Source organism: Sparus aurata, chromosome 10, assembly GCF_900880675.1.
Source record: "Sparus aurata chromosome 10, fSpaAur1.1, whole genome shotgun sequence".
Lineage (NCBI taxonomy): Eukaryota > Metazoa > Chordata > Actinopteri > Spariformes > Sparidae > Sparus > Sparus aurata.
In genome coordinates, this window is record NC_044196.1 from 4273932 (window position 1) to 4344416 (window position 70485).

The window sequence follows — 70485 nt, forward strand, 5'->3', positions numbered from 1 at the left end:
AATAATATATCATCAATATTACTGAACATTTAAATATTAGTAACGTTTACTTTTGATTCTTTAAGTAGAAGAAAACTAAAGTTAATAAAAGTATTTAACCGTATGAGAAAATATTTTTCTGGCTACACAAATTAATGATACTTCTATATAAGAGCTGTTTAATCATTAATGTAACAATAATGAAAATAAACAGGAAGAGAAAGTCAATTTAACTTTATTTGTAAAATCGTGATGACATATTAAATTACTGTTTCTTTTTAAACGTTTGTTATCATGAAACTGTGACGTTTTGTATTCTGGTGCATCACAGGTTCAAACAGTCAGACTGCAGAAGTTTGTAAAACAGTTTATTTAAAAGATTTCTGCAAATATAAGTTACATATTTACACAACAGAGTAACAACAACAGAACAGGAACACAGGAACATAAAATGTTCCTGAACGTTTTATAAAAAAAAAAAACTGGTTCACGTTGACGTTGCAGCGAAACATTTCCCATCATCCCCGTCACCTCGATGATTCTTCTTCTACTGTCACGTGTGTCAAACTGAGACGCAGCTGAAGAAGATGCGCGTCCTCCGCAGCAGGTGAACATCTCACCTGCTTCACACCTAACGAGGTGTGAAGCAGGTGAGATGTTCACCTGGTGTGAAGGACGCATGATGATGAGAGAGAAGCTTGTTTTCTCCGTCCGAGATTTGAACGACAACTACTCGTTTTAAAAACCTTAAAAAACAACAATTAACAAAGAAATAAAACACAAACAGGAGGAGGAGTTTGATCCGGTCTGTTCCCGTGTGAGGCGGTTCTGGACCGGGGCTCGGTTCAGATTCTCATCAGCGGGTCACGGATCATTAAGATGAAGCTTTAAAGTGTTGAGGTCAAACAGGTGAGGTTGGTGTTAATGCTCAGGTGAAGTAATAAGTTAAGATCAGATAAATACTGTTCTGGTAGAGACAGAATCAACACGGTCACAGTGTGACATCACTAATAAATACTGAGAACTGTACAGGTAACACACAGGTGTGTGTGTGTGAGGTAAATACTGTGAGGAGGGTTGTTTCAGGTCCCCCCCCCTCAGGTTAGAGTTGGTTCAGTCCGGGTCAGTCCACTGGAAACAACACAAACACGAGCGTCACTTTTCAGACTCTTCTTCACGTGAATCTCTTGAACTCTGTTGTTTACCTTCTGTTTTCTCCTCCTCTTCTCCTCCGTCAGTCCTCCTCCTCTCCCTCACCTGGCCCATGCGCCTCTTCACCTCCTGCAGCAGCTCCTCCCTCGTCAGCCGCTCCCTGCAGCGCTCTGCACGCTGCGCCTCCTCCCTCTCCTTCTCCTCCAGCAGCGAGCGCAGGAAGGCGGCGCTCACCACCTCCTCGCCCTCGCCCACCAGGAAGGCGTTCTTGAAGCGGTTGTACAACATGGAGGCTTTGTCCCGGACCGCCTGGTTCGGCCTGTAGAACCGCAGCTGACAACACAAAGACAAACGGTCTGAATCATCACTTCCTGTTCTTTGAATCATCACTTCCTGTTTGATCTCTCCTCTCGTACCTTTCTGAGCGTGGCGATGAGCTCGCTGTGTCTCTGGACGTGTTTGGACGTCACGTAAACCATCCCGAGCTGGTCCAGCGCCGTCAGACACTTCCCCACGTCCTGCAACACAAACGGATTCAGATCAGCTCATCTCGTCACGGCCGCTGCGGAACAACAAACCCCGCGTGGCGCCGACCCGTCTTACCGGGTTGTCGACCTTCAGAGAGATCCTGATGTCTCCGTGGATTCTGTGCAGCGTCGAGTCCGTCAGCGTCACCGCGGAACTCTTCTTCTGCTGCTTCGCTGCCGGCTGCTCCACCATCCCTCCGTCTGAGGAACCACACTTTGTTTCACTTTCTTCTTCTTCTGGGCTCTTTTTCCTCACGTCTTCTTCTTCTTCTTCTTCTTCAGTTTTCGGCTCTGCTTGCGTCGCCTCTGCCGACTTCTCTTCTTCTTCGACACTCTTCGGTGGTTTCGTCTCTCTGGTGCGTCTTCTCTCTCCCGTCTCCTTCGTTGGTTCTGCAGCAGCGTTGTCGTCCTTCTCTTGTGATTCTCTCTCGGGATTTTTACTCTTTCGTCCTCTCTTCTTCTGCTCCCTGGTCACAGTTTCTTCGGCGCTCTTCTTCTGTGGTTTTTCCTCTTCGGTGAGCTTTTCCTCCGACTCTACAGCTGTTTTCTTCGTTGGTTCTGCAGCAGCGTTGTCGTCCTTCTCTTGTGATTCTCTCTCGGGATTTTTACTCTTTCGTCCTCTCTTCTTCTGCTCCCTGGTCACAGTTTCTTCTGCACTCTTCTTCTGTGGTTTTTCCTCTTCGGTGAGCTTTTCCTCCGACTCTACAGCTGTTTTCTTCGTTGGTTCTGCAGCAGCGTTGTCGTCCTTCTCTTGTGATTCTCTCTCGGGATTTTTACTCTTTCGTCCTCTCTTCTTCTGCTCCCTGGTTACAGTTTCTTCTGCACTCTTCTTCTGTGGTTTTTCCTCTTCGGTGAGCTTTTCCTCCAACTCTACAGCTGTTTTCTTCGTTGGTTCTGCAGCAGCGTTGTCGTCCTTCTCTTGTGATTCTCTCTCAGGGTTTTCACTCCCTCCGTCTTTCTTCTTCTGCTCTCGAGTCGTCTTCTTCTTCTCCGTCTCTGTGGTCGTTTCCTTCGTTGGTTCTGCAGTAGCTTGTTTGTCTTCTTCTTGTGTTTCTCTGTTGGTGGTTTCACTCTGGTCCCCTCTCTTCTTCTTCTGCTCTCTAGTCAGGATTTCTTCGATGTTCTTCTTCTGTGTTTTTGTCTCTTCTGTGAGCTTCTTCTCAGACTCTGCGCTCGTCTTCTTCGTTGGTTCTCCAGCAGCTTTGTCGTCCTTCTCTTCTGAGTTTCCGTCTCTCTTCCTCCGCTCTCTTGTGGTCGTTTCCTCTGCGCCCTTCTTCTGTGTTTTCGACTCTTCGGCGCACTTTTTCTCTGAATCAGCACTCGTCTTCTTCGTTGGTTCTCCAGCAGCTTTATCATCCTTCTCTGGTGAGTTTTCACTCTTCTCCTCTCTCTTCCTTTGTTCTCTTGTCGTCATTCCTTCTGCACTCTTCTTCTGTGGATTTTTCTCTTCAGGGCTCTTCTTCGGTGGTTTTGTCTCCTCTGCGCTCTTCTTCTGTGTTTTTGTCTCTTCGGCGCTGTTCTTCGGTGGATTTGTCTCTTCGGCGCTCTTCTTCGGTGGATTTGTCTCTTCGGCGCTCTTCTTCTGTGTTTTTGTCTCTTCGGGGCTCTTCTTCGGTGGATTTGTCTCTTCGGCGCTCTTCTTCGGTGTTTTTGTCTCTTCGGCGCTCTTCTTCAGTGTTTTTGTCTCTTCGGCACTCTTCTTCGGTGGATTTGTCTCTTCGGCGCTCTTCTTCGGTGGATTTGTCTCTTCGGCGCTCTTCTTCTGTGTTTTTGTCTCTTCGGGGCTCTTCTTCGGTGTTTTTGTCTCTTCGGCGCTCTTCTTCGGTGGATTTGTCTCTTCGGCGCTCTTCTTCGGTGGATTTGTCTCTTCGGCGCTCTTCTTCGGTGGATTTGTCTCTTCGGCGCTCTTCTTCTGTGTTTTGTCTCTTCGGGGCTCTTCTTCGGTGTTTTTGTCTCTTCGGGGCTCTTCTTCGGTGGATTTGTCTCTTCGGCGCTCTTCTTCGGTGGATTTGTCTCTTCGGCGCTCTTCTTCGGTGGATTTGTCTCTTCGGCGCTCTTCTTCGGTGTTTTTGTCTCGTCGGCGCTCTTCTTCTGTGTTTTTGTCTCTTCGGCGCTCTTCTTCGGTGGTTTTGTCTCTTCGGCGCCCTTCTTCGGTGGTTTTATCTCTTCGGCGCTCTTCTTCAGTGGTTTTGTCTCTTCTGTGCTCTTCTTCGGTGGTTTTGTCTCTTCGGCGCTCTTCTTGGGTGGTTTTATCTCTTCGGCGCTCTTCTTCGGTGGTTTTGTCTCTTCTGTGCTCTTCTTCGATGGTTTTGTCTCTTCTGTGCTCTTCTTCTGTGGTTTTGTCTCTTCTGCGCTCTTCTTCGGTGGTTTTGTCTCTTCAGCGCTCTGTTTCTCTGACTCCTCGGCTGTTTTCTTCGTTGGTTCAGCAGCAGCAGGTTTGTCATCCTTCTCCTCTCTCTTCCTCTGTTCTCTTGTCTTCATTTTCTCGCCCTCACCTTCGTTCTTCTTCTCTTGTGATTTCTCAGTTGCCTTCAGTGTTTTCTGCTCCTCTTCGGTCTTTTTCACCTCCGTCTCATCTTTGCTGTTCTTCTTTCGTTTCTCCTCTTCCTCCCTGACCTTTTTGTCTTTCTCTGCCTCTGTTTTGTTCTTGTCTTTGACCTCCGTCGCTGCTTTCGTTCCCTCAGACTTCTTCTCCACTTCTGAGCGCTGTTCCACCTTTTTACTGTCAGATTTCTTCTCTTTCTCTTCCTCCTTCGTCTTGTCTGAGATCTGGTTCTTGTCATCTACCTTCTCTTCATCTTTCTTCTTCTCCTCCACTGCTGCGGCAGTCGTTCCTCCCATCATCGTCTTCATCTGGACCTTCGTTCTCTGTCCAGTCGTTGCTTTTACAATCTTTCCGATGATTTTCCTCTCGTTCTTCTTCTCTTCATCTTTCTGCTGCTTTGTTTCGTCGGTCCTCGCGTCGTTCCCTGACTCGTCTTTCTTTCCCTCGGCCTTCATCTTGTCGTCCTTCTTCTGCTCGCTCTCCTTGTCGTCTGTCTTCTGTTCATCCTTCTTGTCCTCCCCTTTCTTCTCTGCTGTCGTCTTCATCTCACCCTTTTCGTCTGGTGTTTTGTCGACCTTCTTCTCCGTTGCTCTCCTGCCGACTGTCTTCTTACTGATGACAGATTCTTTGACGCTCTTCTTGTCCATCATCTTCTGAATTCCCGTCCTTTTAATCTCGACCCTCCAGGCTCCCTCTCCGGTTCTCCTGGAGATTTAAACACATTTAACATTTGCCTTCACACTTTAATAACAGACGTAAAGATGTGGTAGCGTGTGTTTCGTACCTCATGGCCTCCCTCCTCGTCGCTCCTCTCCCCGACCTCAGCAGACCTCTCAGAGACTTCAGCAGACTTTCCCTCTTGGCTGCCAGACAACGCTGTCGCTGCACATGAAGAGATTCATTACAATATTAAGTTTTATCTCATTAATTATTGGAGCTTCTTACAGAGAAGTGACAGTTTTACCTCATCGTCCACAGAACTGCCCTCTGTCTCCCTCGCTTCCTCCGTCATCTTCTCGTTTATTCCCTCTTCTTCTTCTTCCTTTCCTTCCTCAGCAGCCTCCTTGGTTTTCTTCTTCTGGTCCTCCTTCTCTGCTCTTCTCGTCTTCGTGCCTTCACTCTCCGTCTTCTCCTCCTCCTCCTCCTCCTCCTCCTCCGTCTTCTTCTTCACCTCCGTCTCAGCCCTCTTCCTCTTTCTTCCTCGGCCCACCTTCGGTTTCAGCTGCGCCTCCTTCCCTCTCGTTTGTCTTCCTTCGCTCTCGGACCTCGTTCCTCTTCTCGTCCTCTCCTCTTCCCTTCCATCTTTCTTCTCCTCCTCCTCTTTCTCTGCTCTCCTCGTCTTCATCGCTCTGGTCTCTGATGATTTTGTTTCTTCTGTTTTCTCCTTCGTCATCACTTCTTTCCCACCTTCATCCTGCTTCGTTGTCATCTCTTTCTCTTCTTCCTCTTTCTTTTGTTTGGTTCCTTGACTCTCTGATGTCTTCGTCACTTCTTTCTTTCCTTCACTGCCGTCCTGATTTGTCTTCTTCTGCGTCACCTTCTCTTCATCCTCCTCTTCCCTCTTCCTCTTCCTCCCTGGACTCCCTGATGGCTTCTTTTTCTCCTCCTGGTCTTTCTTTCCTCTGTCAGTCTCGGGCGTTTGTGTCGGGTCAGACTTTGGCTCTGATGTCTTCAGTTTCTTGCTGACTGTTGGTGAAAACAAGCAGTTTGAACACTTTCATAGATCGTAAAGATAAAAACATGTTTGTGTGTTTGAGTTACCTGAAGAGTCGACAGCAGGACGAGCGCTCGTCCTCTTCGGTCGTTGCTCGGCATCGACCTGACAAACAGAACACAGGAAAAAGTCGTAGTGTCAGTGACGGTCTCCTGGACTAAGAGAGGACTTGTTTTGCAGTAAATCCACTTTGCTGTTCACCGACGGGAGGAGAGCTCAGAGATTACACTTTAACTTCTGGGATTAACAAGTGGATTTATCTTCACTCCTGTTTATCAACCTGACTGCAAAACTCACAACGTTGGCACATAAGATATCATTTTGATTCTTTTAAACCAGAGTGAACGTCTGCTGTATACCTCAGGTGTTTCCTGGTTTTTCTCCGGCGGTGTCGTCGTCACTTTGGACTCTGCCACTCTGCTCCTGGTGCTGACGGGCCTCGCAGCCTCGTCAGTATCTGCAGACGTGGAAGCTGAAGACGTTTCAGCCTTCTCAGGAGCTGTTTTGGAGGTTGTTGCCTTCGTCTTGACTTCTGTCAGAGTTTTCTTCTCAGATGTATCTTTAGTTGTAGTTTGAGCTGCAGGTTTGCTCTCTGTAGTGTCGGCAGGCGTCGGTTCCTCAGCAGGTTTGTTAGCAGCAGTTTCAGAGGCTTTGGAAGGAGTTTTTGGTTTCACCATCTTTGCTGATGTCTGAGAGAAAAGAACAAAGTTACTGTGTTGTATTAATGTATTCACCTTCCGCAGGATGATTTGAGGACTTCACCACCCGACCTCTCGTACCTCCTTCTTATCCTCTACAGAGGCGATACTTTCACTCCTTCCTCCTGCAGCCGACCGTCTGCTTCTCGTGCTGGCAGCCGTCTCCAGAACATCTGTCGAGGTGACGTCTTTTGAGGCCCGTTTAGGCGTCTGTGCGGAGTCGGCTGGTTTCTCTGGAGCCGATCTTAAAGAGGCTCTCGTGGGAGTTTGAGCCACAGCAGCTGTTTTACTGTCAGGCTTCGTGGAGGCAGATTTACTGGGAGTTGATTTAGTGTGCGCAGCTTTCAGTTTGTCATTTGTCGCCTGATTAGCAGGTGAAGTTTTGGTAGAAGAAGTCGGTTTAGCGGGTGGTGTTTTGGGCGTGTTTGCCTGAGGACACAGAACCGAGAACCAGAAATCAGCTGATTAATTAAACACAGAACTACAGAAATCCACTGTACGATAAACATCAGAGGGTCGTTGTGTTTCTGTAGACACTGACTCTGAGTTTGCTCCCGACCCCCGGCGTGTTCTGGATCTCCCACATGCCCTCAGCGAAGCCTTTGATGCGGACGCCGCTGCCGTACTTCATCTTGTTCCCGAAGTAAGGAACGATGTTCTCTGGAGGGAGGTGACCTCTGAGGAAGACGGAGAAATCAATCACAGTTTAATCAGTGCTGCCGATCGCGTGTCAGGGGAGTGACGTCATTGATCTGTGAGTAACGTACATCTGATGGGTCCCGAAGAAGTAGACGGGGACTCGCTTCTTGTATCCGTCGTCCGATTTACAGACCTGAGAACACACACAGTCTTAACACGATGCAGTTATATGCGATTGTGTGTGTGTGATTGTGTGTGTGTGTGTGCGCACCCTGGCAGGCCAGTGAGGGAAGCCCTTCATCTTGGCGAACACCAGGTCTCCTGGTTTGAAGCGGTCACCAGGTTTCCCGGGCATCCTGCTGCCTCAGAGGTCGACCACTGAGAGGGAATCGATCACAGCTGATGGAGAACAGAGACATCAACAGAAGATCAATGTCCACCTCAAGCAGAGGGGGCTCAGTATTGATTACAAGTCGATAGGTATCATGATCTGGACGCTGTTGAAAGAACAGCTGACTGTACGTGAAACCTAATGACAAAAATGAAGATTTTTAATTTAAAACATTCATATAACACATGATGAGCACAAAGCTCCAATAAAAGGAGGCGTGTCCATTCAACCAGTACAGGAAGACGATTCGGCATTGATTTTGAATCGATAGGTCACATGACCTGCAAACTATTGATTAAAGTTCTGCTTAGTTTCAGTCCAACAGTAAAAACGTGTGTCTCGTCCTCTCACTGCTGACAGCGGGTCAAACTGACTCTGGATCAGAAGCTACTAACACTGTGTTGAACACACTAACAGACTCCGGAGGCTTCACTGGTTGCAGATCAGTTCATTCGATCCGTTGATGTCACCACACTTTAACTTGCATCATCTCAACTACAGACGTCAGAAGTGAAACCAGATGTTCGACTGACGCCTGTGAACATTAAACCCTCTCAGCTGTGAGTCACGAGTGTAAACTGTCTCAGCAGCTCGGTAGTTTCGGTATGAGCCGCACGTTCATTCATTGTTTACAAATACAGGCATGCTAGCCCCGAAGCTAACAGCTAGCTGCCCGTCAGCTCCGACAGGAGCACTAACGTCTCAGCGCGGCGGCCATTTTATAACACGGGCAGTTAACCGGTCGGTGGCACGAGTACTTACAGAAAACCGACCAACGAGCTGCTGTCAGCGCAGAGAAACGGCTCGGTTCTGCCCTCGGTCCAACAGGAGGCTTCTCGTTCCTAAGCTACGAGTCCACGCACGGCGCCATGTTGGCAGATGAGCTACTGTCACGTGACCCCCTGCGCTTTCCCGCCGGCTGTTGGACTGGACCACTGAGCCGACCGTACCACCTCAGGGGGGGAGCCACGATATGGTATGGTGGTCAGAACTGATAAAATACAGCTATTAAATTATTTTATGAAGTGATAAACATTAAATTAAATGTGTGAATGATTATTACTGTGGTTATTGTTATAATAATCAGATAATAACAATAACAACAACCACAACAATACTACTGCCAGCGGCTACTGACATTTAAAGGGGCACTATGAAGTTTATATTTACAATATTAATGAGGTAATAATAAAGACTATTGTGTGTAAGTGAATAAACCAGATGTTCAGAGGAGAATAAGTTCCCAGAACACTGTTTGAATACTTTAAACACCCGTAAACAAAGTAAAACTGTATAAATTGTGTTGTTCTTTAATGTCAGCTTGTCAGTTTATTCAGTCATGAAGACAAAGGGAGTTTGATTATTTTGTTTGTTTGCTCCTTTAACTATTAAGTTTTTTAATCAACATAGTCAATAATAAGAACACAATGAAATAGCTGACATCTCTTGTATAAAACCAGCATAACATAACATCTCAAGACCAAAACATAAAACATCTTAACCTTTGTGAAACGTAAATTGTAGTAAAAACTGGCATGGTACTTTTTAAACTCAATAAATGAAAGTTTGCATGTATCGAAAGCAACTTTAATGTCTTTTATTAATTAAATACAAATGTATTGTCAAACACAGTCCAACTGTACTTTTGGTACAAATACCAAACAGTACATTTTTCCCAAATAAACAAGTTTATTTTCATTTGACAAAAAACTTCTTGGATGTTTAACGAAAGACAAGCATCTGAGTTATATCTTGTCTGAAACACTTTTTTGAAAAATTGCTTAATTGTGTTTAAACCAGGAATGATCTGATCAATATAAGATCACACAGACACATTTGGTTTGTCCCAAAAAAGTTCGTAGGTTTGTTACCCAGTCATTCAGTGTCTTTATTTGTAATAACTTTAGTGTGATCGTTTTGACGAAAGACATATTTGTCCCATCCTCACACTCACATTTATAAACACAGATTCTTCAGTGGTGGATTTGTTTTCTCGTAAAGTCGTATCTAGAATGAGGTTCTAACACTGCAGGGATCAGAACCAGGACCTGCCACAGTGCCGTCCAACAGCACTAACTTCCATTCTCTTATTCAGCACTAAAATGTCTGAAGGCACAGTTGCGACACGTTTCAGAACATGAAACCAACTGCTTTTTAATCGCTGCCACTGTCGCTGTCATCCTCTTCCTCATCCTCTTCCTCCCCTTCACCTTCTTCCTCCTGCTTTGTTTCTGTTTCCTCTACAAGTCCTGAGAAGAAGTCGTTCTCTCCATGGGCTTTCTTAGTGAGAGACTTCATTCGGCCATGTTTCTTCTTCCTCTTGCGGTATTCATTGACAGTCATGTTGGGTAAAGTGGAAATGTCCCAGAACTTGATGAGCTGGTCGTGGGCACTGCTGACCAGGAAGCGCGAGTCCCAGGACTTGGCGAGCTCTTCAATGGGTTCGCCGACGTGCTGTCCGATGCAGCCGAGGACCCGGTTGGGAAGAAGGTTCACGGCTCTGATGGAGGACAGACAGAACTTTATTGACAAATTCTAACATGTTAGTAAAGTTGTCATGTAGTGACAGTGGCGCCTCCAGAACATTTTCATAGGGGGGGCCGGATGGGGCCAGTGAAAATCTTAGGGTGGCACACCAAAATGGTGCTTTTTGCGGCAACTCAGGTTTAGCTCCAGTCTGTGGCTGTGTATTGCATTCCCCTTGACTCTTTTTCATTAAAAAGGCAATATGCATCCAACACATTTACCTCAAGTTTGAGAAACACAAACATTTCAGAAAAACACAAAAATGTTGTTGTTTCTACTTCTGCTTCTTGCGCTGACTTCCCATGACTGCACGCCTTTCAGCAAATTAGCACCCCCAGAGGTGGAGATTTAAATTACAGTTCCCTATTAGAGGGTGCCACGGGAGAGGATTTTCACTCCTGTCCTGTCCCAATCCTGGTAAAAATGACTCCCGCTCCCATTTTTTTTTCTTCTTCTATTAGGATCTATTTAAATTCCGGCTAATGTATTCATTTAAATACAGGCTTCAATAGGAATGTATCAAGGTTATTAACCATGTTATTATTATCATGGTCTAAGTCTAGTTTATACTTTTTGAGTTGGCTAACAAATGATAAATGACCAGTTGCACTTTGAAAATTAATATTAACTAATGCTGAAGATGACTAAAATATTATTTTCACCACTATTATCCACCTGGACATTGCTGGACTGAAAGGCCTCAGGGTCTGTCAGGGTCTGTCAGGTCTGGTGGGATTTCTCTCCTCTCTCCGTTTCTTGAGTTCCTCGTTTTATTCCGCATGATTTCTCACGTGCTTGAACAAATCTGTAGTGTTACCACTGTATTTAACTCCCTTCTTACAAATGATACAGGTCGCCGTTGTGTCATTTTCGGCTTGAAAATATAATCACACAGCTCGTCTTCGGCTCCGTCTGTGTTGTTGCTGCTGCTGGCTGAGCTGCTTCAGTGCTGCTCCGCTATGTGAGGAGCGGCACTTGACAGCAGCAGACACAGACAGCAGGTCGCCACTTTAATGAAACCGCCGCAGTGCATAAGGGAGAGAAAGTGAAACTAAAGCATCGATCTCATTACACTGGTAGCAACTAAATATAAATACCAACACTGGTATCAATATTATCAATATTTGGATTCGTTCCGCCCAACCCTAGTTCCCGCTCCCGTCTGCTCCCTTTAACTTTTTATCCTGTACTGTCCCAATCAAGTGATTAACAGTAAAGCTGACTCCCATTCCCTGGATTCCCGAACAAATGTCAGCCTCTATTCCCTATTGAGCCAGCGCCTCAGTCAGTCAGGGAAATTGGTGGAAGCACTGGGGGGGCCAGTGGGGTGGCAAGCAATTTTCCAGGGGTGGCCATGGCCCCCAATGGCCCCCCCTAGGGGCACCACTGTGTAGTGATGGCTCAAATAAGAAGGTCCTGAGCAAACAGGCAACAAGTGAGGCTGGCTGGTCCTGGACAGATGGCTATCAGGAAGTCAGAAGTCTCAAAGGGGATTATACCAAAGTAAGCATCCAATGAACTAATGACCTGATTTGTCCAACAAAGAAACACTTCACTGTACTTTAGACCTCTTTAGACCTTAAAACATCTCTGGCCATCCCAACATTGGTTTGGGCTATTTGAAGACCAGATTAGACCATCAAAAGACCATTTTTGATAATTGAAAGATCATTCTAGACAATTGACAAACCAGCTTGTACCATCAAACCCCCAACTTAGACTACTAAATGACCACAGATCAAGATGTGGACCTATTTAAAAACAAGCCACCAGGTCCAATGGTTCTCAAACTCACCGGATGTACCCGTCCATGGAGGCGGTGCACATTATGTTGTCCGTGACTGGGGCGATGCACTCGACTGACTCAGCCTTGAGGGCAAAGCGGTCGCTGGTGGCTCCGAAGCCGTTCCAGTTGAAGATATAGATTGTCCCCTCGCTGGAGCCGCAAACCACCTTCTTGCCCCGCTTCATCAGCGCCACCGAGGTCAGATCGCCGCTCTGGTACTCCGACAACAGCTCGAACCTCCGCCTCTTGATGTTGAAGACACCCATGGTACCATCACCACTGTGCCAGATTACAGTAAATTAAATTAGAGCCTGGATTTAAAGGAGACCATTGTGGGCTAAAAAAGGGTAAAAACCCTGGTATAAAGAATGTAACTCAGTTGTGATGACCTTAAAATTAAAATAAACAAGGTTTATTAGGTTATCATAACCATCATTACCTGGCAGTGAGGAGGATTCTCTTGGCCTGGTCCACGGCGATGTCACTGATGTAATCCTCATGCTGTTTCAGATCCATGATGTCCGTTCCCTTCCTCATATCCCAAACCTTCAAAAACAACAAATCAAGAAGTTACAGCTCAGGGGGGAAAATTTGCTTCATCCGTCAATAAACTAAAATCTCAAAACCAACTTAAACCAACAAAAGAACATTTCAGACCCTTAACATACTATTTTGTCCCTTGAAGCACCACCAGTACCATTAAGACCATTGTCATCTTGGATCACCAACTTAGACCATTAACAGACTATTTAAGACCATCAAAGCAATGCTGGACTGTGTGAAGTCCATCCTAAAGTAGGTGAAGACCAACTAGGACAAATTAAGAACCAAATTAAACCAACAAAAACTATTTTGGACCATTAGAGACCAACCTTCAAAACATGGAAGGACCTTTGAAACACCGTTCAAGCTGGTCCAAACCAACTTAGACCAAAAAGAAACCATAGACCTTGAGGGACCATCAGAGCAACATAAGTTTAGACTACTTTAAAGTCCGAGGAACCAGTTTAAACCATGAAACCACGCAGAACCTGTCAACAGTCCAGCTCACTGGTCCTTTAAAGACCTTGAACATGGTCTAAAGTAAGGGTAAGGCTTCCTGTCCGGACCTTGAGGGTGCCCCCGTCGTCTCCGGTCGCCAGGATGTTCTCGTCCACCAGCAGCAGACTGTTGATGGGAGCTCCGTGCGCCCCTCGGATCCTCGTCACCAGCTGTCCCCGCTCCGCGTCCAGCAGGTGGATGTTCTTGTCCCGGGAGACGCTGTACAGCTTCAGCCCGTCCGCGGAGAAGCGCACCTGGCGGCAGGACTTCATGTGGTGTCCGGACGACCACAGCTCCCGGTTCTCCCCCTCCGTACACGAGTAGGAGTACGCGTACACGTCCCCGTCCACGTCCCCGCACACCAGGATGTCCCTGCTCGGGTGAAGCGCCACCGTGTTGGCGATCGCCTCCAGCTTGATGTCCTCCGGAGTTTCTCGGATCTTCGGCTCAGGCGGTTCGCCTCCGTCCGAGTCTTCGTCCTCATCCGGGTCCGGATCTGGGTCCTCACCTGCCGGCTCTGAGTCTGAAGTGTCCGGGTCTCTGGAGGTTTCTGGGGCTTCTGTTTTGTCCACGTTAGGAGGTTCCGTCACTATAGACGGGACTCCAGCGTGTTCGCAGGACGCCGCCATGTTTTCTTTCCTTCTTCTTCTACGGTGTAAAGTTAGCAAGTGACCGTTGATCACACCGTCCTCTACAGACCGAACTGAGTAAATATAAACTACACAAAAATATAAATAAAAATGAATTAACCCTTAATGACATCTAATTGTAGCCCCTCCACTTAGGAATGACCAATTATAAATAAATAACAAATAAATAAAAGCCCGAACTGAATAGTCACCATCCAGCCAACCCGAAGGCAATGCGGAAGTGACGTCAGGACGCTAAAGATGGCGTCAGATTCAAACGGCTCCTGGATGAACGTCGCTGTAAGTGTTTATAAAAGTTGACTTCTGGCTATAAATGAGTTTTATCATTAATACAGTTCTGTTAGAAGTTTATTCAGACCGCCTCGTGCAGGTTGAAGCTGGGTTGACGCTCACAAAGAAGCTACTGCTGAATATTAACCGGGAACAGAGGCTTTGTTTGGGTTGTTAATCGCTCGGCAACAAAATTCCATTCACGACATGTACGGATTTTATTTTTAATTGTTGACTGATAAAACACTAGACATACTATAATACCTCTTCACACGTTCCCCGCATCGTGACAGCTTTCTGGTGAATTCGGCATATATTAGCTCCTCCAAGCTCCACTTACTACCAGTAAAATCTCAGCTGTGAGTTGTTGACAGTTTTTAAATGCCGCCCAACGAGCTACAATAAGATTTAAGAATTATACAGATTAAAATCATATGAAAATCAGCAATATTCGGTGTTGTAATATATACCGAAATGTAAAGATGCTGTTACTAAATCGTAATTAGTCTCACATCTTGTTATTGAACGTGTGTGACTCGGTTGGTATGATGGTGAGTGCTTAATTCACAGATTTGTAAGTGGGGATCGTAATTTGCTTCACGTGAGGCTGAGTGCGTCTGCTGGCAAGGCAACACCCGCAGCCGAGCAACCAGCCCCCCCCCCCCCCGGTACCACACAGCCTCCAGGGCCCTGCTGGATGTCCGCACAGTCACTTTAAATAAAGATTCACCAAGAGCCCGTTCTAGCTAAGAAATTAGTCTTTGTTTTACTATCTTATGAGCTAAAATTCTAATGTATCTTCAGGGTTATTAGATTCAGCCCAGCAGCGGAGCCATGGAGACAGAACCAGCGGAGCGGAGGAGGCAGCCTGGCCGGGAGAGGCGCGGGGAGAGCGGGCAGGGCCGAGCAGAGCACCGGGGGAGCTCCGAGGAGGAGATGACAAGGTGTCCCCTAACAACAACACCTGTGATATTAATACTTGTGTTACTACTGTTTAGTACTACATGTGGATGCACACATGCTGATTTATTAGTATATTTTCCATCCAGTATCTGCTGACACTCATCTGTTCTGACTGATAACAATAATGTCGACCTCTAATCCCCAAATTGTAGTTTTTTAGTAAATAAATAAATTTATTATTAAAGTCTGAAATTATGACCATTTATCTCAAATTTTGCTTTTTTTATTTCGTTATTTGGATTTTAAATCTCGAATTATGACTTTTGCATCATAATTTCGAGACAAAAAGTGAAATTATGAACATATAAGTTACAATAATGAGTTAAAAAAATCAATTTTTTTCAATCAACAATTAGCTCATAATAGTGACTTTTTTCTCACAATTTTGACTATTTGTCTCACACTTTGACTAACCATGGGAATATTTTTACATGTTTTCTGACGTAAAGCCACAAAATGTCTGCCCTGCTCACTGGTTTTGTTTTGAATCTCTCCTCCAGGTTGATCATCACCACCAGCCATGAGAAGGAGAAGCAGGCAGGAGCGAGAGGAAGAAGAGAGGGAAGGGAGGAAGAGGAGAGAGGGAGGGACAGAAGCCGAGGAGAAGGAGGCAGGAGGAGGGCGAGGGAGGCGAGGAGCAGGAGGGCGGCGTCTGTCGGAGCAGAAGGAGGCGAGGAGTCGGAGAGGCTGAGGTGGAGAGCCAATCAGCTGGAGAAAGAGAAGCTGGAGCTGACGGCGAGCCACAACCAGGAGGTGAGAGCCTGTCACAGCTGACGGTGCGTTCAAGTGCTCCGCCCAGAGTATCATGTGGAAACTAGATGGACGTCGTTTCACAACATGTTGAAGAGTTTCTGTAGCGATTCAACCAGCCAGTGAAAGATCAATGTTTCATCCACAACACAAAGATATTTAGTTCACTGTCAGAGAGGAGGAGGAGAAGAATCGGTGATCAATATATCTGCCGCGTGATTGGACGGTTGCAGCTGTAACTTCCTGGTGTGTTTGTGTCTCAGCTGTGTCGGCTGCAGGCGGAGCTGACCCGGCTGAGGTCGACGGTGGAGCGAGTAGAAGCTCAGCGGGTGGAGCTTCAGTACGAGCTGACGGTGAGCCGCAGAGACGCCTCCGAGCTCGGCAGGGACAGACTCACACTCACAGGTACACGAATCAAACACACCCTCAAAGTGCTGAGCCGGGGTCAACAGCAGAGCACCTGAGTTACTGTGTGTGTGTGTGTGTGTGTGTGTGTGTGTCAGAGCGAGCAGCACAGCTCCAGCAGAAGGTGGAGGAGCTGCAGAAAGCTCTGGACATCACCCGGCAGGCCAGAGAGGAGGACCAGCATGCTTTGCAGCAGGAGGTGGAGGAGCGAGACCGACTGATCCAGAGCTTCAGCTCTGAAAACCAACGACTGCACCGCCTGCTGCAGGTACCACACACACACACACACACACACACACACACACACACACACACACACACACAGTCACACACACACACACACACGGTGTCCGGAAATGTGAATGTAAATGTGTGTGTGTCGTCCAGGATCACGAGGAGGCCCTGGAGGAGACGGAGAGGAGGATGGCGGAGGTGCAGAAGGAGAGAGAGAAGGAGGCGGAGCTTAACAGAAGACAAGCCAACGACCTGAAATACCTGACGGAGAGAGAGGAGAGGAGCAGGAGGGAGAAGGAGGTGAGGAGGAGGAGGATGAGGAGGTGGGGGGGGAGGGTCAGGAGGAGGACAGGTGAACAGACTGTCTCCTCTCTGCAGGTGTGTGATCAGAGGATCAAGTCTCTGGAGTCAAACATCGAGGCCGAGCGAGCGGCTCACCTGGAGACCAAGTTCAACTCTGAGATCATCCAGGTAACGCACACACACACACACACACACACACACACACACACACACTGTATTGTATATACTAACTTGTGACCTGTCTCTGTGTGTGGTGCTGTGACCCGTCAGCTGCGGGTCCGGGACCTGGAGGCGGTGCTGGTGGCGGAGCGGTCCGGCCAGCAGGAGGCGTCGTGCAGCGTGGAGCTGCTGAGAGCTCAGCTGAGGGAGATGGAGCGAGCCTACAGCCTGGAGAGAGAGAGGAGCAGCAACACGGAGCACGCTCTGCAGAGGTACTCCTGCTCCACAGGTAATCTATTACTTTAGTTACTGCTTTATACTGATGTGTGTGTGTGTGTGTGTGTGTGTGTGTGCAGGCTGCAGGATGAATACGAGCAGTGTAAGTCTGACCTGAGCGTTGCCTTGGAGACGGAGAGGAAGACGACCTCTGACCTCACAGAGAGGCTGGAGGAGGAGGAGAGGCGGCACGCCAACACACACACACTGCTGGAGCAGGTAACACACACACACACACACACACACACACACACTTACGGCAGTGTATTTGAGTGAACTGACCCTTTAGTCATCCTGGTTTCTTCTTCTGTGGTCAGGCGGCTCAGATACAGACGGACTGCATGAAACACATCAGAGACACACTCCAGCTACACAACAACACAGGTACACACACACACACACACACACCTGCTGGAACACCTGACATTGTGTCAGAGGGTCTGTCTGATGGTGTGTGTGTCTGTTTCCTCCAGCAAAGCATGATGGGAACATGAGTCCTTCTGTTGAAGTCCTGCAGCTGCTGAAGACGACGCTCAACACCTGCAAACACAGACAGGAAACCACTGACAGACAGGTAACACACACACACACACACACACACACACACACACAGAAAACACACGTAACACACACACACACACACACACACACAGATAACACAGGTAACATACACACAGGTAGCACACACACACACACACACACACACACACACACAGAAAACACACGTAACACACACACACACACACACACACACAGATAACACAGGTAACATACACACAGGTAACACACACACACACAGATAACACAGGTAACATACACACAGGTAACACACACACACACAGATAACACAGGTAACATACACACAGGTAACACACACACACACAGATAACACAGGTAACATACACACAGGTAACACACACACACACAGATAACACAGGTAACATACACACAGGTAACACACACACACACAGATAACACAGGTAACATACACACAGGTAACACACACACACACAGATAACACAGGTAACATACACACAGGTAACACACACACACACAGATAACACAGGTAACACACACACACACACACACACACACACACAGATAACACAGGTAACAATAACACAGGTAAACACACAGACACACACACGGTTAATCTGTGTGTCGTCCTGCAGGTCGAGGATCTGCTGTTTGCGTCAGAGAAGCTTCAGCAGGAGAACCAGACGCTCCGACAGCTGACCTCAGACCAGAGCAGACAGCTGGAGGTAGATCAGACCACACACCAAACCTCAGAGGAAAAACACACGTTTTAAAATTACACCGGCTCACCTGTCTCCACCTGTCTCTGTCTGTCCTCACCTGTCCTCACCTGTCTGCTGCAGGAGTCACGGCAGCTGCTAACCAAACTGGAGCAGGAAGTGACTCGCCTACGCCAGGAGAGCTCTGATTGGTCGACGCAGAGCAGAGGTCTGCAGGCGGAGCTGGCGAGAGAGAGGGAGGAGAGAGAGAGAGAAAGGGAGGAGAGGAAGAGAGAAAAGGAGGAGCAAGAGAGAGAAAAGGAGGAGAGGAAGAAAGAGAAGGAGAGGGAGGGGGAGGAGAGGACGGCAGAGGTGCAGAAGATAACAGACGACTACCAACAAGAGTCAAAGGTGATTATTTAAACTGACATTTTCACTGGTCGGAGGAAACATCTGCCTTCCTTCCTTCCTTCCTTCCTTCCTGTCTCTCCGTGTCTTCCTCCCTGTGTGTTGCTGTAATGTCATTATATTGAACACATTTAATTAAACAGTTTATGATGCTGAGTAAATCCTATAAAACGATATCACACTGTGTGTGTGTGTGTGTGCATGTGTGTGTGTGTGTTTGTGTGTCAGGCCCGTCTGTCCTTCCTCTACTGTATCTATCAGCGTCTGCTGTCTGGCTGCGTCCTCCTCAATCAGTCCCAGAGCATTCTGGGTAGTTTCACCTGGAAGGAGCTGAGTGACGTCATCAACGAACAGATTGACCTGCTGACCTCTGAACTCCAGAAGGCCAACGACAAGGTGAACAGTGTGTGTGTGTGTGTGTGTGTGTGTGTTAGTAAACACATCATCACCAGACTCCCTTAACAAATGTGTCAGTTTAGTGAGTTGTTGAGTTGGAGACACTTTATAAACTCTGTGAAACTCTGTCTCTGACTCATTCTGCATTATTTGGACTTTCTTGTTAATTCAGCAAATGTTCTATATGAAGATATTTATTATTTGTGTAAAAACTGTTTCAGTGACGTATGTGTGTATTTGCATATAGAACAGGAAGTGAGATCTGATTGCACTCAGAACTGACGAGCTCTCCCTCTCTCTCTCTCTCCCTCTCCCTCCTCTCTCTCTCTCTCGCTCTAGATCGCCCACCTGCAGAGTGTGTGTGAGAAGAAGAGTGTGTGTGTGCGTGAGCTGCAGCGCAGTCAGGAGTGTGTGTTGTCTCGTCTGGAGGAGAGCGTGAGAAGGAGGGAGGAGGCGTGGAGCAGCCAACACACACACACTGTGACACAGCTGCAGAACGAGCTGCAGGTAACACACACACACACACACACACACACACACACACACACACACACACACACACACACACCCTCAGGTGTTGTTGTATCTCACAGATCTGATCCTCAGTCAGTCGTGTCTCCCTGTAGAGCTGAATCAGCAGACGAAGACGTTTTCCGTCGACTGTCCTTTTGCTCGACTCGTCCATGAAGTGATGACAGAAACTCACATCATCACTTTAACTTTGTCGTCCCGAGAGGACGGACGAGTTCACAGCAGCTGCTGATGAAACTAGGACGCGTTTAACAAAAGACACAAAAGTAAAATCATAGAAACTCTGAAGGATTCTGTCTCGTGTCTCTGCACTGATTTCCTCACCTTCTCTCTGTTTCTCAGGTGTGTCGCTCTCAGTGCGACTCCCTCCGTGACCACGCCTCCTCTCTGACCTCCGACCTCTCGCGGCTGCAGGGCCTCCTCTCTCGGAGCCGCAGGGAGTCGGCCTCCTTCCTGTCGGCCTGCGCTCTGATGGCCGGAGCGCTCCAACACACACAGCAACGCCTGCAGACGCTCTGCCAACAGAAAACTCTCCTGTCCAGACGGCTGGTGGAGAGGGAGGTGCTGGAGGAGGAGGTGAGGAGGCTGGCCGGAGCCCTGGGAGGTGAGGAAGACGAGGAGGAGGACGAGGAGGAGGGACGAAAACGAGCGAAGAGGAGCAGGGCAGTGAGGCGGTGGAGGAGGAGTGTGTGTGTGGTGCTGGCGGTGAGGAGGTGGTGTGTTCTGGCCAAACAGACAACGGTGTTGTTTCGGGTGGAGGTGGGAGGAGGCGGGCCGGCTGTGTGTGTGTGTGGAGGAGCGACTACGGCAACACAGAAGGGTCAAGACTCAGTGAGAGCAGGTGGGAGGACACCTGTCTCTAATCTGCTGATTGATTGTCTGTTTATACTCACAAACTGATTTATCGTATGTTTGTGTTTCAGCTAAGGACGACGATGACGAAGGAGTGTGCGCTCGCTGGCTGCGCTCTAAATCTCTCGCCTCTGCCATTTTGTCCTCCGTGTCCGACCTGCAGGCGGTGCTGTCACACAGCGGTAACTCATGTTTCTATAGAAACGGCTTTACAGCTTCAGTTCTGTCGCCATGACACCTCACTGTCAACTCTGTCTGACTCTGTAGGCTCCACCCCTCCAGACGTGATGTCAGCCTCCCGTTCTGCTTTGTCCCGCCTCCTGAATCACCTCCTCGACCAATCAGAAGTGCATTCCAGTCTGTCTCACTGCAGATTGGACGAGGACACGCTGAGCAGCCGGCTGAAACTCGGCCTGAGCAGACTGACGCCTCCACACCCAAACACCAAGGTCGGTCAACACACACGTGTCTTGTTGTATCTCTTTGTGTTGTATTGTGTCTCTTTGTTGTTGTTTTGTGTCTCTTTGTTGTTTTGTGTCTTTTTGTGGTAGTTTTGTGTCTCTTTTTTGATGTTTTGTGTCTCTTTGTGTTGTTTTGTGTCTGTTGTTGTGTGTCTTTTTGTGGTTGTTTTGTGTCTCTTTCTTGTTTTGTGTCTTTTTGTTGTTGTTTGTGTCTCTTTGTTGTTTTGTGTCTCTTTGTGGTTGTTTTGTGTCTCTTTGTTGTTGTTTTGTGTCTCTTTGTGGACGTTTTGTGTCTCTTTGTGGTTGTTTTGTGTCTCTTTGTTGTTGTTTTGTTTCTCTTTGTGTTGTTTTCCCCAGACGGTGACTCTAGCCATGGGGAAATGGAATGTCACCTCACCGGGGGGGAAAGAGCCTGAGCTGGTGCAGGAGGTTGAGCGGTACCAGCTAGAGATAGTCGGGCTCACCTCCACGCACAGTCTGGGCTCTGGAACCCAACTCCTTGAGAGAGGCTGGACTCTCTTCTACTCTGGAGTTGCCCGCGGTGAGAGGCGGTGAGCTGGTGTGGGCTTGCTTATAGCTCCTCAGCTCAGCCGCCATGTGTTGGAGTTTACCCCAGTGAACGAGAGGGTCGCTTCCCTGCGCCTTCAGGTCAGGGATAGGTCTCTCACTGTTGTCTCGGCCTATGGGCCGAACAGCAGTGCAGAGTATCAGGCCTTCTTGGAGTCCCTGGGAGGGGTACTGGAGAGTGCTCCAACCGGGGTCTCCATCGTTCTACTGGGGGACTTCAACGCCCACATAGGCAGCGACAGTGTTACCTGGAAGGGTGTGATTGGGAGGAACGGCCTCCCCGATCTGAACCCAAGTGGTGTTTTGTTACTGGACTTCTGTGCTAGTCACAGTTTGTCGATAACAAACACCATGTTCATGCATAAGGGTATCCATATGTGCACGTGGCACCAGGACACCCTAGGCCGGAGGTCAATGATCGACTTTGTGGTTGTGTCATCTGACCTCCGGCCGTATGTCTTAGACACTCGGGTGAAGAGAGGGGCTGAGCTGTCAACTAATCACCACCTGGTGGTGAGTCAGATCCGCTGGCAGCGGAGGAAGCTGGAGAGACCTGGCAGACCCAAACGTATCGTGAGGGTCTGCTGGGAACGTCTGGCGGAACCTTCTGCCAGGGAGATCTTTAACTCCCACCTCCGGGAGAGCTTTGACCAGATCCCGAGGGAGGCTGGGGACATTGAGTCCGAATGGACCATGTTCTCCACTTCCATTGTTGGCGTGGCTGTCCGGAGCCGTGGCCGTAAGGTCTCCGGTGCCTGTCGTGGCGGCAATCCCCGAACCCGGTGGTGGACCCCGGAAGTAAGGGATGCTGTCAAGCTGAAGAAGGAGTCCTATCGAGCCTGGTTGACTCGGGGGACTCCTGAGGCAGCTGACGGTTTTCGTCCTGGCCGTGGAACACTGGACCAGCTCTATACCCTCTGCAGGGTGGTCGAGGGTTCATGGGAGTTTGCCCAACCAGTCCACATGTGTTTTGTGGACTTGGAGAAGGCATTCGACCGTGTCCCTCGTGGCATTCTGTGGGGGGTGCTCCGGGAGTACGGGGTCGTAGGCCCTCTGTTAAGGGCTGTACGGTCCCTGTACTGCCGGAGCAGGAGCTTGGTTCGCATTGCCGGCAGTAAGTCAGACCTGTTCCCAGTGCATGTTGGACTCCGGCAGGGCTGCCCTTTGTCACCGGTTCTGTTAATCATATTTATGGACAGAATTTCTAGGCGCAGCCACGGGCCGGAGGGGGTCTGGTTTGGGAGCCACTTGATTTCATCTCTGCTTTTCGCGGATGATGTGGTCTTGTTGGCTCCTTCGAGCCAGGACCTCCAGCATGTTCTGGGGCGGTTTGCAGCCGAGTGTGAAGCGGCTGGGATGAGAATTAGCACCTCCAAGTCCGAGGCCATGGTTCTCGACCGGAAAAAGGTGGCTTGCTCCCTCCAGGTGGGAGGAGAGTTCCTGCTTCAAGTGGAGGAGTTTAAGTATCTTGGGGTCTTGTTCACGAGTGAGGGAAGGATGGAGCGTGAGATTGACAGGCGGATCGGTGAAGCGGCCGCAGTAATGCGGTCGTTGTATCGGTCTGTCATGGTGAAGAGAGAGCTGAGTCGAAAGGTGAAGCTCTCGATTTACCAGTCAATCTATGTTCCGACCCTCACCTATGGCCATGAACTTTGGGTCATGACCGAAAGAATAAGATCCCGGATACAAGCGACCGAAATGAGTTTTCATCCGCAGGGTGGCAGGGCGCTCCCTTAAGGCAGGAACACACTGGCCCAACCGTTGGACGTCTGAAGCGTTTGGAGAGGCTCGGACGAGGTCGGGAGCAAATATGTTTGGTGTGTTCAGCTGCGTCGGAAGCTTTCGGAGCCGCGCGGACGTTGTCGGATCCGACTGAGCATGCAAAGTCTGAGGAGGAGGGCCGTCGGACGTCTGAGCCATTGGATTCTCTGATTGGTTGTGTGCCAGCTGAATAGCCGTTCTGATTGGCGTTGTGCTAGCTAGAATCAGCGCGGTGTGTGGAAGGGACACAGGGAATACTGTGTGCGCTTTGTTTTTCTATTTACTCCGTTCCGTCATTCCCCGTTTTCATGTTTTGCAGTACTGGCACAGACTAGTTGTTACGTCCGTTCAGGACGAATTAATTCTTGTTCGTCTGGTAATGCCTCGCTGCATGTTTAGTATGCAGCTGTTATTATCGGAAATAGTTAAGTTTCGTTTTGATCGAAAGTAAAGAGAGTTGCGTGCACAAGCCTCTCGTTTACAACTCACAACACAAGCACCACCCGCTTATTGCATCTCGCGCAAGCGCAGAACGTACACGCTACTGTGGAGTAGGCAGCACGTCGAAGCGGTGTGTTCAATGCAACTTTTCTGCCGAACGGGTCAGACAAGAGGCAACGGAGTGGTCGGAGAGTGGTCGGATAAGGCAGCTGGACGTCTGGGCGGTGTGTGGGGGCCTTTAGAGATAGGATGAGGAGCTCTGTCACCCGGGAGGAGCTCGGAGTAGAGCCACTGCTCCTCCACATTGAGAGGAGCCAGCTGAGGTGGCTCGGGCATCTCCCTCAGGAGGTGTTCCTGGCATGTCCCACCGGGAGGAGACCCCGAGGAAGACCCAGGACACGCTGGTGTGACTATGTCACTCAGCTGGCCTGGGAACGCCTTGGGATCCTCCCGGAAGAGCTGGAGGAAGTTTCTGGGGAGAGGGAAGTCTGGGTGTCCCTGCTCAGGCAGCTGCCCCCGCGACCCGGCCCCGGATAAGCGGACGAAAATGGATGGATGGATTTGTGTTGTTTTGTGTCTCTTTGTGGACATTTTTGTGTCTCTTTGTTGTTGTTTTGTGTGTCTTTGTGTTGTTTTGTGTCTCTTTGTGGTTGTTGTGTGTCTGTTTGTGTTGTTTTTCTTATGTTAGTCTCCACCAGCTGACCTTTGACCCCTGTGCGTCCTCCCATCAGGCCCTGGTGTCGACCCTCCAGCAGCACTTCCTGCTCTTCAGCCAACGGCTGCACTCAGCCGAGGTGGAGAGGCGGAGCCTCAGGCTGGAGGTGGCCAATCTGAAGAAAGGCCTGCGGCAGGAGAGAGCAGAGACCAGCAGGACGGTGAGGTTTGACACACACTTCAGTACACACACACCTGTCTGATGAACACACACCTGACTCTGTGTGCGTGTGTGTGTAGGTCCCAGCTGAGCGCTTCAACAGTGTGTGTGTGGAGCTCCGTCAGGCACTGAGCAGAGAACAGGAAGCTCAGGCGCTGATCCAGGAGCAGACGGACCGGCTGCACGCACTGCAGCTCCGAGTCGACACACACACCTTGGAGCAGACAAACACACAACACACACTCGGCCAGACCGCACAGGTACACACGGTCCGGACACTACGACGGGTTTTATCCATCCATGAGTACGCTGCTAACAGGAAGTGCTAACAGAAGATGCTAACGGCTAATTCACCATATTTTTAGTGACGCTTTGTTGCTTGTTCAGCCTCTATGATGTCGTCTATGATGTCGTCTATGATGTCGTCTATGATGTCGTCTATGATGTCATATAGCTCCAGGTAACACAAGCTTCTCTGTGCAGTCTCTGTTGGAGGCTCGGCAGGAGGTGAGTCGGAAGGAGCGTTCGCTGAGGATTCTGGGTAAGCACCTGTCGGGGGTCCAGAAGGAGAGGAAGCAGCTGGAGGAGAGACTGCGGCAGGTGGAGGAAGAGCTGAGGGACGCCGGCAGGTAACGCTCACCTGTGTGTTCAGTGAGAGGAAGCAGTGAGGAGTTTCACAGATGAATCTTTATTCTGATCTTTTGTTTCTTCGCAGACGTAAAGATTCGTTGATCAGCAGCATGAAGGCTGCAGAGACGAGCTGCAGGGAGGTCAGAGACGGTCTCATCCAATCACGTCGCTCCCTGTCAGCTCAGCCCCACCCTCTGCCGCTACTCAGGGAACACCTGGAGCTGAGCGGAGCAGAGAGCATCATGGGAGCTCCTGAGATGGCAGCGTGTCAGGTAACAGAAGAAGAAGATTCAGTTTCCTGTCTGCGTAACGTCCGTCCTCCATGACTCCTCCTCCTCCTCCGTCTCTCTGCAGAGCCTCCTCTCCGCCGTCGCTCAGCTCCATCACACCTGCAGCTCCAGGATCGACTGGCTGGAGCAGGAAGTCTCCGCCCACCGCAGTCACGTGACCGCGCTGCGCAGCGAGCTGCAGGACGCCTGTCTCCGTGACAACCTGGCTTACGTCCCCGTGAGACGCTTCATCATAATAATAATATCTGAAGGATCTGACGTTTGATTTTGTATCAATTAAATGTCTTTCACTTTCTACGTCTTTCAGGTGTCTGAGTTTCCTGAAGTGTCTCCGTTTGCTGACGTAGAAGAGCCTCCAATCTGTTTAAACCCCGCCCCCTCACAGTCAGACCCCGCCCCCTCACAGCAGAACGCCGCCCCCTCATCGCCTCGCTCCAAACCCTCCAGGACGAAGGAGAAGAAAACCGTGAAGAAGAACAGAGGAGGGAGACGATAGAAAGACGGACAGGAAGTCAGACCGTCCAGACTTCCTGGAGATCCTTGAATATTATTGACCAGGAAGTGAACGTTTAATAATGAGGAGTTTTTGAAAAGTCTTGAGAGTTTTTATGTTGAGTTTATAAAAAGTCCTGGAACGATGTGAAGCCGTCGTCAGTTACACAGCTGGTCGGTGACAGACAGACATATGGGTGTGTGTGTGTGTGTGTGTGTGTGTGTGTGTGTGTGTGTGTGTGTGTGTGTGTGTGTGTGTGTGTGTGTGTGTGAGTGTGTGTGTGTGTGTGTGTCAGAGCAGCAGCTGGTTTCAACCTTCAGTAAAATATTTCTGCTCCAGTAAACGTCGACTGTGTTTGTTTGTTTACAGAAAAATGTCCCAAATGTTTGAAACACTGTAGTAATCTGATTACTTTTAATCTGTGTACATGTGTATCACTTCAATGATCAGGTTGCTGTTTCTATATTTATTTTCAGTGTATTTATGTTCATGTCCTCTTAGTCTCTGTTAGACAACATGTAATAAAGTCTTTATAAGATGTTTATTAGCATTAGAAAGGTTATTAAAGTGTCAATGACAGATCGTTATGAACTTAACATTTCAGACCATCTATAATATTAAGGTTAATACATCATTTAACAGCTGACAAAAACATTGTTAAACCAAAACGACTTCTCGACAGCAAACACAGCATTAGCAACATGGCTACCATTAGCGGCCTAGCTACTGTCTGAAGAACGAACCATCTTCTTCAACTGTCTTCACAGTTTTGAAGCGTCTCAAGTGTCGATGTTTGGAGGAAACACATATCAACAGGGGAACAGATGTTGACACAACACCGGAGCGTCTCCACCCAGTGAACGTCCGTCCTTTCACTCTCTGTTTCTATCGCTCTTCTTCTTCACCTCCTCCATCAGCGGGCTTCTTCCCCTTCTACCTGGGGATTGTGACCGGGGAGAACGATGCCACTTCCTGTTTATGTTTACTTCCTCTGTGCTGTAATTAGACTGTCGTTTCTCCAGGAGAACTCAGACTGAAGAACATCGTAGTGAAAGTTTATAGGGAACAAGTCTGAAATGTTGATGATGTCATTTTCTACACTGTGACATCACGATTGAATCCAAAATTGAGACCAAACGCAACAAAGACGGTTTAATGTGGAGCGAAGAGAAGAAGAAGAACATGAAAACACGACAAACTAACTGCTGCATCAGCACTCTGTGTGTGTGTGTGAGAGAGAGAGTGTGTGTGTGTGTGTGTGAGTGTGTGTGTCTGTGTGTGTGTGTGAGTGTGTGTGTCTGTGTGTGTGTGTGTGTGTGTGTGTGAGTGTGTGTGTGTGTGTGTGTGTGTGTGTGTGTGTGAGTGTGTGTGTGTGTCTCTCTGAGGATTTCTACTAAAGTCTGAACACAGAAGACGTCCTGACGCTCACACACCCTCAGGCTGTGTGTGTGTGTGTGTGTGTGTGTGTGACTTAATCTGCTGTCACACACACACACACACACACACACACACACACACACTTGTGCTGATTCAGCCAAACAGTATTTCTTCTTCTTCTTCTTCTTCTTCAGAGATGTTTGTCTTCTGTATCTGTGTCTTAAAGCTGCACATGTTGTCAGGCTGATGTTTGAGCTCTCCGGGCCACCGTACTCTCACATGTTCAGTTTTGTTTCTCCGCTCTTAGAAATCCCCCTGACGTTGACAGTAACTGGTGTGACTGGAGCCATTAAATCTCGTCCTCTCTCCTTCTGCATCTGTTGACTCTCCTGTCAGGCGTTTTCAATGGAGCGGCTAGCTTAGCTTAGCATTGCCGACAGGACGAGCTGACTCTGGCGTTTCCAGTGAACAGAAGACGTCCAAGCGTGCAGCGGTCAGAGTTTGTCCCGCTCTCAAACGACAGATTAAGTTTAATTCCTGAGGAAGCTAAAGTGACAAATGTGAAGCAGGCGATGAATTCAGTCGTTAATCCCAAAACAAAGAGACGATCCGGCACCGAGCGACACGACCGGATCACACACTTCCCACACTGCTGCCCACAACAGGAAGTCTTCTCCTGCTGCTGCTGTGTGTTCACAATGCAGGGTGGAAGATGTTTAAAGGAACAGTTCACACAAAATATGAAACTCACTCATCCACAGGTGAAGTGTCGTGGTCCACAGAACAGTTCTGGAGCTTCACAGTCAAACAGAGTTGCAGCTGAGACTTGATTTAAAACAGAGAAACATCAGATGTCTCCATCAGCTCGTCTGATTCACCCACGATGTACAAAATTATCAGATCAGATTATCAGATTTCAGCCTAGAAAATGTGAAAAAAAGGCGGGAAAAAGTATGTAAAAGTATGTTTTTATTCGCTTGTCTCTTGTCTGTTTTTTCCTCTGAGCTTCTGCGATATTGTTGAATCATCTACAAGAAATTGTTGGACGCACGCTGGCAAGATTAACTTTTTTTCAGATGCAGGTAAAGAGCTGCCACACAACTCCTCCTCTGATTGGCTCGTGTCAACTTTTTTTCATATGACGAAAGTCCCAATGGACCAGACGTAGTCCTGGTGCCACATTCAACAACTTTTTGGAAGGGAGGTTAGAAAAATGTAATAGTTATTCCCGCCAATAAACCTCAATAATAAATCTTAATTGTTTTTGTGACCCTGTAATCAGCTGAACAGCAAGACGGACGGAGACGAGGAGGCCACGATTACAAAGAGACTGCAGTTAGCTAGCATGCTGCTTCATAAGTGAATGTTCAGGTTGTGTTGGTTTGTAGAACAAACAGCAAAGTAGTTTCCCCAGTAAACACACCGACCTCTTCAGAGTCTCAGTGAACCAGCAGCTCGACTTTCTTACTGAATATCCCCATAAAATTCACATTTCCAGATTCCCTCGTAGACAGACGAAGCAGCTGGTTTTGTTTTTTCTTATTTGACGCTTTACAACGTCGACTTCTTTACGCCAATAACCTTCAAACTTTGGAGGAACAAGGACACACACTGAACAACATCCAACATGGCCGATGCTCGCTGGCGTGAAGAACGATCACAACTCGCCCCGTCGAGAGAAACTCTGACGACTTCTCTCCGTCTTGTCTCCTGATTTGTTTACTTCTGTAGCCGAATTCATTCGCTTGAAACAGCTCATAGAAACGCACCAGATTCAGATTTGGATTTTTTGCGAACTCTTAAAAGTTTGTTACTGACAAAACCAAACATTTTAAATGACACGTCATGAGGATTTCCAGCCGTCTTCGTCCCGATCACGCCGGCTGAAAATCGTCCTGACTTCTCGTTGAAAACATCAGATTTATTTGTGATAGTAAAAGGTTGAAAAGTACCGAAAGTTCAGAAATAAAAGCTGTTTGTCGACGACAACTCTGAAGCTACAAATAAACAAGCTGAGATCTGCGACCACGACTCCAGTTTATGTCTGATGTCAGCACATGTCTGTTCATCAGCATCTACATCAAGCTGTTATAAAACTGTAGGGAGGCTAAAAATCAAACATGAGCTGGAGGTAAAGCAGCCTGAGGCAGAACACTCGACTCTGACACCACAGAGTGTCAGAAAAACAACTTAATCCCAGTTTATTGGTTAAAGAATCTGTCGTCTCTTTGTTCCTCCAGCTGAAGTGACTTTAATCCTCGACGCGCTCCTGAAGCCGTAACAGGATTAAACTCTTGAACGAGGCTTTTCATTGAACACGAGCTGAGCTGGTGAAACCGCGACGATGTTTGAAGCTCGTTAGAAAAATAAATGAAATAAATAAAAGAGCATAAAAACACTGGAGTGAAGCGTGTCGGCGTCCTGGTTGTGTTCTGGAGCTCCCTCATGAATATTCAGCGCCGGCTTCTTTATCTGGAAAACTTTTACGTTTCATCTCGTCGTCCTTGTTCCTCCCTGCCTGCTGTCCTAGTTGTACCTGCGACAACACACACACACACACTTAAACACACACACACACACTTTTCCCAACAGCGACGGCCTCGGCGCCAAGTTGGACCGGCAACAAAGAGAAACCGTCAGGCTCGGGTGGAGCAGTGACACAGATATAACGGGGGGCGGATCACACACACACACACACTCAGGGGGGAGGAAGGGAAGAAAGAGAGGACACACACACACACACACACACACACACACACACACACACACACTAAAGAGTCCTAAAGTGTCCTGTTAACACATAATATCCGCCACACACACACACACTCATGTAAAATTCACCTCCTGAACGACGTTTGAGGCGACAAATGACAGAAAAGTGTCAGAGAGGGAAAAACAAATCTTTTTAAAGGACCAGGCCGCGGCTTTTACCCAAACTGGGAGTGTTTGGCTGAGAGCTGGAGAGGAAACACAATCTCACAGTGCCGTTAAAGGTCCAGACCCGACCGACGACCCCAGAGAATAGATGGGTTAATATCTGTCAATCCGGTCCTCTTCTGGCCCGATGCTGCGGACGGAACCGCCAACTAATGATGCTACATTTCAGTTTTGGACTCAGAGCAGCCGACTGTGGGACCTTCAGGGCCCGCGGCGCCTTTGGACCAACCAGACCGAACGTCCACTAAACATTGTCTTCATTCTATGACAGACAGAAACACAACTTTGTTCTGTGATGTGTGTGGAACTGGGTCGTGTTTCCAGGTGTTGCTTTGACAGCGTTCTGGGAGACAGATGGCGTTAGCTTTGTTGCTAACGTAAGCGCTAACTGCTGCTGATTGTAGTTAGCTTCCGTTCCTCCTCGGTTCCATTAAACTCGCCTCCGTCTTCGTCTTCGTCTCTTCTGACGACTCTCTCTTATAGATAATTGTCGATGATGATGATTTACTTCCTGATGTTGTCGCCGTGGAGACGGAGATGGAAGCAGCAGCGGCAGCGTTCAAACCTTCAACCGCCGGCGTCGCCGGAGTTTCCCCCTCCTGCTTTGTTGGTTTCGGTGTTGAACAAACAGTGTGACCTGGTTCAGTGAGTTTAGAGCGAAACCGAGCCAAGAATACAGGACCGGGACACACACACACATACACACACACACACACACACACACAGTCAGGACAGCGAGGAGGTGGTACCGCTGCTGCGCTTCAAACACGACCCTCTGAGAGGTTCTGGTTGGGAAGTGTGTCAACGAACGGGGATCACACACACAGACACACACACCTACACACACACACACACACACACACACACACTCACACTAACAGAGCGTTATCATCTGATATTCTAATTAGTACGACATCAAAACAGGAAAGAGGTCCACCAGCTCCCAGCAGACACGAAGCCTGTCCAACAGCCCTACCTTCAGTGTGTGTGTGTGTGTGTGAGAGAGTGTGTGTGTGTGTGTGTGTGTGTGTGTGTGTGTGTGTGTGTGTGTGTGTGCACCTCAGATCAACAATATCAGAAAGTTTTCAGGTCATTTCTGCTGTGACGTCGTCGCTTCAGTCAGATCTCAGTTTTCGGTCTCTTTGTTCGTTCTGACACCGTTTTTTAATTTTTTCTTCAGGTTTTTAACTTTTGTTGCTGCGAGACGCTCGAACAGGAACGTTGTGGGAATTGAACCTGTGACTGTGTAACGACGACACGACATCACAGAGCAGACGTAAAGGAAACACACTGAATCTGTTTGTTGTCTCAGGAAACATTTTGTAACTGTCGGTTGGATCTTTCTTCTTCTGAAAACTTGTTGCAGACACAAAGATGTGTTGGACGCCATGATTCATTTAACCTTGTGTGTTTTGTTGTGTGTTCTGTTGTGTGTTTTGTTGTGTGTTCTGTTGTGTGGTCGTGGCGGCGGGCCAGCTGCCCTACTGTCACCCTGATTCAATCTGAGCCTCGGGGGGGGGAACCTTCCTCCCAGAGGGGAGCTGTTTCCCGGGGGACACACAGGCTGATGGACACGCCAAGGACAGCTAACCTCGTGTAAGACAGAAGAGAAGGAGTCCTGTTCTTCTTTTTTAACTTTGATATTAGAATATAAAGATAAAACACATTGTTGTTAACGTTGAGGTGGAGCTGCTCTGTTTGTGTTCGACAGTGTTTTTTTTTGATCTGTCTGAGACATCAGACGTGTTTCCATCAAGTGTTTTACAGAAAAATCAAAAATCAAAAAATTAATCTTCCTCCAATTGGTATATAAAGTTTGTTGGGTGGTATTTGTCTGTTGTGAATCAGAGTTAATGAGCTAAATGTTTGATGGAAGCAGATTTGCAGAATAAACTCTGATCAGCTGTTTCCTGTCTGTATCACCTGTATCTACATCCAACATGGCCGACACTCGCTGGCGTGAAGATCGTTCACAACTCCCCAGTCGAGAGAAACTCCAGACGACTTCTCTCCATCTTGTCTCCTGGTTTGTTTACGTCTGTTGCCCGAGTTCATTCGCTCAAACCAGCTCACAGTAACGCACCAGATTCACCTTTTGACTTTTTGTGAACTTTTAAAAGTTTCTTTTGCGACGTCGTCAGAATACGTCTTGACAGAACCAAACATTTTTGATGAGACGTGGAGATGATCCTGATCACGACGGCTGGTAATCGTCCTGACTTCTCGTTGAAAACTTCAGATGTTTTTGTGATAGCAGAAGGTCGAGAAGTGCCGAGAGATCTGCGACCTCGACGCTGCAGTCGACTCATTTCTTATCGTGTAACATCACATCTGATACCTGCAGCACAAACAAAAGACGTCTCGATGAAGTGAGACAAAGAACATCCTGAAGAGAATCTGCACGACAGGTGAAGGTTAACCAGTGGTGGGACAGATGTTAGTTCTGCAGATGTTCTGAATGTTGATATCGTGTGTTGCACTTTAATATTTCCCTCTTTTTAATGTCTTCCTCCTCTGACCTCTGACCCTCGTCACTGTCTGTAGTTTATAATGTGGCTGAACTTGAGCCATTATCGTATCTTCATCTTCATCATCTTCATCTTCAGGACTGCCTGCCAGCAGACTGAGAGCAGCAACATGATAAAAGAAGGAGAAGAAGCGAAGGAGGGAAGATATTGAACCTCCACGTATCAATCCTCGTCCAATCACATCGAGTCAGCGCCGTCAGAGGGAGGAGTCACAACGATGGAGAGACTTAAAAAGAGGAAACTCTCAGAGGATGTGAATGAGAGAGGAAGAGAAAGAAGAGAAGGAAACGATTTAAGAGCGAAGAAGAAGAAGAAACAGGATGAAGAAATAGATCGAACGAAGAAGATTTAAAGAAGAAAAGAGACAGAACGCTGCAGAGATGTAGAAGAAGGAGTGAAGCTGCTTTTAATCGTCAGCAGAGAACAAGAAGACAACAACACACTAACAGGTCAGAGTGGTTTTATTGATTAATGTTATGATCAGTAATTTAATCTGATCTGATTTATAAAACTTCAGGATCCTCAGATTTTAATGTCAATGACAGTTAAACTGTATTTTGATTTCAGCTGTCAGAAAAAAAGCTGCTCGTATTAATAATGATAATCAATACGACATTTATTTGAATAAAAGAAACATTTACTTTATAAAACATGTTTTACTAGTTTAAAATATAAAAGTACTGTTTTAACGTATTAATATACATTTTTATGATTGTTGATAATATAATATAAAAGATTTATTAAGAAAGAGAAGGATGTAAGATAAATAAATACAAATGTGGAGATGAATCATTAAAATAAAAAGATAAAAGATATATAATATAATAATAATAGTAAAATATAAAGATACAATTATATTTTTAAACCTCCAAATAAACTCAAAACATAAAAAAGATCCCTAATAATAATTATAATAATTAAAAGTTATTGTTTCTTTTTGTTTATTTAAAAAACATTAACCACAAACACTTGATAGATTTCAAAGTAATAAATGTTTGAATCCTAACAATTAATAAATGAAGGATGAATTAATTAAAACAAATTAATTAATATTTTTATTTGAGAAAATCACTTAATTCCTTAATAACTCGTGACTCTCTGACAGTGGTGAATAATTACAGTTGTCAGGGAAAAACCCAAGAAATCTCACATTGTTAAAGTTTTATTATGAATATGAAAAAATAAAAGTAGAAGTTAACAGGCTGAAGTGTCCAATCACAAGGAGGGTCAGTTCTAATTGACCAATCAGAAGGCCGAGCTGATGTTTCTGCTCTGACTGCAGGACCATATATATTTTTTGCAGACCCACTGCTGCTGTGATAAAATAATTTCCCAGTCTGAGATCAATAAAGTAATTCTATTCTATTCTATTCTATTCTAGGACCGAGACATGAGGACGACTCCGGACGCTGAAGAGGTAAATGAACTTTACAAGTAATAAAACAAATATAACATGTATAAATAAAGGCCATGATGAGAAAATGTCGGCGTCACGTTGTCGGTGTGTTTGCAGTCCATCAGGTGCACTGCGTCCGGCTGCAGCTGCGAGTGCTTCAAACCAGGAAGTGTTCAGCTCAGGTCATGTGATCGCTGCGGACACGGCTGGGTGTCTCACGGTGAGAACGACACTGTTTAACTGTCCTGCAACTGTCGAGATGTTTTTTATACTTTCATTTTTGGTTTGGTTTGACAAAGGTGTATAAACTTCATGTCTATAAAACACTGATGCATGCTGGTCCGATTGTGTCCTGTAGGGGCTTTTCTTTCACAATAAAACTGATAAAAGACACATTTAATCCCAAAAATTGTTCCATTTCAACAACTGACATAAAATACTATATATTAAGTTTATGGAAAATATTGTTTTTGTGCATTTTCATTGGCATCATGTAAACAAACGGGTGTTTAACGGATTAAAATCCTGACAATCAATCAATAATTAGTCGTTATCATCAGGACTGGTGGTGGTTGACAAATGTGACCCAGTCAAAGTTTAAAATAATATTAATATATTGTGTATTTATGGCAGTTTTTGACATGTATCATGTTTGTTCCATGAGGGTTGATATGAGAGTAAACAACATATTTGATGTTTTTGCCTCATTGAGTTCAAAGATTTTTGTAAATATCTGTTTATTGTGAAGTTGATGCCAGTTTTTAACATCATTGCCGATGTTGAAAAGACGTCCAGTGGAGCCGGAATCAAAGGTTATTTTACGTCCTTTCAACGTTCACGCCATGTGAGAATTCATCAGCTTTATTATGTACCCAGATCTGGTCATCAAACCTTCATCAGGTCGGCTTATATTCCAAGGTTTGGTGACCAAGCGTCAAAGTAGCTCTCCAGGTAAAGTTCACGCCTCATGCAGCTGCTGAGGTCGAGTGAGCTCTGTAGTTTTTCCTGCATGAAGTAAAAGTGGGCGTCATTAAAAACTTTAACAAAAGAAGTTCTTCAGAAGTTTCAAAGAAAGTGTGTAAGGACGTCACTTGTACATCGATATCGAGTGTTGAAAGGACGTCTAGGAAACTTTTATTCTGGCTCCAGTGGAACGTCCTTGAAGATGTTGAAAAGACGTCTTCTGGAGATGTTTCATGGTTCGTTGATTACAGGTGATAGCATCATGATGAAAAGCTCAGTTGTTCACAGGTGAGGATGGGGCGAGGTTCAACACTTTGTCCAACACATGACTGTGTAAAGGAGATTATTGTGAGATTACTGTTGTCGGTAAACAGTCCGATGGAAAATGATTGCATTCTGGTTTTGTTTCACGCTGCTGTTAGTCTCTGAGGTTAATGTCGACAAGAAGCTGCAGCTTGACAACACACTGTTGGACCACACACACACACACACACACACACACACACACACACACACACACACACACACACACAGTGCAGATGTGTTCAGTCGCTAGGGTGACATGAAGTCAGGTGTCGCTGTCATCACATCACCGAGAGCATCTGGAGGAGCATCTGCACACTCTGATGCACATCGGTTAACTTTCATGTTGAACTACAAATTATACTCCTTTATTTTATTATTTCATTGTATATATATATATTGTTGTTCTTTAGTCTATTTGTTATTAAATAAAAATTCTAAACCTTAACTTCATCATTCAAACTGTCCTCCAAGTCCCTGTAAGTCTTCATTGAGGTTGTAATTCTTATAATCTATTTTATCGCTAAATGTTAAACATGTTCCATATTTTGGCGACGTACCAACAAGAAAATAAAACTAATAATAATCATTTTATGCATAAAAGATGCAGCTGTGTGTAACACAGCAGGACAAATATTAACCAATAAGTCAAACAATAATCACATCAGAGTTTACAGTCTTATTCGTCGTCTTCATCTCCAGCGTTGGAGAAGCTCCATCTTCAGGCCCAGCAGCCCTCCACCTGTGGCCCAGTGGAGGTGGCCCTCCCTGGGCTGGTGTTCGACCTGAGCTCCCTGGTCCTCTATGGAGCTCAGGCCATTCCTGTTCGACTCAAAATACTGCTGGATCGTCTCTACAGCATCCTCACCCCAGACCAGGTACAGGTACTGTGTGTTTGTCAGAGCAGCAGTGTTTGTGTACTGGAGTACAGTAAATGTGTAACAGATGACTTTTTGTTTCCTTCAGGTCGGACACATCCTGCACACACTGGGCTGGAGTTTGGGGGATTATGTTCGAGGGTACATGCTGCAGGTGAACACTCACACAGTCGACTGTATGATGTATCGATAACTGGTGTCTGAATGATTGATAAGTTGAATTTGAAGATTAAAAGTTGAACGTAGCTCATCTCTTCACACTGTGGCTTGTTTCGCTCCAGTTTCCTGGTGGGAAGGTGTTGGACCGCTGGTTGATGGTGACTCCTGAAGAAGAACTGCTCATCCTAAAACAGTTCCTTCGCTTTGGCGAGACGCGCCCCATCGTCGAGTTGATGACACTACAGTGCCTGACAGCTGCTAGTCACCTCTCCGATCCGGAGCTAAAGTCAAACCTCAGCACGTTCATCGAGCGGAACGGGGGAACTCCAGGACCGCTCAGGAACATACGAGGAGATTCACTTCTGGTGGCCGGTGTCTGCCGATTTAAGAGGACCAGTCCTGACGAGCACAACGACTCTGTCCACCATTTTGAAAACTTTCCAGGTGGACAGTCGCTGCTTCTGCCGTTCCACTTTCCAAGTTCCACCTTTCACTGCTTGGTTCCTCCACACGAGGTAATAAATAAACCCCTCAACTGAGACCTTACGACATGCTGCACCCTAGATAGAAAGTTTGATCTGAGTGTTTGGTTGTTTTTTCTTACTCCAGGAGCTTGTTCCCCACGGTAAGCTGACACAGTGTCTACGGAAGCCCAATGGGATCAAACTGGCTGAGAGACAAAGGCAGGAAGGTGGATCAAGAGAACAAGAGAATACTCCGCTTTCACAGCAACCCAAAGTTGAACCGGTTATAAGAATCAAAGCTGACCCTGACAAGCCGAACCCGGTCCAGTCGATACGGCATCAGGACGCCCAGTTCGACTACGACCTTCAGCGGGCCAACCAGCAGAACCCCTCCTCACACTCGCCTTCCTCAAACTGCTCACTTCATCCGTCAATTTCCTCCTCTCCTCAGAAGATTTCCCACAAGTCCTTCTCTCTCAACCCTCTACCATCCTTCTCCTCCTCTTTCCTGTGTCCTCTCCCGACCTCCTCGTTTTCTTCCTCCCTCCATCCTCTCCCATCCTCTCCTCCCTCCCTTCGTCCTCTCCCGTCTTCCCTCTGCTCCCTGTCTTCTTTTTCACCTGCAGGAGGTCGTAAAGGGAGGGTCTGTTGTGGTGTTTGTGGGAAAAGCTTCTATGACAAAGGTAGGACTGATGTGGTTTTCTATATCTCAAGTCTGCAACACATCCAGAACTTTGCATGAATGCATCTTCAAGCGTCTTGGAGTCTCAGTACCACAAGGTTCAGTTCTTTTTCTGGAGCTGATGATTGACGTAGCTAAAGATCAAGATATCTTGTGTCTTTCACATCTCTGTTTTGAGTCGCAGATAACGTCCAAAACTTCAACCTCAACTTGCTACTGCAGAGTAATTTCACCTGCGACTGAATATTAATTGTACCCTTTGCCGTTAAAGACAGAAGCTTTTTGTTGATTGTCATGATGAGTGTTTGGACTAAAGTTGTAGTTGGGGTCAGTCAGTTTGGCGCCAACCTCACAGTTTCCTTCTCTCTTTGTAGGAACGCTGAAGATCCACTACAATGCCGTCCACTTGAAGATCAAACATCGCTGCACGGTTGCGGGCTGCACCATGGTCTTCAGCTCGCTGCGCAGCCGAAACCGCCACAGCGCCAACCCGAACCCACGGCTGCACACTGGTGCCGGCAGAGACAACGTGAACAACCACAGGAACACTCACGCCGACCTGCGTGCAATCATCAACTCTGAAACACAGATGCACAAAGACAAAAGCTCCCACAGAAACTTTCACAACGCTCACACACGGATGTGCAAAGAGATCGGCAACACACTCTGGCAGCAGGACGACGATGCAAACACAAGAGTACGAACACTTGCCCTGAGAAACGAACTCAACGGACATACAAAGCCCCAACATGGCTGCCGGGACAAATCCCCGCCGAACTCCCCCTCCGACCTGCACCCCCAGGCCCCGCCTCCTCCTCCTCCCCTCCTCCCAGCATGCACTGCTCCCTCACTGGGCTGTTCTCGCTCACTCCTCCCCCTGGTTGTTCCCGCGCTGGAGAAAACCAACCACTGTCGACACCTACTCAACCTCCACAGCAACCACGCCACACCTGCCCCCATCGCCACAGCAAACAGTCAACCTGTGTCACGTGACTATGATGTCACGGCTTGCACCAGCCCACCGACCAATCAGCAGCGGCGGCGGGACTCAAGTGACCCCGTCCCAAAGAAGAAGCCCAGAAAGTCGAGCATGCCGGTGAAAATAGAACGAGAGAAAGCGAAGGAAGAGGAGGGCTGAAAATCTGTGTCGATGCCCAGAAGATTAGGTTTCTAAAAAGACCCTTTAAGTTAATTAACAGCAACTTAAAGTGTCTTTTTAGGCTTCATGTCTTCACATGTGCATGAACTGATGGACACGTTTCTATATGTCAGGCTTTGTAAACATTTGTTTGTGTTTACAAAGCCTGACATATACAAACGTGTGCATTAGTTCATCAGATGTCACATATCAATAAATGGATCAATAAATGTGCAGTTTGTATTTTCTGTCTGTCTCTGCTATGATATATGTATGACCAGCATGCTGCTCTGTGCAGGAGCTCCCCCCAGTGTTTATTGTCCGTTACTGCAGTTACATCTGTAATAAAAAATGTTGCTATCATAAACACATTGAGCTGATAATTAAAAATAGTATTTTTTATTTTGTCTTTATTCATTTTTAATTGATATTCTTATGTCAAGTTTTGTTTGTTGACTGTAGAAGATGAGTAGCAGGCGGAACTACATGCCGGGACTCAGGTTTCCACTCGGAAGACATTTATAGACGCACAAACAAAACGGAAACGCGTTTAGCTAGTAAACAATGCGACAAATGTCGATAAAAACATAAACTGTGGTTACATTTTGAATAAAAACACAGTGGATTCTGTCAGTAACATGTCTAAAGGTGACGTCATAAGGGGTTTTGTGACGGAGAGGCTCGCCGCCGCGTCCCAGGAAATCTTAGCGGTGGTGGACAAGATCGTAGCCGGGTACGAGGAGGAGGCTTCGGGCTTCAGGCAGGAGATCGAGCGGCAGAGGAGGCAGCTGGAGGAGCTGCTGCAGCCGGAGGTCCGACTCAAAGCAGGTCGGTCGTTATAAAATGTACAATCCTCGAAATGCTGGGTTTGTTGATGTGGAGGCGCGCCGAACCCCATTAACATATCATGTAATTTAATACTTGCTTGATTATTTTAGACATTTGCGTGAAGTTGAAAAATGGGAGGTTTTTTTTAAATCAACATGACTTATTCTTTAATTCGGCAGCACTGAATTGACCGTTTTTGATTGGAATCATCTTCCCAATTTAAGAGTGTTAACCAGGGTTGAACTGCCGATTTATGTTTATTTTACACATATGTAGTGCTAATTTTTGTAAGCCGAATTTAAGGATAAACACCATTGCTGGTTAGGACGGTGTTCAGTCACGCTGTGCTCACATGTATCCATTAATTTTCGCTGAGAGAATCTTAAATTGCAGGTTTTGCTAAAGGAGTTTGGTACATGTGTGCTTCATGTATGCTGTTACAACCAATCAAGCTTAGGCATATCAAACTGTAGAGGCTCATTTGAACAGCTTTCCACTTTTAATGAGAATAAGTTTGTTTAAGTTTGTCACATCTACCTCAAACTTTCAAAATAAAACTCCTGATATCACACCTTTTTTTCCAGGTGTGAAGCGCAGCAGGAGCCTCCCACCTGTTGAGGAAGAGGAGGGTGAAGGTGAAGATGAAGAGTCCCCTGAGCATCCAGAGAACCTGGAAGACCCGACTAATCAAACCCCAGCAAGGTCCCCAGAGTTCTTACTAAGTTTGAGAATAACACAGGAAATATATGATTTGTTTAAAATAAAGTTTGTTTTTTCTGTTTGTTTTTAGTTTATTTTTAATATTTAATGGATGGAAGTGTTGACTTGGTGTTAAAATGTACAATATGTTTGATTACTTTCACTGTCTGAAGCGCAATGTTATGCTCGTCTTACCCTTTTCAACACTTCAGGTGTTTTTCCTCCAGAGGGCAGTATAGGAATTGGAAGAAGAAGCCTGGCAGACCTCAGATCAGTGAGGCAGAGAGCCATGTAGAGCTCAGGATCCGCATCCTGGAGGACCATCAGACTGATGTCCTCACAAACAGCGGTGAGAGTTAAAATAAACTTCAACCAGACGTAAACAGAGTCTTTCTCTTTTGGTCCTTTTGGTTCCCGAAATGGAAAATTTGGAAGAAGTTGTCGTAACAATAAAGTCCGATGAAAGTGTTTTCATTTTGTTGTTTCCTTCTTTTCTCTCTCAGTTCTTAAGAAATGTCCGCTGCTGAAGCTGAAGTGTCCTCGAGGCCTGCAGGAGGCAGATTTTATTGACTTGCTGAAGTCCACCTTCCCTCAGCTGTCAGGAGGCGACAAATGTTTTGACATGTTAACATCCGACAAGAGACGCAGACTTCAGCCTCTGAAGCTACAGACGGCGACACCAGACGAGATCAGCAGGAACATCAGCTGCTCAGGATGGAGGAAGTCGACGCTCTTCATCAGACTGAAGGTAGTTTGTTGTGTTGAAGACGTAGAGATCTCTGATCACACTTCCCCCACAACAGACTCCATGTTTCTACTCAAAGACAGAAAGAAGTTCATGTAGAACATTTGCTGAATGATCAAGAAGGTCCAAATAATGCAGAATGAGTGAGAGACAGAGTTTCACAGAGTTTATAAAGTGTCTCCAACTCAACAACTCACTAAACTGACACATTTGTTAAGGGAGTCTGGGGACTTTCTCCACGGGGACAAAGAAGTAGCCTATATTGTTACTGTTTAGTGTCTTTGTAACATGTGACATGTTTAGATCAATAACATGATTCTTCTTTCATAAATGGAGTGTAAATGGTGAAATCAGTGTAAACAGTGTGTTCAAACAGCTGATCAATGTTGGCAGGTAAGACTTTAGCACTTTAGACACAGAAGCAGACAGGCTGGTACAGACATGCTGCCACAAACTGACACTTTTTACAAGGAGACAAACAACTTCAGCTGAAAGATTTAATGCTGAATTTACAACAAGGACACAATGAGTTACAATCTGTCAAAGACACAGTTTTATAATGTTTTTAAAGATTTACGCTACTCAACAACTCCTTAAATTAGCTGATTCGTTAAGGGAGTCTGGTGAAATTGTGGTTAAAAGTTGGCTTCATGTATTACCCTTTATGCCGAATTTACAACAAGGACACAATGAGTTAGAATCTCTCAGAGACAGAGTTTCACTACATTATAAAGTTTGTTTTAACTTAACAACTATTAAAGTCACTACATTTGTTAATGGAGTCTGGTTAACATGTTATTGATCTAAACATGTCACATGTTAGAAAGACACTAAACAGTAACAATATAGGCTACTTCTTTGTCCCCGTGGAGAAAGTCACCAGACTCCCTTAACAAATGTGTCAGTTTAGTGAGTTGTTGAGTTGGAGACACTTTATAAACTCTGTGAAACTCTGTCTCTGACTCATTCTGCATTATTTGGACCTTCTTGTTAATTCAGCAAATGTTCTACATGAAGATAATGATGATTTTGAAACGCATTTAATGCCAGGTATGAACCGACAGGTTTGAAACTGTCCACTTGTCCCGCAGGAAGGATCTTGATACCAGGTTCAACTGGACCATAGAAGCATTTGTTTCAGTTTCTGGCTGTTGGAAAGTTTTTGAACGTAGGCATCACTTTGTTCGAAATGATAAATGGCAGGTAAAATCCGACTTCTTTATTCTTCCAGACACAAAAGGAACTTCAGACCAACAAGGAAGATTTTCATCCGACCGAAGACAACACTGAAGACTCTCTGTCCACCTCTGTCATGTTGACGTCTGATGACACGAGACCTCAAACCAGGTAAAGCACGCCACCAGGCGCCACTCTCGTAGTTTCAGTCTTTCCATCATCACTTCTGTGCCCCTTAATCTTTGCTCTTCATTCCTACAGCAACCCTGTTAAGGAGGTCGAAGGAAGAACGGAAGGGAGTCGAGTGTCCTGCTGCTCAACTTCACAACAACGAGACATACAGGATGGCGAGGATGCGGACCATCGAACATCAGAATCAGCTGAGGACTTTGTGGACTGCACTGCAGCTGAGAGTAAAACTGACAGTATTGAAAAGGAAGAAGAAAACGGAGAGTCGAGTGGCAGCGATGATGATTGGAAACAGGACAAGAACAACAAGGAACTGAGGCCGAAGACGAAAAAGAAACAAAAAGTCAGTCGTTCGGGTTTAAAGGCGACTCGGACAAAGACAGAGAACACTGATGTTTCTCTTTCCTGTAAAGTCTGCAGAGCTCTGCACAAATCAGAAGTCACGCTTGTCAAACACGCCTGGAGTCACAGTGATGATCCAGGAAGTCTTTGTGGAGTCTGTGGAGAACATTTAGAGTCAGAGGAGGCGCTGAAGGATCATCTTCAAAATCAACATAAAACTGAAGACTGTCATATTTGCGGAGAGTCTTTCCTGAGTACTCCCAGCCTCAATGAGCACGTGGCTGCGCACTCAGGGGAGAAACCGTACGAATGTGATGTTTGCTGTGAAGCATTCGCATTGAAGGTGTCTCTGGAGAACCACCAGAAACTCCACAAGGCCAGTAAGCTGCACAGATGTTTCACTTGTCACAAAGTGTTTGAATTGAAGGAGCAGTTAAAAGCTCACTGTCGGACTCACAGCAACAAAAAGACGCGCCTCTGTGGCGTTTGTGGTAAATCTCTCAGCGATTACAGATCTTTATCCCGCCACAAGATGACGCACTCTGAGGAAAGACCTCACATCTGTCAGGTGTGCGGGAGGCGTTTCAAACTTCCCGGGACTCTGAAGCAACACAAGAAGATTCACACAGACCGAGAGAGATCGTACCTCTGTGACGTCTGCTGCAAAATGTTCCTGACGAGCAAGGAGCTGCAGATCCACATGAGGCGGCACACCAACGAGAAGCCGTACCACTGCGGCGAATGCGGCAAGGGATTCAGCACCAAAGGTCCTTTGACGATTCACATGAGGGTCCACACGGGAGAGACACCGTACCGCTGCCCGGACTGTGGCTGGTCCTTCAAACGCAAGGTTAACCTGGACAACCACCTGACGGTCCACTCGGGCCAGAAACCATTTGTCTGTGGGATTTGTGGGAAAGGGTGCGCTCGCAAAACGTACCTGACTGTCCACATGAGGACCCACAATGGGGAGAGACCGTATAAGTGTACCCTCTGTGATAAAGCTTTCACTCAGGGTCACTGTCTGAAAACACACATGAAAAGCCACCTGGTGGCAGAGGCTGCGACGTGACGCGAACACTCGACCCATTTCAAATATCTTATTAGAACTGAATTGGTGTTTGTTTTATTTATTTTTTCCCCTAATCTATGTTAATGTCATGTTAGTGCCCACATGTGCGATAATAAAAGTGTACAGAGTTTAATGCTAATGTCAGCATGCTCATAATAGACATGTGAAATAAAATGCTGTTAATTGAAGGAAGACTGTGAAGTAATTTACACGACCTGACCTCATTGGGACCTTATGTTACACCGTTTGTGTGTTGTTACAACTTTTTCACTAATTGTCAACAACGAAAAAATAATTAATTAATATTTAAAACGTCCTGTGCCGACTTGGGATCTTCAGCACGGCGTTGCCCATGGCAGGTAACGGAGTTGTGTCCAGTGGAAAAGTGGCAGTACCAGACCAGTTTTAATAGGGGGGCCAGGTTGGGGCTGGCTTTATTGTTAAAGGGGCACATACAACCTGGAAAAAAAGACAAATCCCTCATTCAGACAAGGGACTTAAATAGTGTTTACAATTTCAACATCCCTTGTGGGGTGCCACAGGGGTGTCTTGGCTCAGAGTTATGGGAGCACTGGCCCCCCCTAGAACCACCACTGCAATGGAATCAAGGTATAAAATGTAGAAATCATTGCCTGGTTTGGGTTGGGTTCTGTTCTTGGTAGTTTAAACCATACGCGACTGTAAGCACGGTAAACAGGCAACCTGTAACCATGTTGGTTTTAGCAAACAAGAAATGTTGTTGTCTAGTTAACTGTTACTGAGGCTAAGCTAAAGTTAGCTAGCTAGCTTTAACTGGCCTACACATTTTGGATCTTATTGGTTGCTTCATAAATTTTGTTTCTAAAGTAAGTTGCAAATGTCCCTGTGGGTTGACTGAACTTACTCTGATCATCTGCTGCTTCACATGCAATCCAAAGGTAATCTGTGAACTCTGTGAACTCTGCAGTCATGAACAGATTACATCTCACACACACACATACACACACACACACACACATACATATTTGCATCAGGTATGAAGGACAGCAGCTACCGCACCACTTCAGTGCTTTGGGAAACGTGTCTGCTTTGCATTTTTTCCCGGTGTTGATTGTGATTTTTGTTTGGAGGTGAAGAGCAGGTGAGATAAAGATGTGATTTGTATTACTTCTAATGTTAAATTTTTTTTCCCAGGGTTTTGTCACAGGGAGATCAAATCACAGAGACTTTGAAAACACACACTTCTAACATTTATTTTCAAACATCAAACTAGAATATCTTTGTACTACATTGAAGTGTAATAAAGTGTAAATACCACATATGTATTTTACACATCTTAAACCTTCGTCAACATCTGAATTTACATTAGTGCCGACAACGTAGCGATCTACAGTTCGTTAAATCAGTCCATTAAGATCAACGTTTAACAGGACTAAAATGACTCATAAACAAAGACATGTATTCAAACCAAATCTGGTCATTTAGACCAACACACCTGTCTGTCTGTGGATGTATTTTTTTTTAAACTCTCCAAAAAGACACTGCAGATAGAACTCAGCCCAGTTTGAACTTTGTTCTTGATGGTTGAAAAATAACCAGGTGTTATGTTGTTGTTACGTTGTCTAACTTCCTGTCTGCTCTGTGCTGAATTGATGCTTCAGGCTGAAATAGAAACCTCGTGTATCTGCTGCAGAAGAGAACGCAGCGGAGCCAGAGGAAGGTACACACAAAGACTACAGTGCAACCTATCAGCTCCGCGGCCGTGGTGGATCGGACACGGACCAGATATGGACCTGGTGGAATTTAGGGATAGTCAGAAGTAGCTACTTAAATGTTACAGCTACCCCTAGGGCTGGGCGATATGGCCTTTTACTAATATCCCGATATTTTTAGGCCATGTCACGATACACGATATATATCTCGATATTTTCCCTTAGCCTTGAATTAACACTTTGATGCATACAATCATGCCAGTATGATGATTCTACGTGTCTACACTAAAACAGTGGTCTTACTGCATTAATATATGCTGATTTTAAACATTCATGCCAAAAGGGTAAAATCACAACTAAACAAATTTATCAAAACTGTATTTATTAAACAGTTATTAAGCAGTGGCAAAAACACGTCATTTCAAAACAAATAAAGTGCCTTTTATGCATGATGTAACTAAAATAACGCTAAATTAAAGTGCACATTTTTATTTATTTTAATTCTCCCTCCATTTTTCATAGCACCTGCTGCTGCCGCTACCTGAGATCTCTGCTGCTACATGCTGCCGGGCGTATGAAGTTGCACGCACGACAGAATGTGATGTACGTAACTAGGTGCGCTTGTTTTATCTCTTTTTGCGGGAAGATGAGAAAGAGTGAGAAAAACCTGTAGTTCAATGCCCGCGACTATAGCAAATGCGTGACAATTGAATGTATACTTGAAGATTCACGATATAGTAATTTTCTACATCCCAGAAGAAGAAGAAGAAGAAGAAGAAGAAGAAGAATCTATCTCCCAGCCCTAGCTACCCCTCAGTAGGTGTACGTAAAATATGTTGATGAAGGTTACCAGTCATCGAGGTCATAATAAATCTAGGAGCATTGAATTATTTTTACATATTTAACCTTGGCTTTTTAAATTTTTTTTGTTAAGTTGTTGCATGAGTGACGACCCTAAAATGTAATGTTACCCTCAACTTAACTAAGTGAGTTATGCACCATTCTCATTAGATATTTGACATATTTTGACCTGATTTGAAATGAGAATTTAGGGTATGATACTCTCATGTGTGATCCCACCTTCATCTTGACTTGGTGATTTGTTTACAACATTGCAGTTGTCCTGCCCGGTGTAGAAACAGCAGAGGTAACACCAATCTGCTGGACAGATCGAACCACACTGCGCACAAGATCACCAAACACCTCTCACTCTCAGGTAAAGCTGTTGCCCCAAGGACAATCACAGTCCCCCCAAAGCTGAACATTAATACTCCCAAAATGATCATGATGGTGTTGAAAGCCCTCCGCTTTGATTGGTCAACATGCTCCCTGTTATCGCCAACTTCCCCCGGCCCCGGGCGCTTCAGAGCACAGACAACAGAAAAAGAGCAGAAAAAGACGAGAACTAAGCACACAATCACAATGCAGCAATACAAGATGAGACTGACTGTGTCATTGCTCAGATAAAATACAGCCAGGCCTCCGACGCTCACCACCCAAATACAACCAAGAGTTAAGTTTCTGACCCTGACTCCACCCGACTGCTTCAGTCCCAGGTAGGTGATGGGGTGAACAACAGCCGGGTAGCACTCCACACAGGTGAGGAGCTGAAACAGAACCTGTCCGAGGGCGCTGACATTCCAGATGCTGTACCCTACATTCATCATCTCTGTGAGTTTGACATAGCCACCACAGAAGAAGAGTGTGAATCCCAAGACTTCATTCAGTTGCATGACGGCGGAGTGATAGGTGATGATGTCACAGTGTCTTGTTGCAGTCATGGACGTGTCGCGCTGTTTCCTCCATTGTTGGTAACGCAGGTAGAGGACCAGGAGGGGGAGAGGGAGGAGGAGGGTGTGGGTGATGCAGAAAGCAAGATTGACAAAGATGCTCATTCTGTAACTGAAGCACATGTTGAAGTGAAGATGGATGGAGGAGTTGGAGGAGAGGTGAGGAGGAACAAAAGAGATGTCGGCAAAGAAGGAGGAGTTGACTGACATGTTTACAAGGAGGTCTGAAGAGGAGAAGGAGAACAGACACAATGTTAAAACCAAATGAAGACATGGAGAAAATAAATATGAATACTTAAAAATATATACATGAAAAGCTTCATTAACCTGTGTTCGAATGAATCAAGTCACATCAGACAGAGATTCAAGAAAAGACTCTTTGGACACAAATCTGATGAATCCAACTCAACCACGTTTATTTACCTGATTTAGATGCAATCATTTACTAAAATTAGTCCAATGTTAATAAAAAGTAATGTCACTGTGAATCGTGACAAAGAACCAAAACAATCAGTAGAAAGTTCATAAAAGAAACCAATTAAAGTTTAAGATACAATCAATTTAAATTTACTACATGTAAATTAGTAATAACAGTTTTTCAATCAAAATGTAAAGAGCTTTAAAACACAGAGGCATACCTGCAGAATGACTGAAGAAAACACGTTAACAACAATATGAATTACATCTACATCTCTAAATAAAACATCTTCAAAGAGTCTCCTTGTTTTTGAATGACACCCACCTCAGCAGAGTTTCTTTCTGACTGTCCTTCACCTGCGACTCCAAACTCTGACTGCTGTTCACGGCTGTGAGATCCACATTTATATCCAGATGTATCTCTGACTAAGATGTGCGTGTCGCTGATGTTAGTTTGTGTGACAGACAGGTGAGAGCAGGACTAGTTCAATCATATGTTTATTATCCTTTTACACGGTAAATTAAAACAGGTAAATTGAGCCACCAGGAGTTCAGATCGCAGGTCAGCAGCACCGTTATTTGAATATTATCCCATTCATCTCTGTATGGGATTGAATATGTGCTGCATGATCTGTAGAGGCCAATATAGAGAGCGTACAACGAACACACAAACACAGTTAATTATCCATATCCCTTAGTTTAAATACAAATGTTGTCATTATTGTAAATCAATATCATTAGATGCCATTATTGTATAATGTAAGAAAATACGTATTGCAAATTTGATAAGCACACACATCAATTCATAATCTTAGACGTTACTAAATACTAAAGTACATTCCCAAACTTTAAATTAAAGTCTAACATAACCAGTCATCAACAGCTGAATTTGCGTTGGTGCCAACAATGTGACAATCTTTATGTGACCAGTTGTTTTAGATGAACATTTGAGATGACCGTCTTCAGACCACCTTTTATTCTTCTCAGATATTCCTTCTTAATCATTCAGTCATTTAAAATTCATATGAGGCAAAGTAGGACTCCACTTTGACAGCGTAATTAAATTGAGTATTTTTAATAAAAAAAAAAAAATCTTTTTATTGAGTTCTGTCAACACATATTCACATTTTAGTTCAACATACAAAGAACCCCCTTTTCCTTTTTATCTTTTTCAACTGAACTACCTTAACAACAAGAACACACAAATACAGCAGGACTAACAAACAGACAAACAAGACAAAACAAAAAATAAATAAATAAAATAATTAATAAAAATAAAGAAATAACAATAATAATAATAATAATAAAAAAAATATATAGTATTTTTTAATCCCCCCTGCTAAGAAAGTTATGTTTTTTTTTTTGTTTACCTGTGTCTGTTTGTTGTTGTTTCGTTTGTTGTTTGGTTTTTAAGCAGAATTGCAGAACAGTTTGCCATGAAACTTGGAGTACGGTTCACGACCCAAAATAAACTGTGTTAACTTTTGGTGCGGATCCTGGACTCGTTTCTTACTTTCTTTGACATTGCGAGATAAGATGTTCTTCAACATATTTGTTAATTTCTAAGGGAATAATGCATGGATCTTGATGGGAAATAATCAGGGGTGTTTAGGTGGCGGGTATCCAAAGGGTTCAGCCTCGGCGGAGTTATGCACCATTCTCGTTGAAATACCTGATTTGAAATGAGAATTTAGGGTATGATACTCTCACGTGTGGTCCAACTCTCATCCTGACTTGGTGATTTGTTTACAACATTGTAGTTTTCCTGCCCGCTGTAGATACAGCAGAGGCAAAACCAATCTGATGGGAAGATCGAGCCAAATTGTAAACATCATCAGCGCACACATGTCACTAAATACAGAGTGAGTGTACATCACATTGGCAATCAGATATCCCCCAAAGCATAAGAAAAGCACTCCCATTATAACCATGATGGTATGAAAAGCCCTCTGCTTTGCTTGGTCAACACGTTCCCTGTTCCTGCCCACTTCCCCCGGCCCCGGGCGCCTCAGAGCGCAGAGAACCGAAATGCTGCAAAGAGAGACAACAACCAAGAATGCAGTCGGAATGCAGAAATAAAAGATGAGACTGACGTTGAAGCTGCACCTATAAATCATAGCAGGCCATCCAAAGCAAAGAGCCCAAACACACCCAATGACAGTGTTTCTGATTCTGACTCCACCCGACTGCTTGAGTCCCAGGTAGGTGACGGGGTGAACAACAGCCAGGTAGCGTATCACACAGGTCAGCATCTGAAACAGACCCTGTCCGAGGGAGGTGAAAGACCAGATGCTGTACCCTACCATCATCATCTCCGTAAGTTTGACATAGCCACCACAGAAGAAGATTGTGAACCCCAAGGCTTCATTCAGCTGCATGACGACGGAGTGATAGGTGATGATGTCACAGTGACTTGTCTCAGCGGTGGAAGTGTCGCGCTGTTTCCTCCATTGTTGGCAACCCAGGTAAAGGACCAGGAGGGGGAGAGGGAGGAGGAGGGAGTAGATGATGGAGAAAGCAGAGATGACAAAGATGTTCATTCTGGAACTGAAGCACTGGATCAGGAGAAGATGGAAGGAAGAGTTGGAGGAGAGGTGAAGAGGAACAAAGGAGATGTCGGCAAAGGAGGAGGAGTTGACTGACATGTTTACAAGGAGGTCTGAAGAGGAGAAGGAGAACAAACACAATGTTAAAACCAAATATAGACACAGAATTAATCTCAACTGCATCAGATGCAAGTAGTTACTAATGAGTTAATCAGGAACAAGTAGATAGTTAATGAATTGCTAATGAGTAACTCCTGTAAAGCTACGATCTCAGGACTATACTGTCGATAATGATGAGTTACTCGAGATCAGACTGGGAGATCCTACATTAATTAATCATTAGGTAATGATTAGTTGATCAATACCTGTAAGTCAACATTACAGGAGTTGTTCCTAATGAACCATCAGAGTGGCTCAAACTGGTGATGACTCATTAATTATTGATTACTGATTCATTAGTTAAGTTCTGTACAACTTCAACTAAATCAAACCCATTACTGATTAGTTACTCTTTAGACTCGTTAGTTACTAATTACTTAGTCATTACTTACTGTTTGTGTACCCTCAAGTAAAGTGAAACATAATACTGAGTAGTTAGACTCATTTGTTACATATTTAATTCTCAATGAATGCTTAAGTATTGAAGATTTAATGAGTAAGTTGAGTAATTACTCAGTATTACGTTTCACTCATTTGAAGGTGCACAAAAAGGCTTAGTAATGATTCAGTAATTAATAATAAATGTGTCATCACTGAGTACTGACCCAGCAGACTCATTAAATACTGATAACTTAATCATTAGTTATTCTTTCTGTGTGCCTTCAAGTAAAGTTAATCACAATACTGGGAAGTAACCCTTTTGACTCATTAGTTACTAATTCGTAAATCATAACTAATGATTAAGTAATTACTATTTAATGATCAAAAGGTGGTTTCTGTCAGTCTCAGTATTATAAATTCAGAAACATATCTGACTGATCACGCCATCCATTCTATTCACCTTATTTAAATGCAGTTCCCTAAAAACAATTCACTTTATGGTAAATTGTAAAAAAGGAACAAACAACAATTTTTTGAAAGTTTTTCAAGGACTCACAAGTTTATATTCTCTTACAGGAATGATTTGTCATATAACAACAATTAAGAAAAACAACATTTTACAAACATATGAAGACTCAGCACCTATTTTAATGTGTAATTCATAATTGCAATTGATAAAATATAATCTGCCTATTCAACATGGAGAACACGTGAATAACTAAATATAAATCTCCAAATCATAAATCTCCAGAAAAGCTTATTTTTGAATTAAACCCACCTCAGCAGAGTTTCTTTCTGATCGTCTTTCACCTGCTTCTCCAGACTCTGACTGCTGTTCACTGGTGTCATATCCAAATATATCTTCATAAGTATCTGTGATTAAGGAGTGTGTGTGTGTGTTTTTGCATGTTATATTTCATGAACCTCTTTTACGGTACATTACAACAGGTTAATGTATTTTCCGCATTATTATGCCACAGGTAGGTCAGAGCGCAGGTGAGCACCGCCATTATTTGAATATTACACCAATCAACCAATCTGTGCTACATGATCTGTAGTGATTGTTCAACAAGAAACAAACCCAGAGAAACAATTATGTTATTTATTCATCCATCTAATAAATACAGTCATGTCATACATCATTATGCTACAGTATCATTATACAACACTATAATTTAATATTAAAAAGATTGTACTGCAAAATGACTAGTGATTACACACAAAAGTTCATAATCTTAAGCAATTTAAACTTTCCTAAACACTAACATGAATTCTCAAACGTAAAGTAAAAGTAAGAAAACCAGGAATAAGAAAATGTAGCAATATGGTTCAAAAAATCAGTTTGTTAAAATGAACATTTACAAGATTGAGATGACTCATGAACATAGACCTGTATTCAAATGTTGTCATTTAGCCGAGTACACCTTTGTTTACAACACATCTATATCACTCCAGGTTAGACGCTTGGATTATTTCTTAATCGTCTTATGAAACCAAGCACAATTCTGTTTGGTGACCTGCATTTTTCATGCCAATACATTGGCATTACTAAAGAACTTTGAAATTGACCAGTGGGCACGCTAACTAGCTAATCTTTTTCTCATTTGTTATCTGAGAAACAGGTAATTGTTGAAATTCAGTTCCCCCACAAAGCTGTTCTCTGGGCCTGCAAAAGTAATTATATTCTGATTACAAATTCTCGGGAAAGTCAAATCACAAGGCCAGAAAAGCCACTATTTGAATATCATCTTAATAGTTTCTGCATCAGTTTGTCTCATAATACCAAATGAGTATAGTGATAATATACACTGTAAAACACACTAAATCTATACTTACAAGAAAGAGTAAGCATTTTAACATTTATTTCTTCATTTGAATACAATAATAGCAAAATATTACAACATTTATTACTTTACAAATCCTAAACGTTATAATGTATTCCAAAGTTATACATGTAAGAGTTTGTACTATCATCAAATATTGCAGTTTGGACCAAGTGTCTGACACAGTTCTCCCAGAATTGCCAATTTAACTTCTTCATTTAACCTCTTCTTAAAGGTTTTTACTCTTCAAGGATGTCTATGAGAAGGAAAACAGTGTGGGGAGTGCTGCAAAGGGTCAAGAAAATTCAATCAAGTACATACAAAACAAAACAATAAACAAAACAAGTCCAAAAATCTACCATAACAACCTCACACAGAAAAAAAAGGGTTATAAAGTCAATATCAGCAGGCCGTTGCATTGCTCCTTGTGGCTTAAAGGCTGCATTCATTTGTCAATTCAGTGCTGCTTATGCCTGTACAACACATAAATATTCAAGAATGGAAATCACGAAACCTAAAACAATTACTTGAATTATTTTTTATCTATTTAACCTTGGCTTTGGCTTGGCCAGAGGGGGTCTGGTTCGGGAGCCACTGGATCTCATCTCTGCTTATCGTGGATGATGCTGTCTTGTTGGCTCCTTCGAGCCAGGACCTCCAGCTTGTCCTGGGGCGGTTTGCAGCCGAGTGTGAAGCGGCTGGGATGAGAATCATCAACTCCAAGTCTGAGGCCATGGTTCTCGACTGGAAAAAGGTGACCTGCTCCCTCCGGGTTGCGGGAGAGCTCCTACCTCAAGTGGAGGAGTTCAAGTATCTTGGGGTCTTGTTCACGAGTGAGGGAAGGATGGGGCGTGAGATTGACAGGCGGATTGGTGCAGCGGCCGCAGTAATGCGGTCGTTGTATCGGTCTGTCGTGGTGAAGAGAGAGCTGAGCCGAAAGGCGAAGCTCTCAATTTACCGGTCAATCTACGTTCCTACCCTCACCTATGATCATGAACTTTGGGTCATGACCGAAAGAATAAGGTCCCAGATACAAGTGGCCAAAATGAGTTCCCTCCGCAGGGTGGTGGGGGCGCTCTCTTAGAGATAGGGTGAGGAGCTCTGTCACCGGGGAGGAGCTCAGAGTAGAGTCGCTGCTCCTCCACATCGAGAGGAGCCAGCTGAGGTGGCTCGGGCATCTGTATTGGATGTCCCCGGGACGCCTCCCTCGGGAGGTGTTTCTGGCATACCCCGCCGGGAGGAGACCCCGAGGAAGACCCAGGACACACTGGAGTGACTATGTCGCTCGGCTGGCCTGGGAATGCCTTGGGATCCTCCCAGAAGAGCTGGAGGCAGTGTCCGGGGAGAGGGAAGTCTGGGTGTCCCTGGTCAGGCAGCTGCCCCCGCGACCCGGCCCCGGATAAGCAGAAGAAGATGGCTGGATGTACCTTGGCTTTTATTTTATTTTTTAGCTTGTTACAATGTTACTTGAGGGGAGAACCTCAAAAGTGATGTTCCACTCATCTTAACAAAGTGATTTGTTTACAACATTGTAGTTTTCCTGCCCGCTGTAGAAACAGTAGAGGTAACACCAATCTGCTGGGCAGATCGAACCACACTGCAGACGTGATCACCAAACACCTCTCACTCGCAGGTAAAGCTGTTGCCGCAACGGCGATCACAGTCCCCCCAAAGCTGAACATTAAAACTCCCATTATGAGCATGATGGCGTTGAAAGCCCTCCGCTTTGATTGGTCAACACGCTCCCTGTTGCCGCCCACTTCCCCCGGCCCTGGGCGCTTCAGAGCACAGACAACAGAAATACAGCAGAAAAAGACGACAAATAAACAGATGATCACAATGCAGCAATACAAGATGAGACTGACTGTCTCACTGGTCAGATAAAATACAGCCAGGCCTCCCATGCTCATGACCCAAATACAACCAAGAGTGATGTTTCTGATCTTGAGTCCACCCGACTGCTTGAGTCCAAGGTATGTGACGGGGTGAACAACAGCCAGGTAGCGCTCCACACAGGTGAGGAGGTGAAACAGAACCTGTCCGAGGGCGCTGACAGTCCAGATGCTGTACCCTACCATAATCATCTCTGTGAGTTTGACAAAACCACCACAGAAGAAGATTGTGAACCCCAAGACTTCATTCAGCTGCATGACAACGGAGTGATAGGTGATGATGTCACAGTGTTTTGTTGCAATCATGGACGTGTTGCGCTGTTTCCTCCATTGTTGGTAACCCAGGTAGAGGATGAGGAGGGGGAGAGGGAGGAGGAGGATGTAGATGATGAAGAAAGCAGAGATGAAAGAGATGCTCGTTCTGGAACTGAAGCACTGGATCAGGAGAAGATGGAAGGAAGAGTTGGAGGAGAGGTGAGGAGGAACAAAGGAGATGTCAGCAAAGAAGGAGGAGTTGACTGACATGTTTACAAGGAGGTCTGAAGAGGAGAAGGAGAACAGACACAATGTTAAAACCAAATATAGACACAGAATAAATGAATGAATTGTTATGATCTCAGGACTATACTGTCGATAATGATGAGTTACTAGAGATCAGACTGGGAGATACTACATTAATAAATCGTTAGGTGATGATTAGTTGATCAATACCTGTGAGTCAACATGATGACAAGAGTTGTTCCAGATGAACCAGCCAATGAGTGGCACAAAGGAGTGATGACTCATTAATTATTGATTACTGATTCATTCATAAATAATTTCCCCCTGGGATTATTAAAGTATTTCTGATTCTGATTCTGATTAGTTAAGTTCTGTACATCTTCAACTAAAATCAAACCCATTACTGAGTAGTTACTCTTTAGACTCATTAGTTACTAATTACTTAGTCATTACTTACTGTTTGTGTACCTTCAAGTAAAGTGAAACATAATACTGAGTGGTTAGACTCATTTGTTTCATATTTCATTCTTAATTAATGCTTAAGTAATTAGTGTTTAAGGAGTACATTGACTAATTACTCAGTATTACCTTTCACTTATTAGAAGTGCTGGTACTGACCCAGCGGAATCATTATTCTTTATGTGTGCCTTCAAGTGAAGTTAATCACAATACTGGGAAGTATGCATTAGTTACTAATTAGTTAATAATGACCAAGTTATAATGATCAAAAGGTGGTTTCCTGTCAGTATAAATTCAGAAACATATCTGATTGCACCATCCACTTTATTCACCGTATTTAAATGCAATAATTTACTAAAAACATTTCACTTCATGATAATTGTAAAAAAGGAACAAGAAACAATTTTTTATAAACTACTTAAAGGGCTCTCAAGTTTAAATTCTGTTACATAAATTGTTTGTCATATAACAACATTTTGGAAAGTAACATTTTACAAACATATGAAGACTCAGCACCTATTTTAATGTGTTATTCATAATTGCAATTGATAAGATATAATCTGCCTATTCAACATGGAGAACACGTGAATAACTAAATATAAATCTCCAAATCATAAATCTCCAGAAAAGCTTATTTTTGAATTAAACCCACCTCAGCAGAGTTTCTTTCTGATCGTCTCTCACCTGCTTCTCCAGACTCTGACTGCTGTTCACTGGTGTCATATCCAAATATATCTTCATAAGTATCTGTGAAAAAAGAGTGTGTGTGTGTGTTTTTGCATGTAATATTTCATGAACCTCTTTTACGGTAAATTACAACAGGTTAATGTATTTTCCGCATTATTATGCCACAGGTAGGTCAGAGTGCATGTGAGCACCGCCATTATTTGAATATTACACCAATCATGTCCTTTTGTCATCTGTGCTACATGATCTGTAGAGATTGTTCAACAAGAAACAAACCCAGAGAAACAATTATGTTATTTATTCATCCATCTAATAAATACAGTCATGTCATACATCATTATGCTACAGTATCATTATACAACACTATAATTTAATATTAAAAAGATTGTACTGCAAAATGACTAGTGATTACACACAAAAGTTCATAATCTTAAACAATTTAAACTTTCCTAAACACTAACATGAATTCTCAAATGTAAAGTAAAAGTAATAAAATCAAGAATAAGAAAATGTAGCAATATGGTTCATTAAATCAGTTTGTTAACATGAACATTTACAAGATCGAGGTGACTCATGAACAAAGACCTGTATTCAAATGTTGTCATTTAGCCGAGCACACCTTTGTTTATAACACATCTGTGACTCCAGGTTAGACGCTTCGATTAGTTCTTAATCGTCTTATGAAACCAAGCACAATTCTGTTTGATGACCTGCATTTTTCATGCCAATACATTGGCATAACTAAAGAACTTTGAAATTGACCAGCTAGCACGCTAACTAGCTAATCTTTGTCTCATTTGTTCTCTGATAAACAAGTAATTATTCAACTTCAGTGCCACCACATAGCTGTTTTCTGCAAAATTAATTATATTCAATCAGCCTCAGCGCTACTCTTTCTTTGGTGCTAATCAGCAAATGCTTGCATGCTAATAAGCTACATGGTGCAGAATTAATAATTGTTACCAGTAGTAACTAGGTGCTGCAGGACTGTATTCTTGGCCTTTTACTATTTACAATATTTAAAATATACATAAATGACAGTTCTTCAAGGTCAGTCCATCTACCTCTGTTTTTACGTAGATGACAAAACTTTATATGTATTGAATATGTATTTACTTATATTTGGTCTGCCTTCAGATATTTTTGGTTTACACTAATTTAAAATAAGAAAATGTAATGTTCTGACTACAAATTCTCGGAAAGTCAAATCACAGGGCCAGAAAAGCCACTATTTGAATATCATCGTGATAGTTTCTGCATCAGTTTGTCACATAATCCTATATGAGAATAGAGATTATGTACACCATAAAATGCACTTAATCTATACTTACAAGAAAGACTAAGCATTTTAACATGCATTTCTTCATTTGAATACAATAATAGAAAAATATTACAACATTAATTTTTTCTAAAATCCTAAACGTCATAATGTATTACATTTCTTTTAAGTTCTACACATAAGAGTTTGTACTATAATCAAATTGTGCTGTTTGGACCACATGTCTGACAAAATGTTCCCAGAATTGCAAATTTAACTTCTGCATTTAACCTCTTCTTAAAAGTTTTTACCCTTCAAGGATGTCGGAAAATCAACATTGGGAGTGCTGTATCACCAGGCCGTCGCATCGCTCCCTGTGGCTTCATGGCTGTGTTCATTTATCCCTTCAGTGGCTCTTATGCCAATACAACACATAAATACTCAAGAATGGAAATCACAAAATCTAAAACATTTCCTTGAATTAATTTTTATATATTCAACCTTGGCTTTTATTTTGTTTTTAGTTTGTTAAGTTGTTACTTGAGGGGAAAACCTCAAATGTAATGTTAGGGCATGATACCCTCACGTGTGATCCAACCCTCATCCTGACTTGGTTGTTTGTTTACAACATTGCAGTTTTCCTGCCCGCTGTAGAAACAGCAGAGGTAAAACCAGTCTGCTGGGCAGATCGAAGCACACTGCAGACATGATCACCAAACACGTCTCACTCTCAGGTAAAGCTGTTGCCACAACAGCAGTCACAGTTCCCCCAAAGCTGAACATTAATACCCCCATTATGAGCATGATGGTGTTGAAAGCCCTCCGCTTTGATTGGTCAACACGCTCCCTGTTGCCGCCCACTTCCCCCGGCCCCGGGCGCTTCAGAGCACAGACAACAGAAATACAACAGAAAAAGACAACAACTAAGGACACAATCACAATGCAGCAATAGAAGATGAGACTGAATTTGTCACTGGTCAGATAAAATACAGCCAGGACTCCGAAGCTCACCACCCAAATACAACTAATAGTGAAGTTACCGACCCTGACTCCACCCGGCTGCTTGAGTCCCAGGTATGTGACGTGGTGAACAACAGCCAGGTAGCACTCCACACAGGTGAGGAGCTGAAACAGAACCTGTCCGAGGGCGCTGACATTCCAGATGCTGTACCCTACATTCATCATCTCTGTGAGTTTGACACAGCCACCACAGAAGAAGATTGTGAACCCCAAGATTTCATTCAGCTGCATGGTGACGGAGTGATAGGTGATGATGTCACAGTGTTTTGTTGCAGTCGTGGACGTGTCGCATTGTTTCCTCCATTGTTGGTAACCCAGGTAGAGGATGAGGAGGGGGAGAGGGAGGAGGAGGATGTAGGGGATGGAGAGAGCAGAGATGAAGAAGATGCTCGTTCTGGAACTGAAGCACTGAGGGAGAAGATGGAAGGAGGAGTTAGAGGAGAGGTGAGGAGGGACAAAGGAGATGTCAGCAAAGAAGGAGGAGTTGACTGACATGTTTACAAGGAGGTCTGAAGAGGAGAAGGAGAACAAACAGGGCAGACAGATGAAGGAGACAAAGTGTTTAAATCATCTTAAAAACTTCTACAAGAAAGCTTCAATTAACTAAAACCAGTGATCGAGGGTCTTATTCATTTCTGTTCAGCTAAATGTTCAGGTCAACTGAACTATGTCAATTCAAGGCAAGATAGTTTCCTCTTAGTCAAAGAAACAAATCTGACCAATCTGACTTTATGCCACCTATGATCTTACTGATTTACATTAAATGATTTAAAACTTATCTTTAGCTAACAAATTATTCCATGGTAGATCTTTAAAAGGAACCACAATAGAACCAAAATCCTTTTAGAAAGTTCTTATAAATCAATCACAAGTATTCATAGACTCAAAGGTTCTCTCTGTAAGAAAGCTGATTTTTGAGTCTCAATCCCAAGTGCCAACATTTGACAAATTGGGATTGAGACTCAAACATCCACTATCTTCCAAACCTTTAAATTAATGGTTTCTCAGTAACACCAATTTTCAAAGTAAAACATAAAGACATGAAATAATTGTATTTTATGCTTGAAGCGTAAGACATCTTTGCAAAACACAATTTAACAACATCAGTACATAAAATACATTAAGAAAATCCATTTCTAGAATATCATGACAAACTCAGGTTAATCGCTTGTGCTTCAGTCATCGACAGTTATGTGGAATTTTATATGCAAATAATTATCCAAGTGAATTACACTTTATCTTAAAATTAAAAAATACACACCTTTTACAGATTTTTTCGATCGTCAACCTGCGTCATCAAACTCTGGCTGCAGTCGACTGGTGCGTGGCACAAATACAGCTTAATGTGTTGTGTGCATCTGTTGCTGATGTTTGTGACAAACATGTGAGAGCAGGTCTGCGAGGGGTTTTGCATGTTACGAAACAAATTCATGATAATGATACTTTTCATGGTAAATTAAAGCAGGCGTCTGCAGGGAGGTCAGAGTGCAGAATCAGCAGCAACATAATTTGAATATAGTTTATCCTTCAAGTATTTCTATGGGAAGGGAAACAATATGGGGACAACAATTGTGTTGGTATTGATCAAGTTCATAAAGACACCAAAAAACAAAACAAGTCCAAAAATCTCCCATAACAACCTTGCACAGAAAGAAAAAACAGATATAAAGTCAATATTAAATTAAAGACAATCTGATATATACACCACTGTAACAGCAACATAAATGGCATCCTAAAATGTGAATATGCTCGAAAAAATCACCCTCAATAGAACCAAAAACAAGTTCAAATCTGAAAATAACAACAGTGACATTCAGTGTTAATGCTAAAGTTATAATGATAAAACCACATCCGTTATGATAGGATTGTGGAACTTCGTAATTGGTATTCATTACAATTTTAGAGACAAAACAGTGAAAGATGATTTGACAGTATTATTGTCAGATCAATCAATGTTCAAAACAAAACAAACAAAACTACAAACTAGCAACAGCCCATGTTTATAGTACCAACTACGCAATACTCACAACCACCTCAAATAACCTCAAAGCTTCGTAGCAACAACCTGCTAACAACTTGAACACCCAAACTACTACCACCCTAGCAACACCCCATTAGCTACCCATAATGCCTTGCAACCGATCCAAAACCCAAACTCTAAGCAACACAGAGGCCATTTACATCATTACCGGGATTTCTTTTGTGAGTTCATAATGTGACGATGGATTATGATTCACATTAGTTTAGCATTAGCATTACAATACACAGATATTTGGAATTTTGGAATTTACATCGAAATTATTCAAATTGAAGCCCAACTAGGAAACACTCACACAGTTATTTTCATGTTAGGATTGATAAATATTCAGATGATATAATCTGATCTGGATATCTTGAATTTAAAGTGGTAATGTCAAAGATTTCCGTTTTGTTTTCTTTGGTGACAGCGATAAGTGCCAGTTGCAGCTGTACTTTTGCTAGCTCACTAATTGAGAAATTAAATCAGCCCTGAAAAAGTCCAGTTCATGGATTCCAAATTGGGCTAAATCCATTATCCTACTGGCAAACAAACAGTGCCAAAAATCTAACTTCCGTAGCAGAGGTAACAAATTAAATCTGTGTGGTGACTGACATTACACCAAAACAAGGTCCACAATGCTCCGAGTCTGTGGACTCTTTTAGGAAACAGCTGAAAAACTGTCTTATTTAAGCAGGCTTTTAGTTAATATCTTACATTGTTTTATTCATTGTATTTTTATGTTTTTACTGTTGTATTTTATTTTATTGTGAAGCATTTTGTGATTTTTATCTGTGAAAAGTGCTATATAAATAAAATTTACTTACTTACGATCTAGAGTAGATTCTATATCTGAAAATAAATTCTACCATCAAATTTACTGTCTTCAAATGTAATCCCCAGCTTATCTTTACTCACTCTTATAACAGCAACATGACAGTATTCCTGCCCTGTGTAGATACAGCAGAGGTAACACCGAACTGCTGGGCAGACTAAACCAGAGTATAGATGCACTTATTATGCAGTCAACACTGTGGCCCAGCAGTGGTGTGGAGTTCAGGGCAGCAGAAACAAGGAGTGCTATGAACCACAACCACAAAACTCCCATTATGGTTGTAATTGTGAGGAATGCCTTCTCCTTTGATTGATCCACGCGCTTCTTGTCCCGCCCCCCGTCCCCTGGCCCTGGACGAATCAGAACACGGAGAATGGAAAGGCTGCAGAAGGAAATGGCAGCTAAACAGACAACCAAAGGGCAGAAATATGGGGTAGTGGGTAAAATTGGATAGTACAGATATGTTATGCCCATCCATGCTAAGGATATCAGCCAAACACAACCAATGGTTATGTTTCTGATCCTGACCCCTCGCGCCTTTCTTAGCCCCAGGTAGGTGACGGGGTGAACAACAGCCAGGTATCGTTCAACACAAGTCAGGAGGTGAAAGAAGGACTCTCCATAGAAAGTGATGGAACTTAGACAGGTTGCTGCTATCATCATATCTGGCAGATCGGTGAAGTAGCCAGATGAATAGAGGACTGCCCCCAGGCCCCAGATTAGATCCATGGCAGCCATGTGGTAGGTGACGATGTCAGAGTGGCTGGTTGAAGTGAATGAGCGTTGTTGCCGCCATCGCCGGTGCCCCAGATGGAGGACAAGGATGGAGAGAGGGAGAAGGAGGGTGGCTCTGGTGACTTGAAAGGCAGCGGTGATGGATATAAAAACAGTTGAATTGGTGCAACGGTAGACTGAAGAATTGAAGGAGGAGTTGGAGGAGGAAGAAGAGTTGACCGACATATCTACTGTGTGCAGCTGGAGGCCTGAGGAGGACAAGATGTGTGTTGTAAAATAACCTCTGAAAAGTTGTCATAAAACAAAACCAGCAACAAAACACAACCTTTGGCAGCTATGCTGGAGATTATGAGCTTTCGGGCAACGAGATAAACAACTTATCAATTTATTAACCACTGAACACTCAGTACACTCAGATATACGTGTTATTTCTTTGTCTGACTATCACAGACTTGCTAATAATCCCGGCAAATTTGGCATTTTAGCAAATCTAGGGGTCTACAGCCAATCTAGTCACTGTTTAGTAGGAATAATAAATTATTTGATCATTTTATCATGCTAACATTTGCACCATTATACCAACAATAATAAGGCGGAGGCTGATGAGTATCATTTGTTTACATGACAAATGACCTGTCCTGATGGTGGCACTAGATGGAAAATAAACTGATGTTCACAGTTTCTGCAAATCGTCCTCAGGTGGGACAAGTATGGACTAATATTGGTGACAATCTGATGGTTGTTGAGACATTTTACTCAAAATCAATAACTTGGTTTTGATGGTGGCACTGCAGGGAAAGCCATAGGATCACCAAAATGAGGCAGATTCTTTAGATAACTTAATAATTTTTACATAATTATCGTTTAATCAAGCAACACAAAATACTACATATTGTGTCAACAATCTGGATGCTATTAATCTCTGTAGGAATGACACATAGGGAGTTGGGAGTATCGAACGCAGCTAATGTCTGTACAGAAGTTGATGGAAATTCAACCAATAGTTGTTGGGATCTTTCAGTCTGGACCAAAGTGGTCTAACAACTAACCAGGATAAATTGTAGCATGGCTCAATATCATAAATGCACACCCACCTTGTCAACAGTGTTTGTGATCGTCCTTCTCTTGCCTCTCCAAACTCACTGATCCTTGGTCCCCATACAGTAATGTTTGTGTCGGTAGGTGTGGATGATTTATGATCATCTGTCTGACATACAGACGGGAGCAGGACGTGTTTTGCATGTTTTAAAACAAGTACATGACAACTCAAGACAATAAATTACAGAAGGCAAATGCTCAAACACGCCGACTGCAGAGCAGCAACACAGAAGTGACACCACAGAAGGCTGGAAACAGGATATATGGCTTGAACTATGTCAGCATTTCTAACTACAAGGGTACTGGTACTTCATCCAGGAGATGGGGGCTCATGTCCAGTCTGAATGGAAGACTTTTTCCTAAACTTACTGCGAACAAAGTTAATAAGGTTTAATAAGGCTTTTTGACAGATTTAAATTTTTTTAAATCGGTTAGCTATCGAACCTGTGATACCAAATTATGCCACTGGACATCCCACGAGACTCGTCTTCTCCCAAGACGAACATAATGAGAGCCTGTGACTGAGAGTGTAGCAGCACTACACGTCTTTAGAAACACACATTTCGCTGAGTTGTTATGGGGATATAGGTTAAAGTTTTCCATTTTAAAGGCGGGTGCAGCCTATTCTGATCTACTTACAAGGTGTCTTGGCTTCTGTGTGGAGCCTCTAACACTTCAGTGGAAAGAAACCCTTCATCTATAAACAAGGGTTTATTGTGAAACCTTTCCAGGAATGTGTGGTGGAAGAATCACTGACTTGCAAGATTCATATGACTACTTGAAATCTCGCTGTAGCCATCTTCACTCCAGATTCACAAAGCTGCGGTCTTATTTTATTATCAATTTGATGTTAAAACTAAAGGTGTGTCATTTCACACAAGGCCATGCAACAAAGATTAGACCCTTTAGACCATTTTTTATTAAGATAGATACGTTTGTAATCCTAAAACCTATACTTTAAGTATTAAGTCTGATTCAAAACTGAGAATCGTTTGGGATATTAGCATAACTCGAGCCAGGTTTCTATTGAATGCGAACGTCAGCATCATGAGCTCATATTTCTGGTATTATTAGCCACAAGCACTCATGAATCCACACTACCACAGCAGCTGGCCCTCTATGGGAAAGTGAATGATTAATGAGGGCAGTGTGGGCAGGAGCCAAACCCAAACTAGTCCCATGTGGGCCCATTGTCAGTAAGTACATTCTGGGCCCACAGCCCTTTCCCCCCTTGAGGCCTGTATGAGGGTTGTCTGTGGGCAACCCTGTATTGTCAACAACACAGTTTAGGGACAACCTTGATACACCTACAGAGGCTCAGGAGGCCTCAGGGAGATGGATATTTTTCATCAGTTTTTCTGCATCATGTGTTTTAACAATCAATGTTGGAGTCACAATATTCATTGAAACACAAGAAGTCAAAAGTTACATATGCGCCATTGTGTAACACTGTCACATAAATACCCCTGACCCATTAACATTTATCACTTATAAACATATATATATACATATATACATATATATATACATATATATATATATATATATATATATATATATATATATATGTATATATGTATATATATATATATATATATATATATATATATATATATATATATATATACACTCGTTAGCAACCACTAACTGTTTTTAACACGTGGAGAGCTTCACAATTAAACTGTGGGACATTCAATGAGTTAATGTTAGGGAACAAAATATCTTCAGCCTGTGGTAACAACACACCTTATTTCACACATTTAACGGACACACCAAAATCACAGACTTTAAGATGAGGGGACAGGAAATGCTAACATGCTAACTGCTAACACCATCTGGGCCATTTGATGTAAAATCTTTATTGTCCTAATTTTATAAAAAAAAAAAAAAAAAAATATCAAACATTTATATAATCAGGGATGTCACAAATCTCCATTGGTATTTATAGTATCAATTCATAGTTGATTTGAATTGATTAAATTCACAAATACTTTTAAAATGTCAAGATTTAAACAACTTATTATCACCTGAAATTAAAAGTTGAGTTCACAATTAACACCTTAAAAGTGCTTTGCTGGATCAAATGTTACTCTAATGAGTCACCTTCACCAACAGAACCTGTGTGAACCGGGTCTATCAGCACCACAACCTGACAGTGAGCTGCAGGCAAACACAAAGACAAGCTAGCTAACAGTCTGTGTCTGCAGAGGAGCAATGATGTCCACAACTTCACTTTATGCCCCCTGGTTTACGGTCAATACGGGTGAGTGATCTGTTAATAAACCACTAATTCAGTGAACTTTTATAATTAACAAGCTTAACGTGCTAATCGCTATTAGCGTGCTAGTATGCTAACGCGTTATTAGCGCGTTAGCATACTAGCAACACATCACCCTCAGTGTGGTTAGTTAGCAGTCCACATTTCTGTGTCTTTGGTGTTGTTAGCCAAGCCTGAAGATAAATCCATGTCAGTCAGGGCCGTAGCCAGCTATGAGGTCACCGAGGTTCCGGACCTCGGTAAAAATTTCTGAGAGAATAAAATAGAAGAAGCCCCAAACAGGATCATGTTAAACATTAACACACCGGACAGCTTTTATTTTGAAACCGCACGCAGGAAGTTATCCGATGTACCGGTGGAAATCGCGGGACATTATCAGATGACAGGAGGAAGATAACGATACTGCGAGGTCTGCAGGTCTATTTTTAGAACGGCAATTGAATGAATCTGAGCAAAGATGCAACGTAGTGGTAAGAGGCTGCATCAACCCAAGTTATCATTTGCATGGATTAAAGTTCTCCGGCGCTACGACGGATTTCCGTCATTCAAACTTCACAGAGGCGACTTATGAGATCAGTGTAGGTCAGAGGAGAACATGTGGCTGATTTTTATTGACAGATTGTCACACTCTACAGCCAATGGTATCGTTACCAGCGTGTGCTGCCTCACTTTAAACAATATTATTAATAACAATAATAATTAATGATAATGATGATGAGAAGAAGAAGTAGAAAAATAGTGTGCTGAGAAGTTCTGTAGATGGTTGATTATTTGAAAGAGTAAAACTTGAGAGAAAATGGCAGGGTTTGATTTTATAGATTGAAAATTACACGGAAAAGACAAAAAACATTTTAAGTGAGAATATAACAGCTGCTCAGATCGTGGACCTCTGTATTTCAAAAATCCTGGCTACGGCTCTGATGTCAGTATGATAAAGTTTATGAGCTTTAATTTGATTAAAGTGGCTGAGAAGACAGTTGCGTTAGCTAGTGCTACTAGCAGGTGAGTCGGCAATTTGTTTTTCAGCCATTAGCTTCCAAGCCAGAGGCCGGGATCCTGTAATTTTGGTTGAAGCTCATTTTTTTTATTTTCTTGCAGTCTATGTAGTGTGTATAATGTAAGCTAATGAAAGGTTTTTATCCAGACTGCGTAAAAAGGTCAATGAAAAATGAAAACACATGTTTTACTTTGATTGTTTTCTTGAATGTCATATTACTTTGAAACATAAGAACATCTTCATAAACCAAGAGACACGAGTGAATAACAGTAATTCAAAGTAAAGGACGCTGCCTGACTTTTTTCTATAAAAGTTAACTAAGAGCCCTTAAAAACTACTTTAAAGCAAGTTACTCTAATGATTCCAACAGAACGAGTCTGAACTGATCTTTTTTTGCCAATCCAAGGGGTTTAGGTTAAAATATTTGTGGTTTAATTTAACTCTTCTCAAGAATGCAAGGTTACAGTTATATTTATTGTCATTTTATAGTTATGGTTATATTCAGTGTTGGGGAAGTTACTTTAAAAAAGTAATTAATTACTGATTACTAGTTACTTCTGAAAATTGTAATGAGATTACTTTACTAGTTACTGCATTTGAAAAGTAACTTCACTGCTTATTACTTTACTTTTCCATTTCTTAATTTGTATTAGCTAGTATTTTTTTAAACCTGGGTGATTCAATAGTCGACAGGGGAAGCATGTCTTCTACAATGAACCCTGCAACCAGCCTGTTAATGTCTTTCTGTGTTACCTGCTTCTGTGCTCCAACACTTGAAAAAAGCTTTGCCTGTTTAGGCGGGGTCGGCTGCTCATCGACTCCTTCAGATGACTGGCGAGCAGGATCTTTCGCCACAAGTTTTGTATTGCCATGCTGGGCTGACAAATGCTTGGACAGGTTGCTCATTGACTTGGCAGCAGTTGAAAGAAATTTGTCGCCTGCGCATAGAGTGCATTTCACTCCAATATTTTTGTCCTTTCCAGCTTTAAACTGAAAGTAATGGGAATATTGCTACTGGCCGAAATCCCCAGTCTCCGTCTCCGTCTCCATTTCCCTCTCTCCTGTTTGTACCAGCAGCAACGTCACTGGACTCAAAACTATCTCTATGGCAACGCACACAGGCAGCACGCGCACATGCCTGCACCACTTAAACAGATCACAACTCTACACACAGGCAAACACAGCTTGGGTAACGCAGGAAAGCGCGTTCCTATAGTCTAGTAAAGTAGTGTAGTTACCGATATTTTTAGTGTAATGCATTACTTTACTACGTTACCCAAAAAAGTAATATTGTTACAGTAATTCGTTACTTTGTAACTAGTTACCCCCAACACTGGATATATTTATTGTCATTTTATAGTTATGGTTATATTTATTGTCATTTTTAAAACACAAGGAATCTATGTTTATCTCTCTGCTACATTTGTTTTAGAAAATGGGGTGTTGCTGATCAATTGAGGAGTCTCACAGCCTGGGGAACGAAGCTGGTCTGTAGCCTTCAGTTTTTGTCTTTCCCACTGGTCTAAAATCCCAGTAAACTCGGCTAAGATTGGGCTTTTGTGTGCAATAAGAATGTGTAAACTTGGCATTTATACCCGAGGTTGACCTGCATTTAAAAAACTTGTCTAGAAACGCTAATTTTGTTGTAAAAGTGGTATTAGTATCGTCACTTCATAGATGTCACTGATGCTCCGTAGAAGAGTACCAGTGATGTTCGTTACCGCCTTCGTTTCAAGTGCTGTGCAAGAACCATGCCAGTAAGTGATGTTTCCAGTCAGGATGATTTATATAAAGTGGTGTAGTAATGAGACATAAAACGTGGATATCAGTTTATTGAATGTGTTTTCAGTAAAATGCCTGAAACAAGGTGTGTGTTTACTGAAGATATTTACTACTTTTGTTCTCCAGATTAAAATACATAATTAAATGTCCCATGAATTAATTAAAAAGTACAAATGCATCTTAAATGCATCTGGTTGCTAACAAGTGTCTAAATGAGAATACAGAGGTTGTCGGGGACATAAAACGTCATCACGATGAATACAGAGACTCAGCTACTGACCAGTCCTTCTTTACAGGGCTTGTTTAGTGACAAATTATTCTAACAACTTGTACATTGATCAGTTTATAGAAAACATAATTGTGTAGTAAGCTTTTTACTTCTCTCAATTTGATTTACGCTTCAAAAATCACAAAAGTGGTGTTAATGTATGAAGATTATGTAGCTGAACAAAACATGCAAGTATCATAAACCTGCGTTTGCCACACCGTTTATTTTTGGTGATAATCCAAAAAAGCCAGGGCTATGCTAACTTCAGGGTTAGTTTACAAAAATAATTCATCCCTACAACACTCTTATTGCCCCTCCGTAATCGATGACCAGAATCTGGTTTTGGAAATTGCCTTAAGCCTTTTCCAGGGTTTTAAAACCAGGTGTCGATGTGTTATGACTAAGGTAGGTTCTCAGTGATGGTAAGGGACAAAATACTTTTGAAAACAAAAAAGAACACTTTCTTGGCCATTTAAGGACTGCCTGGTACTCTTTTTCGTTTCTTTATAAGTTAATAAGGAGCACTTAAAAAAAGGTTCAGAAGCACTTGACTAATCAGAAGTTATGATAATGACTCACCCTCCATCGACCAAACAAGTCTGAACTGATTTTAATAGCAGCACAGCTTCTTTTTAGGGGAGGGTAGTGCCCTCTTTCAAGAATTATACCCTGTTTAAGACACGTAAGTACCTGATTCTTTACTGATTTTTAATGCAAGTTTTAGCTAGTGACATTAGCAGATAAAGCAGCGATTAGTTTTGAATCCATTAGCTCCCAAGCCAGGACCCAGGTAACTTTGATTAATATAGAGTGATCCCCCCGGTGGATGATTTAATGCAATGTACAGAAGGTTGAGCGTGTGTGTGTGTATTTAATACAGCACCAATTCGATACAATTTATAGGCAGCAAGCTAGGGTGCTAATTGCATTTTGCGCATTATCATGCTAATGAAGTAATCATGATTAGGGCGTCTGTATGCTAGCGACAGTGTGGTAGCAGTCCTCATTTTTATGTGTCGTAGCATATTTAGTGTTGTTAGCCAAGACCTAAAGCTAAAGCTATCCCAGTATGATAAAGTGTGTTAGGTTTTAGTTGATTAAAGGGATTGCAGAGTCATTTGTGTTCACAACTTTTATTGTGTTCACAACATTATTGTTAAGTTTGTTTGGTCAACTAATGAAACGTTTTTTTTCAAAACTTAATTTATAGTTAGCCTTTAAAATACAGTGAAATGTTTTTTGTGTAAGTCTGTTTGTTGTAATAGAATGCAACCTTATATAAATATATATTATATGTGACTGTAGATAAGGCATTACTTTGGACAAGAAAAACAACTTTGGTAAGCCAAGGGATGCTGAATATAATCATTTCAAACAAATTACTTCTAAATGAAGCGACAAAAAATCTTTGGTAATGAGTGCGGATTCTCAAAGAACATTTCTGTTGGCCATTTTAGAGAAACTGCCTGTTCCTAAACGATTTTTTCTATAAAAGCTGACAAGGAGCTCTTAAAAAATCTTCTTAAAGGCATTATACCAAATCAAAAGTTGGTATAATGACCAGCTCTGGACCGACAGAACAAGTCTGAGCGGGTTTTGTTAACAACACATCTTGCTGTGGTCAATTGTGAATTATACTCTATTGAAGACACATAACTAGCGGATTCTTTGCCTTCATTTAAGTTGTTGACTTGGGGTATAGCTTGTGGGCAGTTTTTGGTCACTAGTATGGCTGCAACTAGAGTTCGACCGATTAATCGTTTTGGCCGATTAATCCGCGGCGATAGGACGTTTAACAAACTATCAAAATCGGCGGAACTTGGCTCCGATAGTGGCCGATGGCTGCAGCTTTTTTCCACAGCACCATAAACTGCTTCTTTCCTGCCCTGCTCTCTGTCTCTCTGATCACTGGGGGGCGGGGCTGCTCTTCACACACACACACACACACACACACACACACACAGAGCATGGGAGAGAGAGAGACGGGGCGTGTGCAGCGGCAGCAGGGAGAGGAGAGAAATGACCCAG

At 43.8% G+C, this 70485-nt stretch overlaps 5 protein-coding genes across 6 annotated transcripts; 3 read left to right on the forward strand and 2 right to left on the reverse strand.

Annotated features, from left to right (window-relative positions):
* Positions 1–331: 331 nt before the first annotated feature.
* On the reverse strand, positions 332–8556 carry psip1b (PC4 and SFRS1 interacting protein 1b). The gene is given in 13 exon segments (XM_030431356.1): positions 332–1464; positions 1548–1649; positions 1735–3915; positions 3918–4908; positions 4988–5085; positions 5168–5889; positions 5965–6022; positions 6277–6606; positions 6697–7044; positions 7157–7292; positions 7383–7447; positions 7526–7653; positions 8408–8556. Coding segments are annotated over 12 exon segments (5445 nt in total). The 5' UTR covers positions 7610–7653; positions 8408–8556; the 3' UTR covers positions 332–1134.
* Positions 8557–9210: 654 nt separating this feature from the next.
* Positions 9211–13645, reverse strand: wdr55 (WD repeat domain 55). Its single transcript, XM_030431224.1, has 4 exons — positions 13067–13645; positions 12397–12503; positions 11967–12236; positions 9211–10145 (listed from the first exon to the last, which is right to left on the reverse strand). Exons 1-4 carry the CDS (start codon positions 13625–13627, stop codon positions 9800–9802), a joined length of 1284 nt encoding a protein of 427 aa, XP_030287084.1. The 5' UTR covers positions 13628–13645; the 3' UTR covers positions 9211–9799.
* A 188-nt stretch (positions 13646–13833) lies between these two features.
* ccdc171 (coiled-coil domain containing 171) lies at positions 13834–26093 on the forward strand. The gene is made up of 24 exons (XM_030431135.1): positions 13834–13927; positions 14723–14862; positions 15382–15634; positions 15895–16036; positions 16135–16304; positions 16424–16570; positions 16649–16741; positions 16844–17004; positions 17089–17227; positions 17326–17392; positions 17482–17582; positions 18181–18270; positions 18388–18654; positions 18880–19047; positions 19387–19554; positions 19921–20419; positions 20502–20612; positions 20698–20879; positions 24392–24535; positions 24615–24794; positions 25018–25163; positions 25250–25436; positions 25519–25671; positions 25762–26093. Exons 2-24 carry the CDS (start codon positions 14753–14755, stop codon positions 25948–25950), a joined length of 3867 nt encoding a protein of 1288 aa, XP_030286995.1. The 5' UTR covers positions 13834–13927; positions 14723–14752; the 3' UTR covers positions 25951–26093.
* Positions 26094–32568: 6475 nt separating this feature from the next.
* Positions 32569–39143, forward strand: LOC115589966 (zinc finger protein basonuclin-2-like). Its single transcript, XM_030431169.1, has 9 exons — positions 32569–32669; positions 32868–33238; positions 34171–34206; positions 34303–34405; positions 36154–36329; positions 36418–36483; positions 36611–37003; positions 37098–37635; positions 38009–39143. Exons 3-9 carry the CDS (start codon positions 34180–34182, stop codon positions 38770–38772), a joined length of 2067 nt encoding a protein of 688 aa, XP_030287029.1. The 5' UTR covers positions 32569–32669; positions 32868–33238; positions 34171–34179; the 3' UTR covers positions 38773–39143.
* Positions 39144–39288: 145 nt separating this feature from the next.
* LOC115589964 (zinc finger protein 250-like) lies at positions 39289–44015 on the forward strand. Of its 2 annotated transcripts, none has more exons than XM_030431164.1 (6): positions 39289–39600; positions 40185–40302; positions 40512–40648; positions 40803–41047; positions 42276–42391; positions 42482–44015. In XM_030431164.1, the coding sequence occupies exons 1-6, from the start codon at positions 39411–39413 to the stop codon at positions 43821–43823; spliced, it is 2148 nt and encodes a 715-aa protein (XP_030287024.1). In that variant the 5' UTR covers positions 39289–39410; the 3' UTR covers positions 43824–44015. The 2 variants fall into 2 exon arrangements, with proteins under 2 accessions (XP_030287024.1, XP_030287025.1); XM_030431165.1 differs by having other exon boundaries at positions 40527–40648.
* Positions 44016–70485: the final 26470 nt, after the last annotated feature.

What these genes read in the sequence shown, in the direction of transcription:
- LOC115589966 (XM_030431169.1), top strand. Translation starts at nt 34,180, where the DNA reads ATGAGGACGACTCCGGACGCTGAAGAG. An exon ending in ACACGGCTGGGTGTCTCACG is followed by an intron (nt 34,406 to 36,153) that starts GTGAGAACGACA and finishes CTTCATCTCCAG; the next exon opens with CGTTGGAGAAGCTCCATCTT. An exon ending in GCATCCTCACCCCAGACCAG is followed by an intron (nt 36,330 to 36,417) that starts GTACAGGTACTG and finishes TGTTTCCTTCAG; the next exon opens with GTCGGACACATCCTGCACAC.
- wdr55 (XM_030431224.1), bottom strand. Translation starts at nt 13,627, where the DNA reads ATGGCGGCGTCCTGCGAACACGCTGGAGTCCCGTCTATAGTGACGGAA. An exon ending in ACGACGGGGGCACCCTCAAG is followed by an intron (nt 12,504 to 13,066) that starts GTCCGGACAGGA and finishes TTGTTTTTGAAG; the next exon opens with GTTTGGGATATGAGGAAGGG. An exon ending in AGAATCCTCCTCACTGCCAG is followed by an intron (nt 12,237 to 12,396) that starts GTAATGATGGTT and finishes AATCTGGCACAG; the next exon opens with TGGTGATGGTACCATGGGTG.
- LOC115589964 (XM_030431164.1), top strand. Translation starts at nt 39,411, where the DNA reads ATGTCTAAAGGTGACGTCATAAGGGGTTTTGTGACGGAGAGGCTCGCC. An exon ending in GGAGGTCCGACTCAAAGCAG is followed by an intron (nt 39,601 to 40,184) that starts GTCGGTCGTTAT and finishes CTTTTTTTCCAG; the next exon opens with GTGTGAAGCGCAGCAGGAGC. An exon ending in TGATGTCCTCACAAACAGCG is followed by an intron (nt 40,649 to 40,802) that starts GTGAGAGTTAAA and finishes TTTCTCTCTCAG; the next exon opens with TTCTTAAGAAATGTCCGCTG.
- ccdc171 (XM_030431135.1), top strand. Translation starts at nt 14,753, where the DNA reads ATGGAGACAGAACCAGCGGAGCGGAGGAGGCAGCCTGGCCGGGAGAGG. An exon ending in AGCTGCAGAACGAGCTGCAG is followed by an intron (nt 19,555 to 19,920) that starts GTAACACACACA and finishes TCTGTTTCTCAG; the next exon opens with GTGTGTCGCTCTCAGTGCGA. An exon ending in TCAAGACTCAGTGAGAGCAG is followed by an intron (nt 20,420 to 20,501) that starts GTGGGAGGACAC and finishes TTTGTGTTTCAG; the next exon opens with CTAAGGACGACGATGACGAA.